The sequence below is a fragment of the Amblyomma mixtum genome, chromosome 9, assembly GCF_055824585.1.
Source record: "Amblyomma mixtum isolate Tamu chromosome 9, ASM5582458v1, whole genome shotgun sequence".
Lineage (NCBI taxonomy): Eukaryota > Metazoa > Arthropoda > Arachnida > Ixodida > Ixodidae > Amblyomma > Amblyomma mixtum.
The window spans coordinates 46,714,467-46,786,555 of NC_143020.1; the positions used below are offsets into that span (position 1 = coordinate 46,714,467).

A 72,089-nucleotide genomic window follows, 5' to 3' on the forward strand; every position below is an offset into this window, starting at 1 on the left:
AAGAATTGTTTCCTACAATCTACCTCTTCCCAAAGAGACAATGCAAATTTGTTTTTGCGATTGCCTCGATGATGCCTTCGCTGATCCTGATATTTTACTGAAACAGTTACTGGAATCTCCAAGTGCTATTGTGATAGTTAAACAGATGGTGAACTTTGTTTCTGTGGACAGCTTAGAGACCACGAAGGTGCTTGCGGATGTCGCATCGTTGCCGCTGTTGCGACCGACCAATACGACACTCAAGCAACCATACAACACTCAGTTAGCTTATATGCTGATAAACTGGTTGCTTTATACAGAAATACACATTACAACATACCCGTAAGCTTTTTTATTGCGTGTTCTATATATGTGAGCTAAATTGTATGACGTCTGGCCGGAGCTTCCAGAGCCCGAATAGCAGATATTATTTGTCCAACAGCCAAACAGAGATAATGTGCGGAAGCCTCAGCACCGCGAATAGGCTAGAAAGCAACCTAACCTGCTACAACCTTCGCAGATATTATGACACCTGGTACACAATCACTGATACACCATGAAACACTTGCTCACCGAGGTGCGAAGTCAACTCTCACAGTACCATTGTCAATACAACAGCTTCATTAGCTGTATCGTGGTCACCAGTTTCCTTCACAGATTATATACCATTGTCTGCATTGCCAGATAAACGTATATCTGTGCAGGGGCCTTTGGTAAATCAGTTATCTAATTTTACGCCGGTTATTTTGCAACGCTTGGAGGCGTAACCAAGCATATGCGTTTCCGGGCGTGTCTCATGGTCTGCATTGAAATTAGGTGTACCTCTGAACCGACCAAGCTTCTCCACGACTGTTGGAAGCCACAAAAACCAGTGTTGGTGGGAAGAAGCTTCAGGTGTGGGTCACCTTGCTTCAGGAGGCCTATTTCTTGCTAGATATGCCAGGCTTCATATCGGCGTACTATTGTCGAGACCTAGTGACACGGAAGTTTAAGCACAAAAGATTCCGGCTTTCTTCAAAATTGTGTTCCTCTTTAGTGCAACCAGAATACAGTATTTCAGTCGCTAATTTTTCAACATGAAAAAAGTTTTTAGAGGACTGTACCTGAAGCGATATAAAGATAAGCTTAACGCTACAGCCGGGTATTACTCAAGCATCAAGCCGTAAATTCTCATCAGAAGCGGCTCTATATTAATTGGCGTCGATCTACTGCCACGACGTGACGGCTTAGCAGGTGCAGTGCTGTTGCTGTAAAGGCGACATCAATGGCCGGACGGCTTTTCTGAGTGGCGTTAGCCTCTTCGTTCTCGAGTGGCGTTCGGCTGCATGTGACAGGGATAAATGTTCCTGACAAACAAAAGCTGTGACGAGATGTGCGTTTACTGCGTGATTTTTTTGCTCAACGAAAAATGCGGACAAGCGATATTTCTAGAACTGCATAAAAATAACACTTTTTTTGTTACCTACCCAGGTGTGTTAGTGTATCCGAAGATCCTGGAAACTAGCAGGGAAGGCAATACTCTGCATATGCACATTCACGACGGCCTGACCCTTAATCTGGAAAAGAGTTCCATCCTGGCGGAGGATTTCTACATAACTTCATCAACTGGTACAAACTTTGACTCAGTACTCGTGAGTGCGCTTTAATACTACTATTTCAATTATGTACAAGTCTGCAATGAAACGGGCGGATTAAAGAGAACTTTTGGCCGAACAGTAGGAAGAGCTCATAAAAATATTTTAGAAATAACGAAGATCTGGACAAGAAATTTCACTCCCGAATTCTTTTCCTTATTTTGTTACCCACATTGCAGTGCGAATCACTTTCTATAAAACTTTTTTCAGACCATGTTTTCAGGTTTCATGCGGGTGTATATTTCAGCCAAATCGTTAAAAACGTATTCAGTTAACGTGACCACGAAGAAATTCCTCATGAGGCGAGGTTTTTAAAGTATGTAAAAATCTCTACGTCAGTAAGTTTGGTTTGGTTTATTGGGGTTTAACGTCCCAAAGCGACTCAGGCTATGAGAGACGCCGTAGTGAAGGGCTCTAAAATTTCGACCTCCTGGGGTTCTTTAATGTGCACTGACATAGTACATGGGCCTCTAGAATTTCTCCTCCAAAGAAATTCGGCCGCCGCGGGCGGGATCGAACCCGCGTCTTTAGGGTCCGCAGTCGAGCACCATAACCACTGAGCCACCGCGGCGGCTCTACGTCAGTAAGTATAAGTCATAAACTTGCGCATGTTCGAACGTGGAAAAAATAAGCAGCCTGTATGAAGCGTCTTACCGCATTTGTTGCAGGAAAAATGAACGCAGTACGATTGCTTAGGCATATTTGTTAGAAACGTTTTTCAAATGTCAAAGCTGCTTTGATAACAAGTGAAAAAATTGCTTTCTCCCTATTTGTCCTGACCTCACAGCAAAAACTGTCAGTGGTGATGAAGATTATCATCATAATCAGCCTGACTACACCAACTGTAGAGCAAAAGCCTCTCCCATGTCGCCCCAAGTAAAACTGTCATTTTCAAGCTACGGCTACCGACCCCCTGAAACATCTTAATCTTCCCCGCTCACCTAAATTTCTGCTACGCTTCCTTTCTCTTCGAATCCCCTTCATTACTCATAGGGACGAGCGGTTATCTCGTCTTCGCATTACATGCCCTGCCCCAAGCCCTTTTCGTCCTCTTGATTTCGATTAGAATGTCATTAACATTAACCAGCGTTTGTTCCCTCAGCCACTATGCCCACAAGAAGTCTCTTAACGTTACACCTATCATTTTTCGTTCCATAGCTCGCTGCGTAGTCCGTAAATTAAGTTCATCCCTCTTTGTTAGCTTCCACGTTTCCACCTCATAGATTAGTAATGGCAAGGTACGGAAGTTGTATACTTTTTCTTGAGGGATACTGGTAAACTGCCATTCATGCTTTGGGAGAACCTGCCATAGCGGCTACCCTCTCATTAATACTATAAAACTCCACTTTATTGCCAGCTGTACACTGATTGAAGGGTGCTCACATACATAGGACTCTTCTGTCCACTAACCTAGTATAGCCTGCCAATGATACACTTAAGAATGATTAGGGACACAATGTCTCAGAAAATACGAACCATTGCTTGATTGCCGCCGCTCCGAATATTCAATCAAGGATTTATTCTTGCAATGCCAGCTCTCTATTCGGTTCATGTGTCTGGACTAAGTCATGCGCATCGATTTGTCGGATATTGTATGGACTGTGGAACAGCTGCCAGTCATATCTTTCAGAAAAATATCGCACAATCCATGCCAGAGCTTCAGGGCTTTTCGCGTCCATGGGTTAAGGTTTGGTTTGGTTTATGGGGTTTAACGTCTCAAAGCGACTCAGGCTATGAGAGACGCCGTAGTGGAAGGCTCCGGAAATTTCGACCACGTGGGTTCTTTAACGTGCACTGACATCGCACAGTACACGGGCCCCTAGAATTTCTCCTCCCAAGAAATTCCGCCGCCGCGGCCTGGATCGAACCCGCGTTTTTTGGGTCACCAGCCGAGCACCATAACCACTGAGCCACCGCTGCGGCTTCGTACATTGGATAAGGCTGTAAATATAATGTGGGTTGGGTTGGCACATCATTCTGCATATTGGGTTGGGTTGGCACATCATTCTGCATATCATTCTGCAGTAATGTTGTTATTTGTCGTTGTTTTTGCGCTCTTCTCTCTTGTGCATTTTCGAAAGGAAGCTTCTGGATGGCCAACTCATGGATAATTCATTCCACAAATATTTGTGCCTTGATATTGCAATGTCTAATAATAATAAAAAAATACTGTAGGTTAGATTTGCAAGCCTAAACAACGCAGTGCGCCGCGTCTACAGGTCACGCGTGGCTACCGGCCGCCGCTGCGCGACGACTGAAAGCGTCTTGGAGCGCAGTGTGCCGCGTATACAGGTCACGCGTGGCTACAGGCCGCCGCTGCGCGACGACTCAAAGCGTCTTCGGTATTTTTTTTTATATTTTGTTTTTGATGTTGTTATAGCTGAGAGAAAGAAAACAATCTACAGCTTGTGTGACGTCACAGCGGCAGTAGCGCCACAGGTGCGCAGCGCTGCAAACACACACCGTAACTGCAGTCGGGCTATCTGAAGGAGCAAGTTGGTCGCCCATATTCATTCCGCTAAAGGTCAAACGTAACTGCGACCGGGTCACGCGAAGACTTGAAAGGGCGAGTAGCATTGCTTTAGCAATAAAAAAAAACGTTTTCACGTGCCGAGTAATGCGGCCGGGTCTTCCTGTGCGCGCTGCATTATTGGGGCGATGCCATCCCCGGACATTTGTCAGGGATGCACCGAGAACGCGTGTTGCTGCGCTGAATGGAACCAAAGTCGAGCCAGCGGCAGGGTGTGGGAGCTTCCTCGTGCACATGATGCGCGAGGCGACAAGAGTGTGCGGCCGCAAGCACTTTCGCCCCTGGCCGGCTCCGAAAAGTCTCACAACGGCTCCGTGGAGCTTCGAGTAGTCCGGAAGGTTATGCTCCCGTCACTGCGACCGTCATCCTTCTCCTTTCCCCAATGATAGGCTTACTTTCTCGCTAAGGTGGTCCGGTGCTATTCCCGACACATGACTGTGATGATGGCCGTCCACGGCAAGACAGATGGAGAAACAGATTTTCAACAACATCAAGCAATTTTCTTATTCTTGGTTGCCGCCTCTTCTAATTTGTCTCACCTGCATAACGTCTCGCCTGTCTCCAGCACTTTTCGTTTACGACGAAATCCACACGTACAGCAACGTTCACTTTTAATTTAGCTGACACAGCTGCTACTTTCTTCAGTCAGCACTTTTGTTTGTGTGCTCTTTTACCGTGAATAAACGCACGCAAAAGCGCATTTGCTCAGTGCGAGAAGGATTACAGCTGCGTGAATGTTTGCGTCCCGAGAAACACATTGTCGCCGGGTGGAATATTTGGATTATGCAATATTCATGGAGGTAATTTATCCGTAATTCAATGAAACAAATAGAAGTTCAGCCACTTTTGAATAGAATTTAATAAAACACAGTTTCTGGGTAGTGTCACGTAAGGTTTAACTAAGGGTTGCCGGGTCAACCTCTTATATTTAATTCAAGTTTTTATAAAATGTTGCCAAGTTACTGGAATAGAGCTAACCGCTATTAGTTTTGCCCGAAAACATTTTTTTCGAAGCACGCGAAATTATTAATGACGGAGAAGTGTAGTTCCGCGCTTGAGTGCTCTGCTGTTTTGTTGAATTTTGGTTGTGAAATACATAAAATATTTTGAAGTTAAGAACCTGAAAAATGATTGAGTAAATATGTGGATGTTATTGTTTGGGCTCCTTTATTTTTGGATGTCTGCAAGCTCTCGATGCTTTTATAAAATTTTTCAAACTCCTCCGAAAGAACGTTTCTTATCTAGTTTGCGGGTTGTTATATCAAGAACGGCTTGCAGCAGACTTGCAGTAATTATGCGTTATAATCTATGCAAACAAGCTTATCAAACAGCTGAAGTTGATACTTATATGCCTTTTCGACGCAGTGATATAATCGCGTTAACTTCAATAAAGCACATAACAATGAAAACTTCTTACAACAACTAAAAAAACCAATTCTATATTTTTAAACTCGGTTCACGTGTTCTTTTCTATATCAAATTTTAGAATCATTAAAACCATGTTGCATTTTTTGTTTGTGTAGTAGTTACGACCCTTCTAATGAGACCCTTGCGCAACGTTAAATACGTCTTGCAGTCTGAACGGCCTATGTCATTTGTGAATCACGTATGGTTTTTCCATTTATGTAGAATATTGTATGTAGTCTTTATGGTTCGATGCGTAACATAAGCTATGAGAGCTACTGTAGTGAAGGACTTGGGATTATTTTTGACCACCTGGGATTCCTCGATGCGCTACGGCATCGCACAGACCCGGGACGTTTTTGGCCTTTCGCTTCCACCAAAACGCAGTCGGGATTCAATGCGCGGCTTAGTATACACGAAAGGAGGTTAAAGTCAAATAAGCAAGTAGCATATTTCAAATAACTTTTAGCGAAATGAACAAATTGAAAAGGTTATGAGGACCTGCTTCATTAGAACAGTTTGCTTCTGGGCTGTAGTCATTTATTCGACTGATTCGACAACGCAGAATGTCTTCCCTCCTGTACACTTAGTTTCTTCCTCGGAGACCCGGCTGTGCGTGCCACGTACACTTCAGAGGATGGCTCTGTTGGTGACGGATAGCTGCCATGCATGCCACGATTCAATGCCATGGAAGGGGGCACTGTCGTCCACTCTTTTTAACTCGCATATGGCAAAAATTTCCATTATTTCTAGATGTATTAGATGTTGACCTTTCAGTTTCTTCGATAAAAAGGTTACAACGTCTGCGGCTACCTGAACTGCGCTTTCAGGGTTTGTTCTCAGGTTGTTCAGCATTGCTTGGTGCTTGACGAGTCCTCCAACACTGTCGCACTCGTTCTTCCGTGTCCAATTGCTGGGAATATTGAATGGCTATTGGGGCACAATCTATCTTGCCAAATTCAAAAAGCTGGTACCTATTCTTAAATGCTGGCGGCTCCATCACGGACGTATGTCATCTTGGAGCAAACTGGCAGCTTGTCGTCCACCTGTTCTCTCACTTTCTTTAGGTAAAAGCGGCCATGAGCAGAGTCGTCACTCCAGTTGTCCCTAACAATGGCAAAGTGGTTCGTAGATTTTTCTGTTATGACCGCACATGTAAATACCGACACTTGTTTCTTTCGCCAGTGGTATGCCTGCACCCCATCAGGAAGCACGACAGTCCATTTTGCAAACTCTAAGTGGAATACAATGCTCTCCCGCTGTGTGCAGTGCTCTTCCTCGCATATCGCTTTACTTCGAGTTTTACTAATGTGGTTTTGCACGATCTATCTTACCGCTAACACCCGATCATAATTAAGAAACGTGTCAGCCTCCAAAGGCTTTTTCAGAAGGCCGCCTGAGTGCAAATTAATGCTGGGTAAATGTCATCAGCATAGACTCTATGGCCAGTGCCATTCTCAAGAGAGGGAAGACTTGCCTTTTAGACACTGATCGCATTTGCGTAAAAGGCACTGCGTTGGTGAGTGAGTGCAAAATGAATGCTAGGTGAATGTCATCAGCATAGACTCTATGGCCATTGCCATTCTCAAGAGCGGCGAGAAAACATTTATAGTTGGCGCAAATGACACACACGCAGACATCATGCTGCGGATAACATTTTACCGATCAAGGTCTCAAGGTGTAAAATTTTAATATGCCAATGCCAAAATCAAGATGATCATCTTTGAATATGTTGAGTGCCATGAATGTCATGAAAAGCTTTGTAACGACTACTTTTCTCTTTCTATCATAAGCGAGAGGACACCTTTTTTGTTAGAACTTTGTCTGGAGCATTCCAACTCCTCACGCGCCGCAGAATGCACTCAGGGTTCGCCATGTGCCTAGTGAAAATGCCTGGTCTGCACCACACGCCGAGATTTTCTTTCAATTTCCTGGACTTGTTGATCAGATATAGCAATCTCTCGGGAATAAGCTGCTTAATCCCATTATTTGCCAGTGGTGCTGATGGCAGGAGAATTAGAAGCTGACACTATTTCACATGTGCGGCTCTTCATGCATTGTTAGTTATTGTGCTGGTGCCAGAATGCACTTGTTTCAGTGACACAGCTGCACCCAGCATCATTCTCGTGAGTGTTTATTGTTGTTTTGCATTGTCACACCTTTTACTGTATTCCCCCTCCTGCTAGGGCATGTTTTTTGGCCAGCAGTATTAATAAATAAATAAATAAATACACAAACAAATATTCCTGGGGTGTCGTAGATGCGAGCATATAGGCATGCCTAAAGCTTCCACTGCGCGCACAAGGAGCGCTTTTCTTCAGCATAACTCCCTGATGCATCACCTTGGCTGTAAGCCCGGCGTATCTTGCAGTGAACGTTTGCGGTTACCGCCTGCTTCACCTCACTTTGTTTCCTTTTGGTTTAAGCAGGCCTCTCTCGACTTCTCACTGCGCCTGGCGGTTTCAACGGGGACACGTCGGTGGTCGCAATGCTCCGGTAGATGACGTCGATTTCTTCTTCAGGTAGCATAAAAATGTCATCACGAAATTGTGCTTTCCGTGAAGATATTTCATTGCAGAAGTAGCGAAAGAGCGGGTAGCACTAGTCCGTCTCAATGACATTCAAAGGTGTAGCAACCAGCCGGCGGCAGCGCCGGGCCAAACCAAACCAGGCAGGCAGTCCGCGCAAATGTCCAGTGTTTATGTTGTTTTTGTTGTTGTGACTGAGAGAAGGATGAAAAGGAAATTGCACGGGCCTGCCAACTGGCTCCAGCCGAGCCACCACCGCTGCCACGTGCAGATAGAGTTTATTCAGCGGCTTGCGTTTTTATATCCAAAGAAAAGGAGGAGGAAAGAAAAAGGTTCTTCGAGCAGCGCGCGTGGTCTTCAGCGCAAACGATAGCTGAGAGATACGAGGCACACGTGACCCTGACGGCGCAGTTCGCAGCATACCTCTACCCCATGGAGTCCATATCTTTCCACGGGTCTCAGCGCACGTTTTGAACGCCGTAGCACTTGTCTCCGGATCTGCTGCTGGGTGGTCCACCTGGAATCTAGGGCTAGGAGGCGCGGCTGATGTCGGAATGACGGAATGTGCTTCTCTGCCTTAGCTTGTCCTTGTGACGGTGAGCAAGCCCATTTTCGGTCTCTACTTTCACAACTCGTGCGCCTACTGTTGCCTTGACCTTCCGAGGCGTCCATTTGTCTCCTCTGCCATAGTTCCGGATGTATACCGGATCTCCCGGGGCAAAGCTCGACCTGGCATCCTCCCGTGACTGGGCCTAGCTGACGGCCTTGAACCTGTTTGGGAAAGGCATACCGTCTCGTGCGCAATCTGTAGCCTAGTAACATCTCACACAGCGAGCGCCTCGTGGACAGAGGAGTGTTTTTGTAGTGGCACGAAATTCTTGCTAGTGCCATCGACAAGTCACCTTCGAAACACCTTTTTACGCCTTTTGATCTTTCGCACAGTCCTTTCAGCTAGGCCGTTACTTTGTGGGTGATAAGACGGCGCACGATTGTGCGTCGCCCCGTTCCATTCGAGACATTGGCGGAACTCCCAGCCGGTGAAAGGCGTTCCCTGTTCAGAGGCTACAGTACTGGGCAGACTGAACCGACTAAAAACCGTGCAAATGGCCTCGATTGTTGTCCGAGATGTTGCATGGGCAAGGGGAATTGCCTTGATCCATTTGCTATACCAGCCCATGACGACAAGCACCATCTTGTTTTGAATCGGTCCTGCAAAATCAACGTGCAACCGCGACCATCTTTGTTGAGTGTATGGCCAGCTAACCGGTGCCTGGCTAGAAGGCAGTTGGAGAACTTTCACGCAGTTTCTACACTCTGCAGCTACGCGTTGAATATCTTTATCGAGACCGGGCCACTAGAAACTAGACCGCACGATGGCCTTCATTGAGGAAGCCCCTTAGTGTGCTGCGTGCAGCAATTTCAGAAATCTAGCCCTGGCTGCTTCCGGAATCACAACACGGTGGTCCCAGTGGAGCAGGTTCTGGCTAACTGAGAACTCATGTCTTCTTTTTGAGTACTCAGTCATCTCCTTCCCTTTCAACATCAGTTGCCGCGGCCAACCCCGCCTGATGTACCTGTACACTTTCGCGAGCACTTTGTCATCTTCTGTGAATTCTTGCAACTTCTTGAGGGGTACGGCTGGCTGGTCCCCACGGTCCAAAGTGACTACGTCCCCCACGTCCTTTGAGCGTTGGGGTAGGCTTAAAGCATGAGGAGCACGTGCTTTGCCGGCTTGTACATAACTTATACTTGTATGCCCCAAGTTGAACGGCCCATCTCTATTCGAGCCGCTGCCACGACAGACGTCTGCTTGTCATGCTTTAGAAGGCCCAGTAAAGGCTGATGGTCTGAAATGAGCATGGACTTCTACCCGAGGAGATAGTCTGGAAAACGCTGCACACCTAAAATAATTCTTTCTGTGGGACTTAAGGAGCGCGAGCGAAACCCGATAGGGCGATGTTCACCGCCTATTCAATGGGAAAGTGCTGCCCCGAAACCGCAGGATGATGCATATCTTTCCAAGGACAGCTGTTCTTTTGGGTCGAAGTGCGTCAGCACCGGAGCTGCAGCCAGCGCCTGCTTCGCCGAGCAGAACGCCTCTGCTTTCCTTGAACTCCACTCAAACTTAGACCCCTTTTCGAGCAGCCTGTACAAGTGGGCTAGCAGCTTGTCCATGTCAGGCAACAACTTGCTGTTGTGTTCGTCTCTCGTCTCTTGTGTCCTCGTCTTTTGCTGCGCTGCAGTGTATTGAAGGTATTTGTGTACAACGTTACCATGCCCAGAAGAGAGCGTAGTTCTCTCCGGTGTGGGGGCGGGGGGCTAACCTGATGACGGCAACATTTTTTTTGTGGGCTGTAGGCCGTTAAAATCAATGCAGAGACCAATATAAGACAGCGCTGGCTCGCAAAATCGACCCTTTTCTGCACACAGCTGGATGCCGTGCTGATGGAAGCGATGAAGAACCGCCCTGAGATTCTGATGTTAATTGTTCCTTTCCACAATCAGGAAGCCATCAAGGTACGCTTGTACCCTAGGCAAGCCTTGCAGAACCGTTTCTATACGCCTTTGAAATATGGCAGGTGCCAACCCGCAATTCCAGACGGCAAGCGATTGAAGTAAAACAACCCTTTCTGAGTGTTGGTAACGACTACCTTGAGAGAATCATCGTCCAGTACGATGTGATTGTACGCATCCCGCAAATCCGAACTGCTGAATCGCTGGCCTCCTCCCAACCGAGCAAAAATGTCATCGATAACTGGCACAGAGTTGTGTTCCATTTCGCGAAGTTTGTTCAGTGTCATCTTGAAATGCCCACAGATGCGGAGTCGTCCATCTTTGTTCACCACGGGCACGAAAGGTGTGGCCCACTCTGCACTAGTGACAGGGGGTATTATGGCAGTTGCCACAAGCCTATCCAGTTCCTCTGGCACTTTATCACGGAGTGAGTAAGGTACTTTTCTTGCCTTGAAAAACTTTGGCCGTGCTCCGGGCTTGACGTGTAGGTGCACTAGTGGACCTTGCGTGCTTCCGAGTGCCTCCGTGGATTGGTCTGCGTAGTCGTTAAGGATAGCAGGAGTATCCACAGGAGTCGAGCTTTGTTCCTATGGCCAAAGAAGAACATAAAGCACCGCTGCTCCTTCCGCATCTAGTTTCCGTATCAAGTCCCGGACGCAGAGTAGGGGACCTTCGCAATCCAAAATAATGAGGTTGCAATCAACAGCAGCGGGTTTATAGCCCACACGCATTGGCAATACTACGAGCACCGGTAGTCTTCTCATACAGGAAGACAATTTAATCTCCGGCCCCTGCAGTTCTGGCCATTGCTTACTGTGCACATCGTAGGTTGGTCTTGGGACGGCGCACACCGGCGAACCGGTATCAAAGTCCGTAAACAGCTTGACGCCGATGCAGGTAAAAGTATGTAATCGGTGGCAATAGTGATTCCTTTGCCGTTACTGACCATAGCTGCGATGCACTATCTTCGCTGTCACTATCTGCGTGCGCTGTGAAGTTCACTGACCGGTTCTTGCTTTTGAGCACAATCGAGCCAGGCGTCCTTGTGCGGTCATCGTCAACAGAAAAGAACGTCGCGCGTACCATTGAACATAAAAGGCCTCATTTCCGGTGGTTTTTCGGCGTGCCCAGCAACGTAGTGGCGGGTGAGCGTGCATTTTCCTCTTCTGCCGCGACCATGTGTGGTGACAAAGGACCAGTTTCTGCCGGTGTCCTCTACCCACGTGCTTGCCTGAGGACGCGAAAACGAACTCTGAAAGCGTCGCCAGGTAAAACGAGCATCTAGGGTGCGTGGGCGTGTTCATAGTAGCCCCGCTCTCATGGCCGCTGCGGAGCCCAAATTGTCGCGATATGGACAGAGTTTGAGAAAATAACAAATGTTTTTTTTTAATTGTCGTAAGAAGTTTTCACTGTTTTGTGCTTTCTCTAAGTTAGCGCGCTGATATCTGTTTGTCAAAACACAAATATCAACTTCAGCAGTTTGACAGGCCTGTTTTCATAGATGATAACGAGCAATTACTGCCACTCTGCTGCAAGCCGTTTTGATATAACGACCCGCAAACTAGATAAAAAAAACGCTGTTTAGGCGGAGTTTGAATAATTTTATAGAAACATATGTAGCTCGCAGTCAGACTAAAACAACGGAGCACAAATAAAAACATCCATTCATTTACTCAAACGTTTTCAGGTGCCTACCTTTAATATGTTTTATGAAATTCATAACCAAAGTTGGCCAAAACAGCAGAGCACTGAAGCGCGGAACTCCACAGCTACGTCATTAATAATTTCGCGCTATTTGAAAAAAATTAGGCAGTGGGGGCAAAACCAATTGCGGATCGCTCTTTTTCAATTATTAGGCTACAATGTGTAAAATTTCAAATAATTTGAAGACGTTGACCAGCCAGCCTTTGTTCAATCTCGCTTGGAACCACCCTTCTGCATCTTTTCAATATCATCGCGCCGAAGACCGCGAGCAAGTGCTCGTCCTCTTAAGACTTTCACGCTGCGACCACTGTAAGGCGTTCCCGATTCGCATTCAGACAACCGACGTCTGCATACCAAGTACGTGAGCCATGCAGCTCTCGCTTAGTAAAGAAACTGAACAAAACAACCACATTTGGCTTGCTTCAAAGGCCATAATATCGAAATAAAACGATAGAAGTACTTTTCCGACGCCTGCCTTGGTTCCTACACCTACATCTGAAATAATAAAATATTAATAAGATGCGAAATACTGCTTAGATATGTCTTATTCCAAGCATGCTATTGAAGCTATGGAATTGGAGGTCCCACTGCGGCTGAACAAATGCTTTATATTAGGCTATGTTCGCGCGAGTATCCTGTGCAGTTTTATTTTTGTTGAAACAGCACAATGTTGGCAGCCGTCCAAAACTTATTGTTCACGCTCTCGATGCACACCATGTTAGTGCAGCGGCATTATGATTTGCACAAGGTGCACAATGTGGTATTGCTGATGGTCAAGTCGGTAGTTTCGTTGATATGACGTACTTCAGAGAACAACTCTGAAGAAACTATTTCACGTAGGACTATTTCCTTTGGTCTAGGCACAGATTAGATATTTATCCAGTACAGTCTCTGAATGTGCATTAATTTAATTGTACTAAATTGGCAGCCTTTTAAATGTAGCTGAATTTAAATATAGCAGAACCTGGTGCGCATCATCAATATTTTTACCACTTCCGGCGCAAAATGTACAAGTGCAGGAGTACAATCAACTTATTCTCATTAGTTCGTTCCTAAATGCCTTTTTGCAGATTGAATATTGTGATGCAGTATTACGAAAATTTCAAATTCAAGAGGCAATAAACTGGAAGTAATTGCGATAAATTGATTAAACTCTGCGCAATGTAACAAAATATTGTCTGCCCTAAGTGATAAATATATTGATGCTGTGAACTCCGTTACACCGCAGATAATCATGCCTAAAATAGCGAAATTTTGGTTCATATCAAAGTGTGCCGATTCAATACAATAGCGGCGATGTTTTTGGAACATTCGTCAAAAAAAACTTCAGTGTTCGTTTTCTCAACATCGCGCCGATTATTCCACAGGTGTTCGAAAACTTGAGAGTATTTCGCTTCGTTTCGAATAATTTAGAACCTCGGATATTCAAATCGTTCAACGGCTCCAAGAGGTTACTTGATTCTCTATTCAAGAAATTCCAAAATTTGAACATCCTAACTTTTTATTAAACGGCTTCGAATTAATGGTCAAGCTGGTAAGCAAAAATGTTTGTCCCGGAAATGTATGATTATTTATCACAACAAGAAGAAAACAACCAAAAACGATGTCTGAAAATACGCTGTGTTAAAAAAGTTGGATGCTCGCTTAACTGCACTCGCCACTTCAGGGCCGTTTCACATGCATGCGATTCTCGCCTGCGACGCTGTGAATTCTGTCGGTCTGCGACTGGGGAGGGCCGTCGGCCTAGCCGCAGACGGCCTGCGACCAAGTTCCATCCGGTTGGAATCCAGACGCAGCGTCGGTGTGTTCGCTCTGCGACTGACCAATGGGCAGCGCCGAGACGGCACGTGACGTGACGTCACGCGGGAGCAGCTGCCGCGGCCACGACCGGTCTCCAGGCGCGCGAGCGAGAGCGCACGTACATCGAGACCGGCCGCGGCAACAACTCGCACGTGACGTGACGTCACGCGCCGTCTCGGCGTGGGGTCACGTGGGAGCTGTTCCCGCGGCGTAAACAAAACTGTTTATTCTAATCAAAACATACGAAATATTTCCTTCCATCTAAAAACACGCTGGTCATAACATCGTCAACACATTCCGTGCAGCGTTTCTGTCGCGTTTAATCGTGGGTTGCCCATGCGAACATCGAGCAACCTTGCGTGTCCCTCCGACCGAATTCGCTGGGTACGCGTTGCATGTGAAAGCACTGTGCGAAAATCGCACTGCGGCGTCACAGACTAGGCCGACTATTTTCGTTCTTGTCGCAGCATGTGAAACGGCCCTCAGGTGGAAAACGCAGTACGGCTTTCGCACCAAACCTTTCTCTCGTTTTGTGTGTTCCCTAACTGATGTGTGCCTGAGTGTTTATTTCAATACTGCTTGTGCTGGAATCGTTTGTTCGTACGCGACAGCACTGAGAGCATAAATTGTTTTCACAAATTTAGCTAACACAAAAGCATGCTTAAAAGTTTGCAAAAAGATTGATGTTGTTATCACGTGACACGAACAACTGTACTTTCTTAGCTGCGCACGATTCAGACGCAAAGAAAAAATTGCCAGTGGTTTAGCTGTGGTTAAACCTGGAGGATTGCGCAAGTAACGAGGAGAGAGAGAGAGAGGCGATGGAGAGCGCGCGGCAGCGGCCCCGGCACGCTAGCTATGCCCCGCTACTGCACATGCGCAACTGGCGAGCGCGGCGGCGAAACCTGTGAGTTACCCGCGCAGCGACAGCGGCGGCGCGCCAGCTGTATACCGTGTGACGTCGCTGCTCCTCGCGCATGCGCAGTAGGGCCTTTCGTCAGCTCCCCGAAACGGCTCGGCGACTCGCGTGGTGTTGCTTTCGCAACAAAAAGAAATTGTAGTTGTGTGGGCCAACTGGAACGCCTGTGTTGAATTCTCGCCGTATCATTGTCTTCGTATGGGAAAAAAGAATTTCGTTGGCAGAGAACGTTCATGCACGATTACCCAAAATTTCGTCGACGGGACAGGGGCATCTGCAAGGCAACGGTGTTCTTTCTTTGTATTTTGGTATAGACTGTCTCTCAAGGCCATTTAATCTCACGGCATGCAGTTAAGGAAAATTCGCTACCGTTGGAACAATTTATTGCATACGCGGAACATTTTAAGGGTTTGGTTTGTTTTAAGGGGAATTCACGTCCCACAGCGACTAAGGCCATGAGGGACGCTGTAGTGAAGAACTCCTGAAATTTCGACCAACTGGAGTTCTTTAACTTGCACTGACATCGCACAGTACACGGGCCTCTAGAATTTCGCCTCCCTCGAAATTCAACCGCGCGGCCAGGGTCGAACACCTGTCTTTCAGGTCACTAGCCGAGCACGGTAACTTCAAGGGGCTCTGAAACAAGTTCTGAGCGAAACTCGCTCAAGAACTAGAGTCTCTCATCGTGAACACCTGAGCCAAGTATTGAACTTGTACTCACAGCAGAGAACCCATAATTTTGTGCGAAAGTTGGCGTGCACTTTCCGGCGACTCTGTAATGCTCTCGCCCTACTCGGCTGCACGCTGCTGCGTAATTATATTGAGACTGCTGTTTGTTAGATTCTTTCAGGCGTTACGTGGCTACCATGGAGGCGGCCAGTCTGCAGCGTTGCTCCGGCCGGTCAGAAAGCCCCCCCGTCCCTTCCCCTTCCCCTCCCCCCTCGTAATTGTAGAATGCAAACATTGATGAGCAGAGAGAGAAATGCGGTAAGACGCTGAAATTCAAATATCGAGCAAATATGGAGCAAGATTGAAGAATGATTGACTTTATCGAATTTATGATCATAACTCCTTGGTCGTAACATCGGTGCTACGTATCACTTCTCAGAAAGCTTTTCTTCTCGATCTCCTCCCTCCCCCTCTTCTGTTCGCTCTTCCTACGTGCCCCTGCTTTTTATTTTGATTTTCTTGTTGGCTTCGCCGTATTTTGTTCTTCCTTGCTACTCAAATCTTTCCCTTAATGCTGAGGGTAAAACCTTTTGTGGGTCCTCTGCGAAAATTTCAAAACAACATAAAAGAAAGAGAGAGGGAGCCCGGACCCGCAACACTTTGCCAGGCCTAACGCCAATTCAAGATAAATGAAAAGGTGCTAAATGCTCCAAACAAAAAAATATTTAAACGAAAAGCAGAGCAGTAAAAACAAAAATAACCACAAGACGAAACCAAAGGCTCAGCCCCGTAAAGATCACTGTCAAAGGCAGTCAGTCATAGCACAGTGTGCAGACCACAACGAAAAAAAATCTAAGGAAACGAAAGTCACAGCACATTCATGGTCTCAGTAACAATTAAAGACAATCAAAGCACAGAGTGCAGGCCATGACAAAAATCAAGGATGGAATAACAAAGCCAAAACAAAGCAAGAAAAAGCCAAAGTCACAACACAGCAAGGTGACAGTAAGTCACAGAGTCAAAGCACAGTATGCAGCCCACGACGAAAGGCACTCATGCCCAATAAAGGAGCACTTTCGTTAGATGTCCATCTTCGGTACCCTTTCAATTAATTCCTCCAGAGCAAGGGCATTTCTTTCCCACCGTTTTATAGGTCGACTGGTTAGCCTACATTTACAGCTGTACGGCGTGGATAAAAAATTTCAACTGGACGGTGCCCAATACACCACCCTACCCAAATCAAACCCTCCTCCACCAGAACTTTTTCTTTCTTTCTTTCTTTATTCAAGACATTCCGTTACAGAAATGCCTTGGGAGACGCGACAAAGGGCAATAGACATGCCTGACGGGGCCGCGCCCCCCTTGGCTGCGGCGGAAACAACATAACATAAGCACATTAATTACAAAGCAAAAGAAACATCAACACTGCATGATATGAAAGGGCATGAAAAACACAAAAATACAGGTACATAAAAACAATAAGTTGGATCAGTAGTGTGGTGTTATGAAAAACAGTGATCTATGTGCGCACGTCTCCAATCATCACAATGAAGGTAAAGATCCGGAGTGAAGGCGAACGAAATTATCAGCACAGCATGGTCTTTAGTTTTCATTTAAGAAAAAGTTTCTAAGTGTTCTTCTCAGTCTTTGCACCTTGGTGGCAGTAAAAAGAATCTTAGCTAATTCAGGATGCGCATTGAGGAAATCCGGAATCAAATAACTTAGTTTTTGATCACCGTATGTTGTACGCGAACGGGGCCTTGGTATTAAGTTTTGTCGTAGATAATAAGGACCAGGTTGGGCATGCTATTTAGTTTGAAATGTTATATCTGTATGGTGAAGACGCGAAATTTCCAGGGCCAGTTTGTGTTTATGGAGTTTGTGAATGGGCATTATTTTATTACTTTTAAAATGAGGTGCAGTGTCCTCCGAAAGATCTAAATTGTCTATTGCTCTCACTGCTCGCTTTTGCAAAGAGAAAAGACAATCCAAATTTGTCTTAGTCGTTGTAGCCCATACTGGGAAACAGTAACAGAAGCGATAATGTAAAAGCGCATAGTAGATTTGCTTTTTTACAGCAGACGGAACATGGTATCTTATCTTGTTTAAAATTCCCACCGCTCGCCCAAGGTCCCTACGCAGTGCGTCAACGTGAGGCGTCCATGAAAGGTTCTCCTGGAATATTACCCCCCAAAATCTAGCTGTAGTCGATTGTTCGATAGTAATGTTATGAAATTTTAAGTGCAAGTTCGTGGGCGGATGGGTTCCCCTCGGTTTAAACAGTACGTATTTAGTTTTACTTGTGTTTAATTGGAGTCTGTTCGAAAGAAGCCATAAGTTCAGTCCAGTTAACCATTCGTTGGCCTGATGAAACACGTCCACAACGTCAGCGCCCGAGAAAAACACATTCGTGTCATCTGCATATAAAATTAACTTAGTGTTATTTATTATGTTTACAATGTCGTTTATATATAGTAAAAATAGTGTCGGACCAAGTAATGACCCTTGAGGTACGCCCTGTTTTAAAAGTCTTCTGTCAAATTTTGCGCCATTTATACATGTGAACTGGGCTCTAGATGTTAAGTAGCTTTTTATTAAAGACCATGCGTTGCCACGAAATCCATACAATGGCAACTTCCTTAAAAGCACGTCGTGTTGGACACAGTCGAAGGCCTTTCTAAAATCCAGAAATATTCCGAGGGTAAATATTTTCCTTTCCATGTTTTCGAGTATATGTTCTTTCACTTCAAGAAGGGCCATTTCGGATGACTTATTTTTCGGATGACAAAGGACCCATTAAATCCTGCCAGTGATGAACGCATTGCACAAACGAAGATGAGTCTCCTATCTGAAATGAAGGCTACGCACCCTGACTCTCCCCTCTCCCTTTTTCCCTTTGTGTGGCTTCCGTACATGTAAGACAAGCCTATGAAGATGATGCGTACTTGTCGATGAACTCCAGTAGGTCCTTATGGAGAACTTCAGGATTGTTGAGTGCTATTGCAAAGTGTACGTGGGTGTAGTAGGGGTCGTCTACGTAGAAGCTCTTCTTAACACGCGGTCCGAGGTCTTTGATGAGTTCACGGACATTCACTGGCGTCACGAATTGGTCGCCGCGGCTCCAGAAGAGGCCCACATCCGTCTTAACGTTGCTTATTTTGTACTCTGGGGCTTCCTCCTGCACAGCTAGCGAACCCTCGTTACCTTAGCACATAGGGCGTGCGATAACTTCACGTTGAACAGCTTACAAAGGGGTTTTCCCCTATAAAGTTGTCACCAGTAATCTCTACTCCAAGATAATTATTTGTAAAAGACAGAGTTCTTTCTCCCGAATTTCCCCAACTGCTCTTGAACTGTGTCTGCGCCATGAGTTTGTCAGCTAAGTAAATCGTCACATAATTAGCGCCACCTCTTGGCAGTATACTGCAGGACAATGACGTTATTTTATTATCGTATTGCTGAGAGCATTTGTAATTAAATGGCAGCAGCAAACATGAATAGAAATATTCGTGCAATACAATTCCAAACTCCGCTATAGTATTCGCGATCAATCGCTTTTGGTTAAACGTTTTTCAAAGCATTTTAGTAGCTCGCTATTAAATCAACTTCAAAAGTGACGAGCATGCATCAGAACTCCTCAGTGCTTATTGAAAGTTAACTTTTCTTTTTTTTTCTATTTGGCTTTCGATTCAGATTACTTCAGCGTGTACATTTGGAGTGTTGTCAATGCAGAACGAAAAAATAAAGTGTGGTCCACTAAAAGAAAGAAAAATGAACTTGTCTAGTTGTTCACCTGGCCGTAATAAATGAAGTTGTCGTCAGACCCGTAGTCGAACTTGGTTGCCTTCTTGGTGTTTATTAGCTGTTTAAAAAGTAAGAAGTACAATATACAGTTAGCACACTGTCACTGCAACGAGTGCCATTACAGCGCTCTTCGATATCTATAAAAAAGCTGCTGCTTATTTATAGTGCACTCTTGCTGGTCAGTGAGCAAATGTGAACAATTGCTTCGTGAAGCACGCTGTTTTTCATACAGAGCTGGAAACTAGAACCAGAAAACAACTCATTGTAGTCGGGGAAGGGAGGCTAGAATATATAAATTAGAAATTTATTGTAAATGAACATATTCGAGCTGAAATGCGTCGAATAAAATAAATAAAACCTTGTATACACCACGTAAGTATCCCGAACTTTACTGTTTCAGCATTGGCTGCCTGCATAATCTTGAGCCACTCATCCTTGCCAGAATCAGAATGATTTTATGCTCGCGTATTGCACAGATTATCATTTCACTAGATTAGGGCTTTCGGCTCCCCAGTTACTGATTCCCTGGTTTAGAGAAACGCGTTCTTTTATGCCTCTTGACGTAAAACCTAGATAACTGCGCTGAAAGGCGCACTGTGGGAAGTCGATCATGTTGCCTAAAACATCCAAGATTTTATTTGATCGAATGTATAAATAAGGTTCCTAAATTATTTTCAGAAGCATTTTACCTATGTAGCCGCAACATAAGACATTAGTAAAGAAAAACAAAGGTGAGCAACATTGTCTCACTGCTGTATGCCTGATAAGAACAAAAGCTTTTGCAAGGATCAATGGTGCGGAATGTTCGAAAGGTATCGTTCTTCGCAACGTACTTGCAATAAATGGACCAGGTTCTTCACCGACGATCCCGCAGGCGCATGACAGAGGTACACGGGAAGTCGAGTCTGCAACAGGAGCACGAAAAAAAAGAAAAAAATTACAGCGTATTCCGCATTTTAAAGAACGTACTTCCGACCCCTGTTAAAAAAACGCCAAAAAATAGTGCCAGACCTGATCAGAAAAGTTCAGCCAACATTGATAGCTACTTACACTCGCACAGGTGAACTGCCTGCCCATCGATATAATTATCTAACTACTGAACTCGGCAAGTTGGTTTACCATAGATTCTGTTAAACGCATCATAACAGACACTGCACTGCAAGGGACAACAGAAGCCTTTGCTAATTTGCAAGTTTTTCCCTCGGAATAGTAAGAGATAGAATTAAAAAAATGGTTAACGTCACCACTAAGAATATACAGCCAGAAAGCCCAGATTGAGTTACAAAGCCGTTTTATCCTTCTATCAGCACTGACGCACGGAGTTGCTGAAGTTTTTGTGGGTGCAAAATCAGCCCAGTAAATAGGTCGTTTCAGTGAGGCCTGTCATGAACGTACTTCCGGCCACGTGGGCCTGAGCAAGCAGCAACCGAAGACGGTCGACAAGGCCGACAACCTCGCGACGGCGGCGGTGCAGTGTAGTGCTTGTGATGCCCCCCTCCTAGCCTAAGTGGATTAGGCAGCGGACTTCCTTAAGCGGAGGTGACCACGGTAGCAGCGGCGAAGGCCGAAGATGCGAAGGGGGCTGACGAGGGCATTGACAGCGGCAAACAGCAGCGGAAGCAGCGGCGACGTGGCGGTGCCAGTCAGGCCGAGTTTACCCTCGGTTCACCGGACGACGGAGTGGTGCTACGCACAGTCAAGCTGTTGCTGTTAATTGAAGACGGCTGTGTCCTCGACAGAGGTCTCGTGTTCTGGACATCCGGCGGGGAAGCACGTTCGTTCACCTGCCGGTAGACTGCGGGAGATTCATTTCCAGCCGTGTTTGATTGCTCAGCCTTTACCCCTTTCTATCGACCGAGCCGCTAGGGAGCGGAACAGCCAGCACCGCCCCTTCCGTGGGTGGTAACACCAACGTCCACTTCTGTCCATCCGATTGGACAGTGCTCTTCGACCTTTATTCCCCAGCCAAGGATCTGAGGAATCTGAACCCTATTTAACTCGGCTTTGAGTGCGGCCGAGAGAAGCCTGTTAACTCCCGTCGACTCAGGTTGACGAAGAAGTTCCCTTCCACTGAGAGTCACTCTCAGTCACTATTTTGTAAATAATGTAAATAATTGTATAAAGTTTTCTTTGCTTTCCTCCTAACCCAGTCTCCAATCCTCCTCGTCCTTGTGGTAGAGCATCCGCCTCGCATTCGGAAGGTGCTGAGTTCGATCCCCAGTGCCGCCGGGTACCCACCGGTTTTCTTTAATGGGTACAAGATTTCCCCTGGCCTGGTTCTCGGCTCTTTTAGGGTGAAATGCTTGGGAAAAGGGTCTTAGACCAAACAGTTGCCTTGACGGATGAGTGATAAGTTCCCCCGCAAAGCAACCATAAGTCCGCCTCGTGCGGCATAAGCCCAATTTGTGGCCCTTTTTTGGTGGTTGGTTCGAAACTGACCGCCGGACACCCACCGGTAAAAATGGGTACAAGCCACCCCCGGCTCGGCGCCCGGCTTCTTCAGGGGTTTGCGCTTGGAGGAGGCTCCGCAAACCCCGCTGCGCCCCTTCGGGGGCAACCTACTTTCGAGCACTCAGCCTGCAAAGGTGGTTCGTGTTTCACTGCAAAGTGACGAGTTCCGACTCAAAACTCGTACGCTCTAACCAGCGTTTCTCAAGACAAACACTGAAAGCGATCCTTCGTTGCGAAGAGAAAACTTCAGAGTATCACAGCTGACTAGACATGCCGGTTTTTGCGGTTGTCTGACTTGCGAGAAAAAATTACCGGTTCGGCCATGCTACCCGGGTCGCAACAGGCCCCCCTGCCCATCTATTGCCTCCGGCGCTGTATGACGTCTCAAAAGGTATATTAATCCCCTGGAAAGAGCGCATCAAAAGTAGTGACAAAGTTTCAAATGTTCCTCCGATATCATGAAATCATAAATTCATATGGCCACGTACTCGTAACCTTGAAAATGCTCTTCGACACAGTTGTCACTGCAAAACAGACTGAGCACATGTCGCCTGCATGTTTTGGTGCATTGGGAATGACGTTTTTTTCTGAGCTACCAAGCCTCTCGAGCATCAAGATTGCACCATTTAGGAAGCAGCAGCCACACAGCAAATCTCAACGCCTTTTCCGAACAAAGGTGGAGTGGCAGATTGTCTTTTTAGACCCACTGCACTAACCTTGTTGATGTTGTGACTTCCCAGGTTGGCGAACAAGTCGCCGAGAAATGAGCAGAGGGTTCGCGTCGGGAGGGTGCAAAAAGTTCTGGCCAGTGGCATCAAAGGCGATCCCTGCGGCAGAAGCTCGTACTGTCCAGCCGCGTACAAAATGTTCTGCGCAAAGAGCAACATTTTTGCTGTTTTTGCTCCCATTACCAATCGAGGAAACATATAATGTTCTTTAAAAGCATTATCAATGTTATGAACAGGTATACTTGAGTATACTGTGTTTTAGCAGGGTAACTGCTAAATAAAATGCAAATGCAGCTCACTTTTTATTTGCCCCTTTTTTGAAAAACTAGAGAGAACTTTTACTAGATTCGAATCAGTGCGAAACCATAGATTTGTGCTACGTAGAATACGACGAGGAGCGTGTAGTACCACGGAATAGAGCGCTCGTGCTAGGCCAGCTGCAAATGGTCAAGGCTGCAAACAACGGAAGATTTTGTTCGCGGTCGGTGTGCATTAGATTACTTTTCCTACGCACTAAAACAGATGGTGATACGATATCATGCGTTTAATGTCTTGCCGCTGCATGTAAGCTATCAGCAAGCCGACGTAGTATTGACTACGGGTTAATTTCGACTACCGGAGGCTCGAGCGCGGACAGAAGCCGTCGTTCTGAGAGTCTACAGCAACCGCGCGCTGGCGCCGACTCGTGCTAAAGTACACCGCATGCTTCGCCTTTTACAGTGTGGACTGCACAGTCCTTCCACCTTCACCGGAAGCAACATACCGGTCTGACGAACGTCTTCCTTCTGGATGGCCCACTTGTCGCTTATTCTGCAATGAGTTTGGTTTTGCCGGTAGAAAATCCAGGCCATGACCATGTGCGCTATCGAACAGCATACACAGTTGCAATTACTTTTCGCCTGCATCGAAATGCGACCATCTCGGCCGAGATTCGGTCCCGTTACGTTGGTCTGAGTATCTGAAATCTGAAGTGTGTTAGCACCAGAGGAGGACTTTCGGAACGTGTTATTTACCAGATGAAGAAAATATTACGAAAAGCCCAGTGAAATAATGTGATCTCTCTGAGTGACTGAAAATCCGATGCTTGAGCCGCTAACGAAGACGATGGCCTAGTCTGGAGCCGTGGTCTTGCATCATGCACAGATCCAGTGCTTGTCTCAAGCATGCCGTCGAGTGCGAACAATTATGACAAGACCGCAATAACGGCAGTCTGGTCGGAAGCGCTTTTAATACAGGAGCTGAATAGGCTCAAACCAGAAGGCGTCGACGTCTTGTCAAACCATTGTACGAGCCCCTTCATCGGATTATCAAGAGTTACAGCTCCTGATGTATGCAGGTCTGTTCTGTGCCCTCGAGTTGGCTTCCTTTAGCACCTTTTTTTGCTATGGCCTTCTTCACGCGCTGTTACTTTATCGGGCCTGACGTCCTGACCCATTTCAGTGTCTTACGTTTTTACAATGTGGTGTCTTTATCCCCACCTTGAGAAGAAGAAGAAGAAAAGTGCATTGTGTTATGGCGCTCTTTGGGCCCAGATGTCCTTGCGCCATAAAAATTCATCCCAATCATCACTTCATTGCAAAGAAGTAAAGAGGCAACCAAGAATTTAATATCAACTTCTTGCAATTACGCTTTGAGGTTGATAAGAGCATCTAGGCTGAAGAAAGGGTTACGGTAATGGGTACCCTTCCAAAACTCTGGGAGCAAGCTTCTCAGCACAAAGAAATCCCTTTACCAAGGCGGCTCGACCATTTTTTGGGCAGACATCGCAGCTGCGGTGTATTAATCGGTTGTGATTATATTGCCTAGTAGAACAGGAAGGGTTATTCCAAAAGTGAATAATTAAAGCTTGCTTGTGGTTAATGGCGTGCCGCAGTTTGAGAAACAAGATCGCGTTTAATTGATAGTAAGGTTGAGCTTGAGGAAGTAATATGGTGTCTTCCATGATGTCTGTAGGGTAGCGTTTATGTGTCTGTTCCTTTCTAACTTCTCTGTCTTTCCGCGGCGTTAGACCAAGAGATCAAAGTAGAGAGATTCTTAATGTTGGAAATGATCTCAAGAACCAGGACATCGATATAATTGGGACGGGGTAAATATATACGGATGAAAAAGAATGAATGCATTACGTCCCGCGCTGCTTCTTTCAGTGTTGTGGATATCGGAGTAAAGCATTGGTCTTCGAACACTCATACTCGTTTCCATTTCTGCAGTATTCTCCTTCTGGTCAGGGTTCGGTCGAATTTCTGTCGCAAATCCACCTCCTGGACTTCCGGAAAAAGCCGACCACGTGCACGTGAGCAAAATGAATTTATTCTAAGGTCCAGGACAGGCGCTATGATGAAATTTCTCCGACCGCTACAAATAGCAATGGCCACGCCCTATTAGTACCGCAAACTCCATAGTGGTCTGTGTCGATTTTTAGGATTACATATGTGCAGCTCCATGAGACACAGAAAAAGATAGCGCGGAGCATGCTATGCAAAAATGTAAGCTTTGGCAAAACACCATATTAGCATGAATAATAAGTTGGCAACACTGCGTTGAAGTAGAGAGACAAAATGTACTACGGTGTAAGGCATGAGAGGTTAGATACAACATAGGAAGCATCAATGTTATAAGAAAAGTGATACACCGCAGTAAAGAAGCCATGGCGCACAACTGAGACATGAAATATTATCGCGAAATACAATTGTTCTATACTGAGAAATTTAAAACATGATCGTAAGTGCGACGGTTTCGCGTGTTCGCCAGTGTAAGTGACCATGGCGGGCCAAAGCGCAAGACTCGAGTCCCGCTGAACAACGCTTACCGCGTAATCCACTGCGAAAGGCAGAAGAACGTTCAATATGTCGACGTCCATGTGGGACAGCTTGTTGAACGGGGCCAGACCGATGAACACTCTCACCTGTGTAAAATCAACACGCGAAGCAATCCAGTAAAATATACTCATCTTACAAACGCTGCATTAAGGAAAGGAATTCATAGCAGTTCAGGAATGGAATGTGTGTTCTCGATTGAAAAATGTGCGTCTGGTAGTAGTGATGTAAGCTCAGGAATAAAAAATTATGTCGTCTGGGGAACAGCTCAAATGAAGCAAACATGCAATTTGTTTGATTGATTATATATTTCGTTGACTGACTGATTTGCGCGCACCGGAAGAGCGCTGCATGCAATGAACAGCCACCTGCGGTTCTATAACATGCACTGAAATCATAGTATATGGGTATGTTTGCAATCAAACCCGAGAGCCCTTGCTGTGCAAACGAACCACGTGACTGAGAAAGAGCTACAATTGGGCGTAAAAGAGTGACGACGAATACAAATAGAGAAACGTAAGGCGAACACTGGTTGGCAATGTGTCGAGGCCAACTCTTACCGCATAGTTTTGCTCAATACCTTTACAGTCACAATTGCCTCAGCAAGCACCACATTTTTTTTAGTTTTTTATACGTAATATTACAAAATCAATATGGCTGTATGCAAAGGATTTTTTCCCCGAAAATGTGGGCCCTGGTCATGAAACAAACATACCAATATCGCAACAGCTGGTCAGAAATGATTCGTTTAAGAGGTAGTTATCCACAAATATTGCAGCAGCAAGGGATGTTACTATGCTGGGGTGGTTCGTGATTCTTGTTTAAGTCTTATGTCTAATGGCATGGTATATACAACTGCACAGGGTTATAGTAGAGTTTTTATGACAGCCTTTGCTATAGCACGGAACTCGATATCTGCAGTGCTACCCCCAATGGACTGATTAAACAGTTCATATGCAAGACGAGCGCCTCTTAGGTTGGCAAGCATAGCGTTAAAGACAACAGGAACGGTTAAATCTAACCTACCAACTACGAGTATACACTATTCGGGTAGAAAAAAGAAAACAAGTCAGCCTAAGCACCGTACGTCTTCCATATGATCATGTTCCGACTTGCCAGATCCCAAGCACTTGATCACAGAGGTTTGCACACAGTGATACTAGTTCAAGTTTCCTGATATTTTTTACACAAATGGTCATTTCCTCGGCAGAATGGCGCTGCGTTGAGAACTAAATTGATTCGTTCAGTATTAAAAGCAGCAGTAAAGACCACTTCGCTCGAAGTTCTGCACCGAAAAACCTGTACGTCTTATACCAAACTTTTACAAGAGCAACGACTCGCGCTTCAGCACATTAAGGTTTGGTACCTTTTCTTCGCCAAGAAGCCTGATGTAGATTCTACCTCCCAAAATACCTTCAACCTTTGCAGAGTAACCCATCATGTGCTCTGAGTACATGATTATCGAACAATACGTTAAGTTTTCCTTTTCCCTGCAGGATGTTGTTCAAGACGAATGCTTTACATCAGTAGAACTTCTGTGAAAATTGGATTGTGTAAAAATTGCATATAGCACTATTCGGAAGACCTCTCGTCGTGTCGTCCTCTCTCTCTGTGGTCTTGCTTATTACGGTGCATCGAATTGTCAAAGAATGCTTTAGAGCGGTTGGCATTTGCAAACCTGCTAATGAGAACATTTGTAACTGGTTAACTAAGCGGTCGACAAGAGGAAAGTGATGCGTTTTTTGTTTCTAGCTTAACTTCAGTTTTGCGTTTTTTTATTCCGTACAAAATGCGAAAGTGTGATGCTAGAAAAGGGTCCAATTTTATTTTTTTTTAAATGCATTGTAAGTTAGGACCAGTATTTTTCAGTGTGCTTTTTTGTCCTCATTTCACAGTGAGCACCCTCATTAATGTGTGTCTGCGGGTACTAGCGGCCCCCTGCTGAAACAATCTGTAAGGGGATTGCGAGTGTCATAAAATAAATAAAATATACGAGCTGCTCGCTTACCTTGTCGTTATATTCCGGTTTCTCCGACATCATGGTGAAGAATAAAAGCGTTCCTTGGGACAAACCTGTGTATATTAGATTTTTCCTGCCCGTCATATTAAGGACATGGTCGATCTGGGCCGGCAAGTCGTATTTGCTGTGTTCATGAAACCTGTGGCCGCCAAAACAAGCAGAAGAGAAGTAGAATCGACATTTGAGCTATTTCGTAAGTATCTTGTAAAAAATAGCGCACTCAGGACAACGAAAAAGGAACACCAAGCCACTCTAGCGCTTACTCGCCACTGGGTGTTTATTCACACAACACTGGAAAAAATACAGAAAGAAAAAGAATGAATTGAGTAAGAGTGACTCAGTTTCGTGAGGAGGTGTTGTATCTAACGTCTAGCAAGGTGCTTAAAAAAGTTTGAGGTCAGTAGGTTTCTCTCTACTGGTTCAGAGTAGCAGAAGAAAAAGAAAAGTGTTGCAGTTCTTCCTTATGATCATCGGCTTTCGCATCAACTAAAAAATGTGGGTATAAGATATGGCGTTCTTGCTCTCTTTTCGGCGCACAAAAAGTCAGCAGTATTTTTGCGAAGGTTGTCACGCGCGTGCACCAGCAGCGGCATGCGTGGTAAAAGGAAGCGATGCACCGTGAACCACGGGAACAGCTAAGTTAGATGTGCAATAAAAGTGGTGTATTGCATTGCCTTCTCTTTGACGGACCTGCTGTCGCCCACACTTCGCGCACTATTAAGCGTGAAGCTTCCAGACACCCTTAGAGCGTGTGGAGGTAGCGGTCTCGTACTCAAAGGACAATACAATACAAAGGCAATATTGCTCCTAAAGTGCACTAACACAAGAGAGAGAGGTAAACAAACAAAACACAATTTGTTCACCGGGCACTGCGGCAGTCCGACGACCAGAGGTCCACGATGATGCCGTCCCGCAGACTGGCTAACGTTGCCTCGTTGGTCCGATGCTGGCCGAGTGGTGTTTTCCCGGGAGCCGAACGGGCGCGCTTCGATGAAACTTAAACGGCGGTCCGGACTAATCTGCCAGCGGTCAACGTCCTGCTTTTATAGGCTCGCTCTCACGTCTGTTTGTTCTACGCGCCACAGCAGGCGCGCACATACACGCAGCATCGGTAGTGCTGTCTCCTCCTCCTCTTCTCACCGGCCGCGCGTCCCAATTGGTCAGAGGTCGGGGGTCGCATCTCGAAGGTTCAGGCTAGTTCTGGCGTGGCACCGTCGCCGACGTCCGAGTGCAGAGGAGGGGGACATGTCTTAGCGCACGCAAGGCTGCGCCCTTTTCCCCGGTTAACAGTTAACAGTAGAAGCGACTCGGACGTTCGAGAGAAATCTTCGGCATGGATGACTCTTTCCCTCCGCGCACGCCATGCCGGTGAGCGATGGTGGAGGGGAGAGGGAGCCACGCGCAGAGGTTAGTCGCTCAGCGGGGGTTTCTTTCTCCCCCGTTCGGCTCGCGCCGGCGAGACGCGTCCGCGCGGCGCTGTTTCTGTTTCTTTGTTTCCAAAATTGCGCCAAATTTTGTGACACCTGCATTGGTGAAACTGGCCGTTGCCTTAGTGTAGGTCTGCAAGATCACTTTTCGTCCTTGAAAAGGCAGCCTTCTTCCAATCTTTCTAAGAATTCAAGTTGCAAGCCTTTACTTAGTAAAACAACTGTCTTGTTTTAGCACCTAAATCATATAACTAGAGATGTTTCCGAGGTTTATAATAGCAGTATGAATGAGCGCACGTGTATTGCTGACCCAATGGTGGTCCTGCATAGTGCTTCTTTTTATCTTGACACACGTGCGTGACTCTCATCCTGATGTGCCTGCGTGATGGCCTTTGTTTCTGTTTGTGTTTTTTATCTTCCTCTGTTTTTCTGCGTTTTTTCAACAGACGCCCAGTTGCGAGTATGCGCTTATGTTGTTCGGTCTTTCTTCTCCGTTGTCCTGAGTACGCTATTTTTTCCACGATGACAGGCGGAACAACCGTAGCATCAACCACTTTCCTTGCACACACTCCAGATGACGTTCATGACAAAATGCTTGCTTCCAATAAACTCTTTAACAAAAGGCATCCAGTTACCTTACCAAGGACAGTGCTCGATTGCAAATAGTAGTTAAAAATAAGAAAATAGTTATTTTCGAGGCTAGCTAGCAGGCAATGTAATGGTGCATACGGCTAAAAGCAGCGGTGAGAAACTTGATAGTTTTCCTAAACAACATGTTCCAAAGAAGCAAGCCACCAAATTTTCAAGCTAGGCTCTTAGAGGCAAAAAGATTGCTTTTTCTGCAAAGCAATACCACCGTTGGAGTATGTCACCAGTGAAAATGGTAGTGAGAGGGCGGCAATATGGGGCTCTTCGCAACGCAAAACAATATGAACATGGGAGGGGGCAGCCTGAGTGTGCTTAGCGAGCGTTTCGAGAAGAGGACGCGCCTTCTTCTGGGAATAGCGTTCATTTTAGTTTTTTTTAAATACTTCTGTATTACAGTAAGATCTTATTCCGAACAATGCATGCATTGTTTTCGCGTATAGTTTTCAAACACAGTATACGAATGGAAATTTGCACCAAGAAGCGCTTCATCAGAGTAAGACACGCCCTCTTGCCGACATATTGTCGAAGAGCGCTTATGATCCACTTTCCCACTTTTGTTTCTTTACTTTTCTCTGCGTTGGTGCCAATGCACGCCACTTCATGACCCTCATGTCCAGTGTCCTCGTCCCCGCATGGGCAGGAGCAGTAAGCAGCATCGAGCAGCTCAACGCAGGTAGAGAGGACGGGAGAAAGAAGTTGATATGCGACACGGAATGGTGGATTTCATGGAAATGGCCTTGGCATACAAACGGCGCGCGATTTCCGAATCACCTAATAAATGGCCAAAATTTGTTAAGCCGCAGTACATAAGGGTCACCTACAAATTAATGGCGGCAAACAGGTGCCTGTCTGAAATGGTTAAAAGGGTAAATATTATAATTAAGTTAACCAGCTCGCTTGACAACAGTAGTCACAACTTTCTAACACTCTCCAATATTCGAATCACATGCACTAAAACCCAGTGAAAAGCTTTTGCACCGTTTTTTCGGCCCGTGCAATGTTCTTCGTCGGCTAGGTGAACTGGACCACGAAGTCGCCCCTGACGAAATGACTGCATTCCAGCGAGGCCGAGTACAACCAGAAATTGTCCATGTCGTCCGTCTAAAGCGGTATTATGCCCGCTAAAGGACTCTGTGTTTCGACACAGGGGGGTTATGTTTGCACAATTCGTTGAATTCTTCGTAGTCGCTTTATTTTTAAAACATCGGGTCGATGCTTCATAGAGATCGGAGTGATGCCGCGATTCTTTGTAGTGTTTGTACATTCTTCAAAGCTGTGGGCACGCCAGTTTATCGCTTTGTTTGTGATGCAAGACGCGACCAGTTTTATCTCGATTGATCGCATTTAGGCAGAGCCGATTCTACGTTGTTCCGAAATGTTCTACTAACATTGCGCGCTTTATCTTCAGCTTTAAATTGAGCACGGCCGACCGTTCACCGACCGGCGAGGTCGCCTGTTGCTACGCCGCCGCCGAGTCATTAGGTTCTTTGCGGGCGCAAGTCAACGCAAATAAAGAGTGTTTAGCAGCCATTCTTGCTGTCGTCTTGCTCTCCGGACTGCAGCCACCGCTACGTGGCAATATGATCTCAATTCTTATAACGTAAAATTCTGAACTCAACCATCAATTTCTTTTCTGTAGTTTTTCACTGATACCGACTACCCTCACCTTGCCTATTGAGAAAAACAAATTTAGGATTTGTGAATACGCCAGCCCTTAAGAACTAGGTCAATTGGTCACTCAGCTTAAAAGTCATCTCCCGGAGAGATGTCATCATTGTGAGTCCACGTGCAATTCATTTGGTGGGTAGCTTACTGATAGGATATCGTCATTGTACTGCCTTCCTTGTATTCACTACATCCTTAAATTTTCAGACTACTTTAAACATTTCCAAATTAAAACAATTTATATTGCTCTAGAAGAACGGTTATTTAGTCGAGAAAAACGTAGCGTGTAGAACCACGCTGGAGAGTCGAAAAGGAAAAGCCAGTTTCGTAATATCTTGTGAATCGCTGATGTACACAAAAAACACAGGAACTTACGAGAAGTTCCAGAATCTCCGGGAGCGTGTGTTGTATCTCTTGTGGCGTTTCCCATAAGTGTTTCCGCGCACATTTCCCAGCCAGACGTCGTAGCCTCTGTCAGCTAGGAGGTAACCTGTGTAGTAGAACATCAGAGACGTACAACTTGTTTTAAAACGTTTAATTTTAAGCTAAGATCTGTGTAACGCCGGAAGGGAAGCAACATGAAATAAGCCTAATTTTAGAAAAAATCCTAAGTAGAGTACCTTTCCTGAATTTAACAATCATTTCAAGCCTACACGTGGGCCTACGTTATTCTCTGTCGGACTGGTAGGTGCTACTAATAAAAAGCGTTCGCATCACCAATCACTTTCTAGGAATGAAGTTTCCAGTTTTAAATACCTAGGTGTAACATTAACTAACAATCTTTCCTAAAATTCACATGCGGAAAATATATTGTTACGTGGCCCGAAGTCTATATGTCGGCACAAGGACGACCGGAGCACAGGGTACAGATCACAGCTAGCCCCGAGCGGCAAGCGCGCACACACCGGGCACTTCCTCTGCGTCGTCTTCACGGAGATTATCCGTTGCATGGCCCCCCGGTCGGAAAGGCACCGTCTCGGTGTTCATCAGGGCAGTGAGGGGGACTGCAAGACGTAGGGCTTGAGGCGAGAGACGTGCACAACATCGGTCTGATGCTGAGAGGACGTGGCACCGGGGAAGGCCGGAGCGATCTCGTAGGTGACTGCGGTGACTTGGCGCAGGACACGGTACGGGCCGATGTAGCGGGACAGAAGTTTTTCAGAGAGCCCCACGCGGCGAGATGGCGACCAAAGCAAGACGAGGGAGCCAGGGGTGAAAGAGACCATACGGTGACGGCGGTTGTAGAATTCCTGCTGAGAGGTCTGGGAAGCGAGGAGCCGGGAGCGTGCGAGTTGGCGAGCGTGGTCAGCTCGAGTAATGGCGTCGTGGGCGTATGCAGACGGCGGAGCACTAGAAGTGGGAAGCAGCGTGTCCAGAGGCAGCAGGGGCTCGCGGCCATACAAAAGATAAAAAGGGGAGTAGCCGGCAGTGTCATGGCAGGAGGAGTTGTAGGCGAAGGTCACATAGGGGAGAGCGGTATCCCAGTCGCGATGGTCCGGAGAAACGTATATAGCCAGCATATCGGTGAGAGTGCGGTTGAAGCGTTCTGTGAGGCCGATCGTCTGCGGGTGGTAGGCGGTGGTGAGCTTATGTTTCGTAGAGCACGATCGAAGAATGTCAGCGACCACCCCGAACAGAAAGCATCGGCCTCGGTAGGTCAGAAGTTGACGGGGAGCTCCATGATGTAGGATAAGGTCGGTCAAAAGAAAGTCGGCAACATCAGTAGCCGTAGTGGTGGGCAGTGCCCGTGTGATCGCGTAACGGGTAGCGTAGTCTGTGGCAACAATATCTTCGTCCGCCTTTCGCAAACTATGTTTTTTTAAGAAATAAACTTTCCAAAGCCCCCACTCAGGTTAAGCTTCTCGAGTTTAACTCACTAATCAGGCCTAAGCTTGAATATGCATGCATGGTGTGGGATCCTTATACTATTACCAATATTAAGAAAATTGAAAATATCCGAAGAAAAGCCGTAAGATTTATTTATTCTAAAATTTCACCTTTTGATTCTCCGTATTAGCTAATGAAATCTAACCTTATCGAACCTCTTGATGCAAGAAGAAAATATATTCGACGAGAATTTCTTTCCTTGCTCATAAATAACGAATTGGCGCTTGATCCAGCGCCCTAATTATCGTTTTGAACTACACGCATTGCGCATCACCATTATCCCGGTTCACTTACCCCGTACTTCGCTAGAAGTGACAATTTTAAATTTTCCTTTTTCCTGCATACCATCAGCGAGTGGAATTTTCTGACACGATAAATGTCAGCGCATAGTCATCCTGCATGCCCTTTTTATTTTTAGTTTTTCTTTTTATTTTACTTGTTGCCCATGTATCTGTAATCTCTAATACGTATTTGTTCTGCTTGGATCTGTATCATGGTCTACTGTATGCCATAAATAAAATAAATTAAAAATATGCAACATGCTGGTGTGGCTTCAATGCAACCTTGTGGCAGCTCAAAATAAGGTCAAATTAAGTCGACAGAAGAGAGGAACACCTTTGAATTCCCATGCAGTCAGAAGATGGAGAACCAGCATAAAAAAGGCTTAAACGAATGCATCTGAGCAAGTTGGTACACGTGACGAGTGAAAAATGAAACACAACCCAAGCGAACGCATGACAGAACTAAGCACAAAACACAGTTTGTGGCTCGACCATGACTGGATTACTGAACACAACGTAATACAGGGCCTGTTCTGAAAGTAGTAGGACTGGTTTTTTCCTGGGCGAACGGGCGGACGACAGGCGGTCTGCGCGTGCAGGATCGTTGAAGGGGGATATTGGGATTGCTGGGGAAAACCGCCAGTCGGCTCTCGGCCGTTCAAGAGAGCAGGTCGCTTGTGCTGTGAACCCCTGTCGAAACGTCTCGTCGCGCAGAATCATGGAGCGTTTACCGGATCAGCGATACGCGATCAAGTTTTATGCAAATCTTGGGAAAACGTGCAAAGAGACGCACGAAATGATTACGGCGGTCTACGGTGACGCTGCCATGGGTAGACCAGGTGTTTTTTGAGTGGCGCAAGCTGCTCCGAGAAGGTAAGGAAAGAGTGGAAGACGACGACCCCTCCGGTCGTCTTTCGATCAGCAAGACCAACGAAAATGTGCAGCCAGTGAAACATTTACTGAACAGTGATTGCAGGATGAGTATCAGAATAATTGCTGGTGACTTGAGCGTTGCTCAAAGCCAAGTTTTTGAGATCATGACAGAAAACTTACCCATGAGGGAAGTCCGCGCGAAGTTTTATTCATTCCATTCCATTTATTTAATTGGTCTCTTTAGCTTTACAAATGTACACAAACACTTCCCGGACCCATAGCCAACGGCTGGTAACGGGTCCAATAGAAAAAAAAAGTATACAAGCACGCAGGCAACAATATACCAAAATAAAGACAGTAAGTTAGTATAAAGAAGAGTATACATCACTCTCAACACTTGTAAGAGCATCAACAAAAGAAACACATATATTACAGATTATATAAACTAAAAACTTAGAGATCAAACAAAACGCGTAGAACTTACACAAAAATTAAGGCATCACAAAAAGCTAGGCAAAGATAGCTGTTAAGTGTTTACAAAGCATCACAAGGGTACAACACACGAGAAGAGGATGAAATGATTTCAGTGCACACTTTTTAATCACAAAACATTTGTAGAATAGACGCAAATGTATAAATCTATAAATAAATCAAGGTATCAGGATTCGTCTACATGCAAATAATATCAGGCAAATATCTAAGACGACTAGTAAAAAATGAAAGTATGAATTCGAAGTGTGTCATTCTTTTTAAGGTAATAATTTTTTATTCCAATGGGGAAGTTGTAGGCAGTCTTTAGGTCATGTGGTAGATTGTTCCAAATTTTTACGCACGTAAACTCTAGGAGACGCTCTCCATATACATTTCTTTTCACTGGCAAGTTAAAATTGCCGTACGTGCTGCTCCGTGTTGGAAGTGGCGGAATGTTGAATATTGATATATCAAACGGGAGGTTGTTTGTTATTATTTTATGGGCACATTCAGCAGTTCTTTTCTCACGAAGTAAATTGAGTGGTAATACGCGTAGTTTAGTAAATAGTGCCTTACTGCGTACAGTGTAACTATAAAATGAAATTATTCAAAGTGCTCGCTTTTGTAACTTTTTAATAGGCTCTAGGTATGTACTATACGTCCAGCCCCACGACTCGATGCAATATGAAAGGTGAGTATGTATTAATGTGAAGTATAGGACGCGCAGGATATTGATATCAAAGTATTCGCGCGTCTGGAGAAGAGCGTAACAACCGGATGCCATCTTAGTGCAAGTCGCCTCAATATGATGTTGCCAGTGTAAATGTTTGTCCAGTGTGACTCCTAGGTATGTAAAAGTATTTGTTGACTCAAGCTGGGTCTGGTTAATAGTTAATGTAAGATCAGTTGAAAGAATTAATTTTTTCTTTGAGTGGAACAGTATGTATTTGGTTTTCTTAGCATTGATTGTTAATTTGTTTGTGAGAAACCAGTCGGAGATTTTTTCCAGTTCTGTATTTGCTATGCTTTCAAGTTCGGCCGTATGATGAGCAGTAACTACAATGGCAGTGTCATCAGCATACATGACGGCTTTGGATGAAGTTAATATCTTGGGCAGATCAGTTACGTACAGTAAAAAGAGCAGCGGACCAAGAGTAGACCCCTGTGGAACCCCTGTGTGTAGGCGCTGAATGGATGACGATAAAGATTTCATTGAAACAATTTGTTGGCGGTTTGTGAGGTAACTAGAAAAAAAGTCAAGCACCTTATCGCGAAATCCATATATTTTTAGTTTATTTAGCATAATGTCATGGTTAACTGTGTCGAAGGCTTTTTTAATGTCCAGAAAGATAACTGCTGCGAGTCTGTTATTTTGTAAAGCATCATTAATTGCCTGGGTAAGAGTGATGACTGCTGAGCTGGTGGAGTAATGCGGGCGAAATCCGTGCGGCTCTGGGCATATAATGTTATATTTCTCAAGAAAGTGATGAATACGTTTGTAAAGAATTTTTTCGAATATGGTATTAATAACACTAATTACAGAGATAGGTCTGTAACTGGAAGGGTGAGAGGAGTCGCCGTCCTTGAATACAGGAGTAACACGTGCTATCTTTAGGGATAATGGGTATGTGCTGTTGAGTATTGAATGGTTGAATAAATGGCATAATATGGGTCCTAGAACATCAATATTTTCTTTAATTAGCTTCACAGGAATGCCATCGTAGCCTACCGCCTTGTTTGTTACTAAATCCATAACAACACACATCACTTCAGTTAATTCAACTTTGTGCAGAACGAAAGAATTTAAAACTGGCCGCGGAAGATCACTGCTAGTACTTATATCAGGAAGTTTCGATGCTAGATCAGGGCCAACTTTGGTGAAAAAATGTATTAAAGTCTTCAACTGTCTGCTCAGTCACATTGGAGGGAAGTATGGAACGTTTTTTAATGTTATGTGTCACCTCAATTACAATTTGCCACATTTCCTTTGAATTCCCAGTGGCGGCATTAATTCGGCGAGAGGTGCCGGGAGTGCTGTCAGAGGAGCAAAAGGCCAACCGGAAAGCGATCTGCCAGGATCTTCTTCATCATGTGAATGAGGACCCTGATTTTTAGCCCAGTACAAGGCGGCAACGCTGCCTCAACCCCCCTACAGCCTCGACTTGGCCCTGCCAGATTTTTCCTATTCCCGAAAATAAAATCGACGCTCAAGGGGAAACATCATGGATCGGTAGAGGCGGTTCAACAGGCCGTGACGAGGGAGCTAAAAAGCACTCCGGTCGAGGCGTTCCTGGAGGCGTACGAAAACTGGAAAACTCATGAGCAGCAGCGTGTAGATGCGGAAGGGTGCTACTTTGAAAAATTGTAATTGTTTTTACTACTCTAATGAATAAATTTTATTAAAAAATTGAGTACTACTACTTTCAGAACAGACCCTGTAGCATCAAATAAAGCTCCGTTCGCAAAAATCACAAGAACAACACTAAATTTCTAGTGCACCGTGCTAGACTTTGCGCTTATTCGTTAATCTAAGGAAGTCACCGCGTCATGGGCAGAACACGTGGCGTGCACTCAACGCGTTATTTTTCGATACGAAAAGGATAATAGTCATGACGAGGTGAAATCAGGTGTAGGTAAAAACGACTACAAAGTCTGAAACTCACCGAGAGACTGTTTGGGAAAGTCTAGCACAAAGTTTGAAGAGTCGCCCACCATTCCGCTCATGAGGAGAATGGGCTGCTTGTGGCACGGGTGCTTGCACTTATCTCTTCCGTGTGGTATCCTATGCATCTCTATTATGTACCCGTCGCTGGTCATTACGCTGTGTCTCTCGAACGGGTACCCTTTGCTTCGAATCAGCACCTCCTGTATGAAACAAAAAAACATCGCGGGACTGTTACGAGTGCGTAACGCGAGTGTTTGAGCGTTGTTCGCTCTGGTTTGACACAAAAAAATTCAGGGGGCACTTTGGCTCTGTAAAGTGCTGCAAGGCGAAAGCGTTTCCTGGCCGCTGTATGTCTTTATTTACTTTTTTATTTTTCATATTTTGTTTTTTATTTATTTTTTGGTCCTTTTCTTAATTTTATTGTTTTTATTTTATTTTCACACCTTATATTTATTTTGTTTTTATTTTTGTTTATGTTCTCATTTTTATTTTTTATTTTCCTTTTCTTGACTTTACTCCTTTTATTTTATTTATGAAGCCCATGCATTCACAAGATGCGCCTTTATTCATGCTGGAACCTTGAGCCTTTTAAGCAGTGACGCCGAAAGGTAGACGAATCTGCCGACGCGTCTGTCGACACTCCTGCCGACGCGTCTGTCGACACGGCTGCCGACGAGTCTGTCGACACTCCTGCCCATGCATCTGTCGACACGGCTGCCGACGCGTCTGTCGACACTCCTGCCGACGCGTCTGTCGACATGGCTGCCGACGCGTCTGCTAACGACAGTATGAGGCATTAAAGGGTTTCGCCTTAAAAAAGGAGCGGGGCGCCGGACAAGGCGACGCGGATGTCCTCGCTTGTCCGGTTGTTTGTTTTAAACCGACCACATGCGACCTACCAAGCCCCTGCGCCTCTTGCGTCGCCCACTCTCCCACTCCCCTTTTCCAATTACCCGCTCTCTCCTGTAAGTCAGGAGTGGCGCTGCGCATGCCGACGAAGATGGAGCGAAGCGAGCAACGCGGCTAAATATACTATCGCTCTAAAATTATTGCTCTTAATGTGATTTATGGCGCTGGCAATATTTTGTTCCCTTAAATATCTATTCGAACGCGTGTTGTAACGAACTATGCTTTTGTCCAAAATACAAGAATAATCTTAGAGGCGACAATCTGTAGCGACATGGGGTTCTTTAAAGGGCAGCTCAATTTTTTTTTCTTGGGGGGGGGGGGGGGGCCGGGGAGGGAGGGATTTGAGGTTATTCAAGATTAGAATATGTGAAGGTTCTAGGTTAACCATGCAGTGTTTTTGTTGCAAAAGCTACGCTAGTCGCTACTACGCTAGTCGCCGAGCCATTTCGTGGAGCCGAGTTAAAGCCATCCTGCGCCTGCGCGAGCAGCAGTGACGTCACACGGCGCACCGCTGGCGCACCCCCGCCGTCGCTGCGCGGGTGATCCAAAGGTGCCGCCGCCGCGCTCACTAGTTGCGCATGCGCAGTAGGGGCGCATAGCTGACGTGCCGGGGCCGCCGCCGCTGCCACGCGCTCTCCACCGCCTCTCTCTCTCTCTCCTCAATCCTTTCGCAATCCTTCAGGTTTAACCACAGCTACACGACTGCCAATTTTTGCACTAGCATTGGAAAAGGTGACGTAATCGTCGAATAAAACCTCGAAATTCTTCAGGCGTCTCCTCACTGCGCTGTGGCAGTGCAAAAATGTCGTAGCGACGTGATTGTCGCCAAAATTTTACATATCCGCCGCTTTCGCTGCATAGTGCTGTGTGTCGTCCGATGTCGTCAAACAATGCTGCGTGAGCTTCACCTTCATGCTGTTGGTTTTGTTCCATGACACAACCGTTTCTTCGCTGGAAATGTAGCGCCGTGGTGACATGACATCTTTATCGGTACCTCTGCCAGTCGCTGTGCACCGCAGAGAAGCCTGAACGCCTGCGCCGCTTTCTTCGGCGATTACACCACCATTTCAAATGCTACCCCGAAACTATTCCGCGGGCTTTACCTGAATGATTCAGAAATCGGTCCCTTTAAAACTGATCGAATTCAAAAGCTTCTTAAGTTTCGCTTTAAGCAAAAACATCCATACGTATGGACCTTCACTCGGAAGGCTACATGCTACTTGTCCATAAAAGAGCCCTGCGGCGTATGCTTCATCACTGCGGTAACTTAATGCGTCAAATGAACAAGACAAAGATTCACTCTGTATTGATATGTGTAGTTGCTGTGCGCTGGATAGTACACTTGACGACCCGGAGTGAGTCCACTGTACTTGAGATTGTACTGTACTCTACTGCGGGAGCAAATAGGAAAGTGCGTAAGGGCTTATACGCCAGGCCTAAAGGACGTATAAAAAAACGAAGTATATGTGAGGTACAACCCCTGTAAAAAGTAAGCGGTTTGCTTCTAAGCTGTTTAGCGCGGCTGAATAGTATATCTAACAGTCCAAAGCTTCGGAGGATTGAGCACGCGAAGCCAGTCCTCTTTCAAGATATTATGGTCGCTGATGATGTATAACGAGGCATCATGAAAACCTCGCAAGCAAGCCCCTTGGGCTGTATACTATTGGCTGATGCTGTACATATTACATTGTAGGTAGAGATGACAAAACAATGCCACATATGAGAGACCAACACAGTAGACGATATTTTTAAAGTTATTTTGTCCCTTGAAAACGGGAGGTACATGAAAGTACAGAAACAGTTGCTATCCGGATATTCCACTTTCTTCTTTGAATCAAATTTACATCGGTGAGCATTAGTTCTTGCGCCCCACGGCATAAGTAGTTAGGGGTAATACGTTTGTGAAACACTTCTCTATTAATGGAATGAAAAACTTCAGTGCGAATGAAGCGCGGTGTAATTCAGAGTTGGGAATATGAAGGAATCTTATTGCTGCAAGTTGAGTGTTTCTGCAGGAACCTACAAAGACTAAGAATTCACATGGAGAATCTGCCGCATCCGCCACCTAACATTCTATTACCACAGTACTCAAATGAGAAGTCCGTTGTTATACCGTTGGGAAAGCACTCAGAACGTAACGACTGGACGCGTCTTGGTATCGCAGCTGTTTGAGGGACAAGGATCATGAGTTCAGTGGAGGCATTCCTTATATTTTGTTTCCATCGCGAAGAATGTTCCGTGTGTAGGGTAGGCAATATTAAAGTCAAAACTCCTCCTTCCGTCTTAGTCTCTACAAAAAAGCAATATCAATGCAATAACAATACGCTAAAATATGTCCTCCGGCCTGAGGTAAACACTGCATTCGCACAATAACAGCAAAAGAAACTAGACGGCCGCGTTATTCCTCAACTTTCCCAAGCACCATGAATATATGAAAGGCACAACCCATTTTCACTTCATGGTCATCCATGTTTTCTTTTGGCGTTCAATCACCAATTTTCCATTGCCGTTCCGGTCCGTGCGCCTCGGAGCGAGACCTGTACATTCCTGAAATGTACACATCTGGGGCCGTATTCTATAACGATACATTATAGAGTTTGCATTTCATTTCTCCTGTCGTCAGCGTGACGGCCGCGTCAGACGAAACCAACAAATGTTAAAATTCAAGCTTAAAATAAAAGAACTAATATTGAAATAAACCAAACTGAACTAGAATAAACATCATATAAAACACAATTATTTCCTGTCATTGGCTTGGATATGTAGAAAAGGATTAGTTCCTGATTCCATAGCCCGTGGGAGTGTCTCCTCCCACACGATCTTGCGCCTTGAAAGCCTCGGCGGCGTGACCAAATAGCAGTGGACAATGTGGGAGAGGATCAAATGAATTCTAAATAGAAAATGGATGAGAGATTGTTACAGAAACTGCCCATGGCCACTGTGCTCGCGCCAGCTTGCGTTTTGTCCCGCTCAGATGAAGAGAACGGCTCTGGCTTATGCGCTTGCGAGGAGGAGGTGGACGGCGCGACCTTCTAAGAAGTGTCGCGGCCGCCGGAGCTTCTGTTGCTCCTGATCGTGAAGTCAGACCACTGCACCCATGGCGACGACACACCAGTTAGGGTTCTCGCATCGGCAAGCTCCAGCGGCTTCGGCAAAGCCGTTGACCTCTGATTATGGTTTGGTTTGGTTTGGTTTATGTGGTTCGACGTCCCAAAGCGACTAAGGCTATGAGAGATGCCGTAGTGGAGGGCTCCGGAAATTTCGACCACCTGGGGTTCTTTAACGTGCACTGACATCGCACAGTACACGGGCCTCTAGAATTTCTCCTCCAAAGAAATTCAACCGCCGCGGTCGGGATCGAACCCGCGCCTTTCGGGTCAGCAGCCGAGCACCTTAACCGCTGAGCCACCGCGGCGGCTTCTATGATTATGATACCCCTATAAACCGTATGGCATGCATTTCAAGCAGTAAAGTAGAAGCAAGCGGATTACTCACAATTCCCGTGCAACGGTCCGGATCATCTCCTGTGTAAAAATTGGCGAACTCGGCTTGCAAGTCCAACGCCGTCCTCAACGATCCCAACAGGAGGCTCGGGATAAGCCGAGACAGAGCTTCGGAAGGTGACACCATCTCCACGTGGCGACGGCGACAAAAACAGGTAAGTTTCTTCTGAACTAATACATCCGATGCGAAAACATCCCGATTCTTACCTGCTACAAACTTTCACTCTCTACGACCGAGAGTTAAAGTGTTATGCGTCCGGGAGGAAGCATAGAGTCTAGAAGTGATACAAAATGCCACTGCTTCCTTATAGGCAGACTATCCTCGGTGCCGGCACGAGTGAGATTATAATTACCTTCTTTGTGACGCGAGTTGTCGGGATGTGGTTTCAATAAAGAGAAAAAGAAACAAAAGCGAAGGACAATTAGACGAGCAGAGAAGGTTGCTACGGCACGAAAGGGCAAAAGGCACTCGACTGTGGCGTGGTCTTCGAAATTCATCGAGGAGTGGAATAGATGATGAGGTTCGATGTCTGGTCTCATTGAAAGCTTGAAAGAACATTTCTCGCGATACGTACAGCCGGATGTTCAGATATTCCTGTCCCACCAGACAGTTGGGGACGTGCTGTTGGGCAGTTCGAAAGTCTACCGCTCTATACTGCTCGTGAGGCTGTGTCGAGAGACGATAGTAAGCCGACAAGCTCGTCGACAACGTTGGAGCAGGTGTCTACACCTGCACCTGCACTAATCAAGACAGTGCTCTCGACACCTTCATAGTCAACGGGGAAAACGGGACGGGGAAGCTACTAGAGAGATCAAGAACACGCTCTATTTTTGAAGTTCAGGAATTGCGTTCACACTCCCTAGCGTTTGCAAAAGTTTCGAAATTGCCTTTTTCTTTCATTCGATCTGGAGAGGTGGTAACAGATTCAGAAGTGAACAGAGCGTCAAGGTATCAAATCCAGTTGTCACGTTTTCCAAGTGAAGTTTTGAGCAAAGGTAGTGTTTATCGACCCCCTTATTCTCTTCAGAAAGGCACTCCATTCGGTCGCGACGAATCAATAAGACATTGTCGCTGCTCCTATACGCTCCGTGAATGTTTTAAGTTCTATCTGGCATAGCCGTGTGACACACATTCAATTACTTTCGTCTGCTGCTAATTAAGGTGACATTTAGTACTTCTTTTTTTTTTGCAATGAGCCAACATGTCCTACGCTGCTCTTTCCTGCGCGTGGCAGGTTCAACACACGCTGAAAGATCTTATTGCCGCGAAACTTCGTACTTTTTGTTTGCTCACTTAAGAGATGCCGGCACCCAACTTTATAATTTTGCTTGTGATGCAAATGCACCCAGACTTATCAAAAAGAAGTTTAGCCGCACGCAATTGCTTCCACACAATTCCATATCGCTGTAGTTGCTTTTGCGCCTTATCTCGATGCTTCCTTGCGAGCTTTACATGAGCACGGCTGAGAGCGGCGGGCACTCTGTTCGACGACCGCTGAGCACACTTGTTACTACCACCGTCAATAAGAAATTCTGTTGTTTGTAGGCGGGAGTTAACCCAATAAAGAGTTTCTTTCGGTAGCCTTTTGGAGCATTGCGTCGAGTGTTGTCGTGGGCTTCCTGCCGTATACCAGCTGGAATGGAGTTGTGAGGTGCAAGCCACTCGCCGCCTGGAACAGCCAAACTCATAAGTGGCCTGGCAATCCTGACTAGCTCCGTGCGTTCCCTCTCGGAGTGCCGAGGCGGGGAGAGAGCCTTCAGCCGAGAGCGGAGAGGCCGCCGTCTGTATTTCAAGCCCTTTGTTTGTTGTTCGACGGTAGAATAAATGCATCCGTGCTCACATATGGCGCAGTCAACGTCCCGAACCTCGGTGTAGCCCGCCCATTCGAAGCCGCAAGCCACTTCACCGAAAGCCAGAGTCAACGTGTGTCGAGCACCAGCAGCCGAAGCCCAACGCCCGTCTCACCGCCGCCGCCGCCGCCATGCCGCTCATAAACTGGGAGGGAGCCACCGCCTCGGACCTCGCTGGTTTTAGAGTGGACTTCTTGCGAGATGAACTATCGCAACGCAATTTAGACAATACTGGTTCCAAGGACGAACTTATTTCTCGCATCCTTGCTGACACTGCCGCAAAACGAGTCCTGCTACCGGAAACAACTGGATCAGTCACCGAGACGCAGCCCGCTCCAACTCAAGGTGACCAGTTTTTCCAACCTATGCCAGTGTTCAGTGCCGACCCCGTACAGAATATGCAGATTTTGACCGCCTACCTTCAAAATCAACTAGCTTTGTCTCTGTCACAAGCCTCTACGAGAGCAGTGCACGTAACAACTTTGCCGGACTTGTCATCAACGCTTCCGACGTTCAGTGGCGACGGAGGGTTATCCGTAACCCGATGGATAGACGATCTCGAGCGCACCCAACAGCTTGCCTCTTGGGAACCCGCTACCCTGCTAGCCATCGCCCTCTCAAAACTTCGTGGCCCAGCCGCTGACTGGAAGGAAATCACTGGCCACCAGCTAAAAACTTGGTCAGAGTGGAAGGAAGCGCTTATAGCGCAGCTCGGCGAGCGACTGTCGCTTATACAGTGGCAGGAACTTGTCGGTGCGCGTGAGCAAAGCCCCGGTGAGAGCCTGGTTACCTATACTCTCGCCAAGCTCAAGATAATTGGAAGGTGTCCGCTTTCATTGACTGACAAAGAGCGCATCGAATATTTAATTCAGGGCATCCGTGATGAGCAAGTGGCTACAGCGATCGTCGTTCAACGCCCGAAGACTGTCCAGGATTTCGTCAGCATCGCTTCAGAAGTTGATCGTGCCATGGACCACTCCCGCATGACTAGACTGACAAAGCCATCCGCGCCAATTTCAAGTCGACAGCCGCATCCTATCACCTCCAGTGCTACAGCTACGACCGAGAGCACTGCAGACATCCGCCAGCCTTCCCGACCTATAAATAGCATCTACCCTACCAGCAACCAAACCGTGGAAGGCTGCCGCCCTCAAGAATATCCAACCTGCCACCTACTAACCAAGAACATCGGTACGAGGCAATCTCTTCCAAGTATGGTGCACCTGCCTACAGACGAGGGCAAGACCTAAGCGAAGCAGTATGTTATAGCTGCAAGGAAAAGGGCCATCTGGCTAGCAACTGCACTGAGAAAGGACAGCCCTCCCGAGACAAGACGCAAACAATCCCTAAAACGCCAACAGCTTGTGTTGGCCGCACTGAGGACCCTTTGCTTGGATCCATGCTCAGGTGTGCGGTTATCACCGCTCACGTCAAGGGCCTTGGAGAGATCAATGCCTTCCCAGACAGTGGTTCGAATGTCACTATCCTCGCTGCCAGCCTAGCTGAAAACCTCAGCATAGAGCCGTGGACAAAGCCACCCCTTCTCGTCGTAGGAGGAGCCTCCGTCGTGCCTCAGGGATCTGTCTTCTTGCGAATCAGCGTAGGCCCCCTCTCTGCAATTGTAGAAGCCGCAGTCCTTCAGAGAAATGCCCTTCCCCTTATCCTGGGAGAGGACTGGTTTTATGCTGCTCAAGCGGAACTTCATTTCAGACCACCACACCTTCCTGTTATCTGCCAGCCCTCTACAAACACTGTCGTGCTGTGCAAAGAGGAACTGTTACCCCGTATGTCCAATGCAGTGATACTTAAAACATCAACTTTGTCTCGCTTTGACCCACCGCATACCACCAGCGAACCCCTACAAGTGGATTTTGAACCAGACGAACACGAGCCCGTGTGGAGCAAGCTCAACAAGGCAGCCCAGTCTCAAACTCAGCCAGCAGACTACAAGAGCCCAGCCCAGCAAGCCTCATGCAGGTATGCCATGTTCATCCACGCCCAACAGTTTCCCTGATATCGTCATCGGGACCCAACTCAAGGCCGAAGAACAGCAAGCAGTGAAGCAAATAGTGCACCGCCACTCACGTCTCTTCGCTACCAGCCCTGATGACATTGGCCTGTATGAAGGCATCGAGCACGAGATCAACTTACTGCCGGATGCAAAGCCTTATGGACGGCAACCGTACCGCTACACAGCCAGTGATTGGAAGTTCCTCGAAGCCCAAACAGCATCTCTTCTTCAAAATGACATCATCCGTTCTTCATCTAGACCTTGGGGATTTCCTGCCTGCCATTGTCGTGACGCAGAAAGACAAAAAGAGCCGCTTCATTCCGAACTTCTCGAAAGTTGCCGCACCTCTGCAAGCTGTCATCCGAAAGGCTGACTTCGAGTGGACAGTTGAGTGTCAACAAGCCTTTGAAGCCCTTCGTGCCGCACTTACAACAGTACCTATACTGGGACACTTCCACAATGAAACTGCTGTGCCTACAACCTCTACAAAAGATGCCTTGAAACATCTCCACTCAGTGTTTTACAGGTTCGGTGCTCCTGACCATTGTTTGTGTGACCATGCCAAGTCATTTGAATCACACCTGTTCAAGAACTTCATGCATATGCATGGTGTGAACATACACTTCGCAGTAGCTTACAGGGCAGCTAGCAACGGACTGGTGGAACGTGCCAATGCCACACTTATGACCGTCCTCCGAAAACTGTGCAACAATGATCAGGCACTGTGGGTCTCCAAACTCGACCCAGTGCTAGTGGAGCCCGCATGCGAAGCCGTGCAACCTATTCCGAGTCCTGATAAAGACAATGCCGAGCAAATGCCACCTATGACCAATTAGCCGGATCAGCCAACTGGTTCAGCGAGTCAGCGACCTCAGCGTCACCGTGCACCACCCAGGCGACTGCTTGACTACGACTTTGCCAAAGTAGACTAATGTTCCTGTCCAAGAGGACTTGGACTTGCAGGCGGGGTGGGATGTGAGGTGCAAGCCACTCGCCGCCTGGAACAGCCAAACTCATAAGTGGCCTGGCAACCCTGACTGTCTCCGTGCGTTCCCTCTCGGAGTGCCGAGGCGGGGAGAGAGCCTTCAGCCGCGAGCGGAGACGCCGCCGTCTGTATCTCAAGCCCTTTGTTTGTAACTGTTGTTCGACGGTAGAATAAATGCATCCGTGCTCACACACGGTTCGCCGTTTCCATATGTTCCATCCCTGGGCACCTCCACTTTTCACGCTCCACAGACTGAATCGTGCCATAAGGCTCTAATGCTTCCATAATCCTCCGGTGCTCCATATAGCGGGGAAGCCAAAGGAGCTTAACCTTGACGTTCTTAGTATCCGGGTTGAACACCATGCACCTCAGTCCTTTTACAGGATACTCCGCTTTGTTAACAAGCTTCTGTTTGGAAGAACTACTCTCGCAGGTAACCATCCACACGTGGCTCATTTGGTATTGAGCAATGCACAAAATTTCCAGGAGATCCAATATCTGTGCGAGTGCGTCACGGAAGTCAGGTGCTCGGTACGGGCGACCCTTAAGGTCAGCATGCAGGAAAACGGTATTAAGGACAACATTACCGGTAGGCAATGGGGTAAGGACAACTTTGTACGAGTCCGTAGTGTCCTGAGACGTCGGAAGACCTCGGCCAACGGCCGATGCGCTGTTTCCAGCAAGGAGCATGTTGATGCACAGCCGCACAGAACGGCTTCTTCCTCTTCACCATCACTACACCACGGCTGACACGGAGAACGATTGCGTTATAGTTTGTTGACAAAACTTACGCTATGCTTCCCACTACTTAAGAATTCGACGGTTAGGTGCGAGGATTGTCAGGTTTAAGGAGCTGACCTACAGCCGATTGCACTTCCACTGATATTGTGAATCTTGATGTTCTCTGTGATAAGCCCTGAAAGATCTGATATTTGTATGTATTTTAATTTTCACAGCGCCTGCACCATTCATGGTAGTACTCTCATTGCGCACCTATTGTTTGCTACAGTCGGAGCTCTTGCATGAAAATACCTGGCGTTATTCGCTCAACAGCTCAACTAAGCCCAGAAGGGAAAATTTGCCTTCTAGCTGAGCGTTTGTCCAAGCCAAGGTGTAATGGTCCAAGCACATTGGAAACGCCTAACATCATACTGCTTGGATAGGCGCTATTTACAACAAGAGGGCACAAGCAGAGAATCAAGGAGAAAAATATTTAAAACAGGCCAAGAGTTTTTTTTTATGCGTTGGTTGGGCACTTGTTAATCGCTTGTTCATCCCTCTTTTTCCGCGTGCTTCAAACAGCAAGGCCCACTCTATAAGAGGCACTCATCAGCGGCTATCTGTTTCGCACGAGATTGATGTAAGCTTATACGATGCATATCGGAGCTCTTGTGTACGCACGAGTGTCGCGTGTCCGCTGAGGTGTGAAACATATGTAATAAGTCCATACAAGTCACATTTCCGTAGCGCGTGAACTACTATATACATGTATGCAGCACATGTGTTCATCCGTGACATTTGTGACGCATATGACCTATACGCGTTCATACGAGACACATTTGTGACACATATGAACTCGTATGAAGCATATGTGCTCATACGAGGCGCATTTGTCGACACATATGGCTCATATGATGCCCATATGAGTCCATACGAGGCACATATGTGGCACATATGAACTCGTATGAAGCCTATATGTCTTCATATGAGGCACATATACTGACACATATAACACATATGGGCTGCATACGAGCTCATACGAGACACATATCTGACACATATAGCTCGTATGTAACACATATGGAATGTTACGAGACACATATGAATGCATATGAGATTTTTCGATAGGGTGGAGGTCCTTAGTTTGGGACCCCAGTGGCGGTCCCAGCGGCAACAAGCCCGACCAAGGCTTGTTGGGCATATAAGTGGCAGCCGCTGAGCAAGGTCGCCTTCCAGTCCTCCCGGGTTGGGTTAGGGATGTGGGAATAGCCGGGTTGGAGGGGCAGGCCCACACCATGTGATAGGTGTCAGAAGACATCGCTCTACAGTGCGGGCAGCTGCCGTTAAATAAGGGGTCAAAATTCTACTTCTACTTTGAATCCAAACTTTATTTCACAAATGTGCACATTCTTTAGAATGAGCCACAGGCCAAAAGCTAAAGAAAATAGCTTGAAAATGCCTGTGGCTCATCATGTTTTAGCGCTGCCAGGCACAACAGCGTATTGGTGAGAAGGCGGAGAAGGAGCCGCTCATCCTCCTTCTCGAGGCCTTTACATGGGTGAGGGTAAAGGCGATGAATATATTGATAGTAGGTTTAACATCTTTGAAGGTATAGACGGGATTAAAATCGGGTTCCTGATCGAGTGGGGAGGAGAAAGCCGCCCTGTGAGAGAGCGCGCGGGCGGCTGCGTCTGCTGCCTCGTTTCCTGCCAACCCCTGATGAGCAGGGGCCCATATAAGGTAGCGGTGTGCGGGGTCCGTATCACGTATGCAATTTTAGTAGATTTGATAGGCTAGGAAAACAGTATAGCCTTGTTTGACGTTCCGACAGGCCCCTCGTGTGTCGGTATATGTATTTTGAATCAGAATGTGAGGCCGGGAGAGCAGTCGTGACCTCTTCAGCCTGTGTTGCACTGCGGGCTCTGAAGGGGAGGCCGTTAACTGTTAACTTTTTTTTTGGCAATTTTGGGGTGAAACGGTAGGCACTGTTTATAAAGCAGGCTTTTATACAGTGTTCAATATACACAGACAAAAGAGACGGTAGGCTACGGTTGCAACAGGCGTATTCACGCCTGAAACAAATCGGGAAGTGGTATCCGAGTGAAAAAGTATTACATTTTCAGGGCCTTCGTATTCAAACTGGGGCACTTTAATGTACTAGAGATGCAGAAATAGGCACTAACAGTAAAACTACTCGCTTCAGGTGCTATAAAAACAGCATTAAGCATGTTGTCATGATCCATACGGGCTCATGCATGAAAATGTCGTTGATACGATAGGATACGTAGAAAAATAGGAATTTGCGTATATTCTGGTCTCTAGTATTGAGACAAGCATATTTTTGTTTTTTGTTGAGAGGAAATAGTGGAGTAATTGTCTCGCTTCGCCGTGGACACCCCAACTCTCCATGAGGAAAAGAAGGAAGGTGAGAGCGAAAAAAGAAAGTAAGAAAAGTAAGAAAGAAAAGGGCTCCGGCAGAATTTCGACCACCTAGGGATCATTAAGGCGCACTGGTTGGGCGCAGTGTAACGAATTCACGCTGGGAGCTGCTAACGTGAGAGAGGACGCCGCTACTGTGCCAGGGCTGCGCCGCGCTGCCCTGCACCTGTGAGGAGCGTTCGTTCAGTGCGACAGTTTAGAAGCCTCGCACGATAAGGCAGCAATACTGCGCATTGTACTGTTAAGGGCACCCTAAGCGTTATGCAAGTTTATTTCCTCAGTATATCGCAAAATCAATCACGATAAATATTCCATTAAGGAGCGTCGTGATCGTGATCATCAGCAAAGTTTCTTAAATGTTCCACTAACCTAAATAAGGCAAACATTAAACTAACGTCAACCACGTAAATTAAGTCAGCAGTTTATTTGGCATGCATGATCCTCCAGTACCTTGGAATGACAATGAACTTAAATTTTCAGCAAGATCTACTATTTCCTTACCTCTCACTGGAGACGAAAGGGGCATAGCTGCAAGCTTTTATGCCTTTTTCTCAAGAAGAGAAAACAACGAATTTTTTTATCTATGTGACCTAAGGGCCAAAGAAATGACAGAGAAAAGTTGGTTACATACAAAAAAAGCAACGAGTCAAATACAGTGAATATTATTGGACCTAATGTTAAAAATTCGTCTGAATTTGCTAAGTTAGTGCACCGAGGAAACTTAGATTGCCATCAATGGCTGAGGTATCGACGGGATGGTGGTTGTATTCGATAGATGTTCGGGGAAAGTAGACTGAAAAAAAGCTTTGGTATGGCATTTAGCCGTGCCACCCTTGTGACTGTGTTCAGCTCGACGGAAAATGTATAAAAGTGACGAAATCTAACAGACGTGCGGGGTGAAGTGGTGATATAAAATTAGGAATAAAGTTAAACGACAGGTTTTTCGGCGAGATTGAAAGGCTGGTAGAGAACAGTTATCCTTCATGGCTGTAATGCTTGTGATTAGGTTATAATAAAAAGGCTGAACCGAATGCAATTGTTTTAGATAAGATAGAGAAAGTTACACAGTTGCCATGTGCTCTGTCACACATAAATGCTGCGTATCGATGTTTAAGACATGAAGTGTTCTTGGTTTATAGGGGTTTAGCCTCCCTAAGCGGCTGAAGCTACAAGGGACACCGTAGTGAAGGGGTCCAGAAATTTCGACAACTGTGGTTCTTTAAGGCGCACTCACATCGCACAGTACATGATCGTGTAGATATGGCCTCCATTATAACTCGACCGCTGCGGCTGAGATCGAACTCGCCTCTTTCGAGTCTGCAGCAGAGCCCCATAAACACCGAATCGCCGCGGCGGCTTCCTAGCGTTCCATAAAGTAGAGATTTTAAGAATGACGGGAAGGAGGATAGTTGTGATGTCAACACTGTAACGTGCAATTAGCGCTATTAGTTAAGTATTCTACATGAGCAAATCATGTTAAAATTCCTTTGATATTGGGACGAAGACAACGAAGCTGGCAGTGGCGCGGGACGGAGCACTCGCGCTAGGCCAGCGGCCATTTAATCATCTCTTATCCATCGTTCACCACGCCTCATTCTTCGGCTGGTCGCCACGTTACATTAGATGTGAGTTGCTGGGGACCCTTCATCGCCATCCTGGTCCCGGAGCTTCGGTGTCCTGCGCCTGCCGTGGACGTCGGCCGTGAGTGCCTGGTCCGCGCCGCCCGGCCATGCCCCAGCCCGCCAGACCTGAACCGACCTCGCCGCTCACCCCAGCCCCGTCCCCCGCCCGGACCACAAGACACGACGACCCAAGACCCGACCGACCCGAGACCCGACCGACCCGATACCTACACGTGAAGACACCGCCCCCTGCCCCTGCCGTCCGGTGCGTCCACGGACATCGGCCGTCAGCTTCTGGCACCCTCCGGCCCGGATGCTTCGTGGACCGGGACTCATCCTTCGATCATCTCATCCACTGTGGCGGCCAGCACCTCACCACTTTCTCCTTTCCGTCCCACCATCCTCTCAAGCTCATCACCATTTTGCGCGTCTTTGTCACCGATCGGGACGATCGCTCGGTGGCCCCGGGAAGTGTGACAAAGACGACGAAGCTGGCAGTGGCGCGGGACGGAGCGCTCGCGCTAGGCCAGCGGCCATTAAATCATCTCTTATCCATCGTTCACCACGCCTCATTCTTCGGCTGGCCGCCACGTTACAATATGCACGCTTAGATACTCTAATCTTGTGACAGAATCAAGCTTACCGCAATTCAGACAATATACTTAAACAATGTTAGATGTGCGGTAGATGGGCATGAACTTACACTTTAAGGTTTAATTCTATTTTTCATGTTTTGCACCATTTATAGGCCAGATTAAGATCAGTCTGGAGAATGTCTGTGTTGTTCTGACTGATTTCGCGCAGAATTAGATTCATTTTGAAAAATATGAACGGCGGCAGATACGGCAGAAAGAACATCATTAATATAAATTAAAAACTGTACTGGTCTAGAGGTGAATCCTTGTGGTACACCAGAAATCTCGCTAGTAAGCATTGAGGTAGTGCCATTAGTGAATACAAACTGCTAGCGGTTAAGAATGAAACACTCAATCCAAGTGAAACGTTAAAATTGGAGATTCAACTCACCTAATTTATGAACTATTAGGTGGCACACTTTATTAAAATGCAGTCTGAGCAAGATTTGTCAAGTATGCGATGAACATGATCAGTGAATGAAAATATCCTTGTTTCACATGAATATCTTTGACGCAAGCCTTGCTGCGCAGGCACAAAAGTAGAAATGTCATCTCGGGAGGCAACTATATTCTTACAGATTACATGCTGTTGTAATTTGTAGCATGTGCTAGTTAGGGAAATTCAAGGAAAATTTTGAGGCGAATGCTTACCACGGAACTTGCGAAGTGCAAAACCTTTCCGATTTTCAATCGTCATGGAGGCTTTATGAATATAGCTACTGCAGAAAAGGTTTGTTAGTATAATTGAACGATTATCTGCTGCACTCATCAAGAACTTACGGCTGTGTGATGAGATCCAGGAGAAGGATAATGTAATAAACATTGATTTATTTAGGAATGGCAGATGCAAGGACAGTAATAGCTGAAAATGGAGAATGCGTGAAGTGGTATATCGGAAAGACAAACAGCTGAGCTAGAGGAAAAGATTTGAATGAAGGTGTACCTTAATGAATCACCACAAATATCATTTGGTATAAGGTTACCAAAGGTATCATGAAATATTATTAAAGGGTGATGTGCAGATTGTAAAACGTGCTAAAACTTTTTAAGGTTTGCTCGTGTGCGTATGCGTCTAGACATCCCTGCGGCCGCGTTTGTCTACCGTAGTTGGCAATCCCCGCCAGAAGAGAAGGTGACCACGGCATACCTTCCTGAAGATGACGTATTGTTGCTGCATAACCACCGCCTAAGCGGTGAGCAGCAATGAAGGAGGTGAAGAAGCAGGCCTAGAGGACTTCGGACTTTTAATGTCCTCGTATTCTCAACTGGCAATCTAATTAAATGACCCGTAAGCTTTTCGATTTTATACTTTTTCAATTTTTTAAGGTGTATGTTTTCTGTTTTATTATACACAAGGTATCAATCAGAATTTTTATTTGTTTTCGAACTCTGTTAATCCCGAAGCGTCCTGAATTCCGACTTCTGAATTTTGGTGTAACAGACATTTTTCTTTTATTTGTTGAAAATGCCTTGGAAATTGTGAGAAATTTTTATTTAAATGAAACAGCTAATGAGCAATTGCGGAAATGAAGCGTTGAGGTGACGTTATTAGCGAAGGATGTTTTGGTGCCAAAGACTGTTTGTCCTTGCAAGCTCCTCCTTGGAGCATCTTCTAAATATCGACAGGCACTGTGCGATGTCAGTGCACGTTAAATAACCCCAGGTGGTCGAAATTTCCGGAGCTCTTCACTACGGCGTCCCTCATAGCCTGAGTCGCTTTGGGAAGTTAACCCCCCCCCCCCCCCCCCCCCCCCCCCTAAAAAAGCCAAACAACTTTTGTGACTCCCCTGGCCGGAGAGGATGCAATGAGAGACCGCACGAAAAAGTGTCACGTGCCATAAGAGTGCCGAATCGTCCTTAGAGTAGGACTAGCGGGATATAGCAGTACCCACTAGGTCATTGTAGTCTAGGCATAGGCTGCGTGCTTCACAAGTAACTGTAGCACCTAGGGTTTGTCCAGAACTATTAGTCGAAAAGTAGGCTCCTATCGAAATGCTTCCCTCTCTCACATCATTTCACTAAAGCGAGTTTCTGTAATTTGTTAGCCTAGTGGTAGCATTTTATAATTTCTTATAAATTTTGTAAACATATTTTGTCAGTTTGATTACAGTATTTTCGCCTCCTTCCTCATCAACGATTAATATCACTACGTTCGGAGAGCTCTCAGCGCCTCTGAAGACAACAACAAATATATTAGTAGCATGCCAGACAACACCAGACATCCTGAGGACGTCCTCAAATGGTCCAATTTTCCTCAAAGCTTTTAAAAAAAATCCTCAATATGTCCTCATAATGTCCTAGGTGGGACTGTCCTGGAATCAACCTCAGAACGAAGTCCTCCGGTCATACGATTTGGCTCATGGTCGTCAAAATGTCATTTCGGGGACATATCTGCGAACACACATGCATTAAAATTGCGGGTAAAATGATGCATGTAATTTGCATTCTATCATATAGTTCTATGCCGATCTAGTTTTTGAGATGCATTACTGCGAGGCGCTAGCCTTGAGTCTGAGCAGTTCCTCTCCCTTTGACAACCCCATGTAGAAAAGGTTTTTTTAGTTAACAACAGCAAGCCTAGTCCGTAAATTGCTGCGCGCGGAAACAAGAATAACCCATCAAGCTGAATGCAGCGCATTCATGCAGGCTCATTAGCGCAAAAACGTTCAACAGGAACAAAGAGCACGCTTGCTGCGTACGAAGTGCAAACGACACAGAGAAAAAAAATTGTCTGTGGCTTAGCTTGGTTAAGCCTGGTAATTTCGAAGCAATACGTGGATCTGCTATTGTGCCGCTTGTGGTGATGCTCTCGTTATGCTTATGCTAGTATGGCTATGGTGATACTCTTGGCTGTGCTATGTTTCTGCTATGTTTGGCATGGGTAAACACGCACAGACAAGAATGACGACACACACATGTTACTCGTTTTCATCCTTTATTCAAACCTATAAATACGCTTCGGTGATCTGTGAAGAAATGACTCTTGTTCTGCACATCAGCTCGTCGCTTGGAAAGCCGTTCTTCTCGTTCTTCTTCTGTCTCCGTAGCTCGCAGATGCTTTCTCTTTGCAACCTGCCGAAGCGTATAGGCTGGAGGCGGCATCTCATGGGCTTGACGAGAAGAGCGCAGTCAGGCCGCGGCCATGGCTATGCGCAGCGCAAGGCAACGGCGTGAGATGGAGCCCCGTTTTTAAACAGATGGTACGACGTCACATAGCACGCGGCGCCCCTGGTGAGATGAGCGGGAGTCAGGCCACGGCCGTGGCTATGCGCCGCGCAAGGCGACGGTGTGAGATGGGGCCCCGTTTTTACACAGATGGTATGACGGCACATAGCGCGCAGCGCCCCTGGTGAGAGGAGCGGGAGTCAGGCCGTGGCTATGCGCCGCGCAAGGCGACGGCGTGAGATGGGGCCCCATTTTTACACAGATGGTATGACGTCACACTGCGAGGTCACGCGAAAGGTCAAGCGTTGCTATGCGGCCGCGGCACGGCACGGGCTGAGGTGGTAGCGAAGTAGTATTGCTTCGCAATAAAAGTTTGGGGCCGGTCTGGTTCGGTCACGGGGTATGCAACGTCGTACTGAACCTTATGCTACTACCCGTGTCGCTGCTGGTTCATGCCCTGAGAAAATCGATGAGCTCTGGTGTCTCGCAGTGGTGAATGCCGTTCTTTTATGCGATGATGCCATCGTGCTAATCATTTCTGCTTGTTGTCTCCTGCCCTCCATTATGTAAACAATGTCGCTAGCCATGCCGCTAGATTTTCCTTTGGCGAAAGAGCCCGAGCCACAGGCATGAATTCTGGGGGGTATGGGGAAGTCTGTGTGCTGCTAGGTAAACAAATTTTGATAAATAATTTGCATTTTGGCAATAAATAATTTATTTCTCGTGTAGTGAATCGTTCCGTAATACTCATTGCCTCACAAAATCGCATACCGTCTGCATCCTCATCATAATTATGTGCGGCCAGTTTGCATTCAAGCCAAGCCAAAGTCTGGATCCGTATCGCGACTTTTGGAGACTCACGCAATAGTCAAGACGAGTGACTCGCACGTACGCGTTCGTGTGCGCAAATCATGGACACATGCAAACAAAAATGTGATTGATGCCTTTGTATATTTTTACGATGTCTGCTGCACAAGGAAACGACGCGGTGACGCTAGCCTGTGCTCGGTTGATGCAAATTAGCAGCAGCAAAGCAAAGCAAACAGCAGCAAAGTAACGGAGTTGAACCATCCATTTGCAATGTTGGGCCGATTACCTTTGTTGCTTGGAGCAGCGCACACAATACGTAGTTTTTCCTTAAAACAATTCCACTGCTCTCGCTCTCAGTTATTTATACACATATTTTTTATGTGTACTTTGACAACATTTTTTTTTTAACCGGAGGGCTACATGCTACATGACACTCCTCGTGTAGATTATGAAAGAGCTAAAACTCACTAATCCGCTGCGGTGGCTCAGTGGTTATGGTGCCCGGGTGCTGACCTGAAAGAGTCGTATTCGATTCCGGTCCCGCCGGTTGAATTTCGAAGGAGGCGAGATGCTACAGGTCTATGTACTGTGCGATATAAGTGCCAGTAAAGAAGCCCAGACGGTCGAAGTTAACAGGAACCCTCTACTATTCCGTATCTTTGAGCCTGAGTCGCTTTGGGAAGTTAACCGTCATAAAAATCGTTCTCTTATTCGCAAAGCCGTTTCTGGTAAGCTTCTTTAACAGATATTCTCTGTCTGACAATCCAATTTTTTTTATAAAAGACGTGTATATTTAAACACTTTTCTAGTAGTGCAAGCGAAAGCTTTGACGCTTCCTTGGAATACAGGGAAAGCAGCAGTTTATAGCGGCATTTGGTCTTTCCAACGTAATAATTATTGTGTCGAGTTTTCATTTGTCAGGATGTAACGTCCGTAAACATTTGCATTTACGATAATATGTTCATTTATTTAAATTTCCTGCAGCGCCGCGGCAGCATAACTGCAGGGGGGGGGGGGGGATACATACGTACATACATGTCAAACAAACAACATGGGCTACCCAGTCAGTGATACACGGCAATAAAGAATAACATAGAAAGAAAGTAGCGGCATCAACTGTTTGTACACATGTCAGGTTTAGTGGTGGCACCAATGGAAGACACAGAAAGGCGATAAAGTGCAAGTGAGCATTCACGCACACCGCAGGCTCGACAACAGTGGTCGAAATGCATTCCCAGACTAACCTTCAAGAAAAGCATGAGTCAGCTTATTCCGTTTATTGGTGGTATGCGCAAAGAAAGAGAGCTTGAAAGCACCACTGCGACGTTGCGTCTCGCGTTTTTTCCATTGATGATCGTAAATAGGGTGGGAGCAAATATGTTTTAGGGTTTGTGGCAGTGTTATTAAAATAAATGTGGTAGAGAAATTGTAGTTTAATCTAATTTTAGGGAGTTCCACTCCAAATCCTGCTTAATGTTGCTACTACGAACATCAAAACTATAGCTGTTTGTAACAAACCACGCTGCACGATTTTGAACTCGCTCCGGAATAGCACAATGAGTTCTGGCTTGAGGGTCACATACAGAACAGGCATACTCCATGATTGATCTGAAGTTACTAACACATAAAAGCTCTTTAACCTTTTGAGGAGCATCCCTAACATTTTTTTTTAAATTTAAAACTCTCCACGCCTTTGTTGCTATGTATCCAACCCGTTTTCTCCAGGTAAGGTCAGCCGAAAAGTAAATACCAAGATATTTATAATCCGACGCTTTAGATAAAAGCTGCTCATTTAAAACATACTCCGAGTCAATAGGGGTGCGCCTGCGCGTAAGGGAAACACGGTAGCATTTAGCTTCATACAAAGCCATGGTCTATTTATCGCGCCATTGTTGAATGCGGTCTAGGTTTTGTTGAAGATGATCCATGTCACATGACGCTTTAATTCAATGATACAAAACACAATCATCGGCGTACAACCGCACCCGGCAATTAGCCTTTTCTACTATATCATGGACATAAATTACAAACAGCAATGGCCCTAACACAGACCCCTGCGGAACTCCAGAAGTGACTGTCGTCATACACGTTGACAACCGTTTACCAAGACTACTGGCTTGCGCCCTTCAAGACAATTTTTAATCCATTTACATACATCGTTTGTTACGCAAAGAAAGGAGAGTTTATGGAGCAACATTAAGTGAGGAACTGTATCAAATGCCTTTTTGAAATCCAGGAAAATGCAGTCTATCTGCTCGTGGTAGGAGAAGGCACAAAAAAGATATGGCTAAATTCAATTAACTATGTTGTGGATGAACGGTCAGCCCTGAAACCATGTTGGGAGTCTGTAAAGAATTTATTATATTCTAAGTGCTTAATGAGTGAGCTGTAGATCATGTGCGAAATTATTTTACAACTACACGTGAGCAAGATAGGCATGTAATTCGCGAAACTATTTCTTGAGCCACCTTTGTGAATCGGGAGTACGTTCGCTAGTTGCCACCCATCAGGAACAACGCTTGTCCTTAGTGATTTATTAAACAAAACAACCAAATAATGGCAATCATATCAGAGCACGCCCGCAGGACATAGGAAGAAATTCCATTATGCCCAAAGGCAGAGCCAGGTTTAATATCTTGGAGTTTTGCGACGCCATTGTGCGTAATAACCAGACCATGCATACGTGTGGTTAGCTACTTATGAACTATTGAACATCTTGGATTGCAACTCTGCAACGTCCTGGCATCAGATTTTCAACTTCCAATCCGCCACGGGCATGTTCTCTTGTTTTGAGCAGTACATCTGTGTAAAACCGATATACGGCTCCACAATTCTCTGAAGCTATTTACATACACGTATGTGGAGAAAATGAGACAACAAGAAACTCACAAGGGTTGTTTTCTGTAGCCTACTTTTATTTTTTTGATGCGGGCAACGTTGCAATCACAGAATTGCCTTCAAAATTTGTTTACTTTTTCTGTTGAAATGAAAGTTCCACATAACAATAATGGTCTGTAGTTTATATATTCACGATGGGCGATAACTATTGCACTTTAGAGGTCCTTTCGGCAGAGGTAAAAATGCTCATCGGTTAGTTACAGCGCTCTTTGCGAAATATTGACAGAACACGTTGGCTAGGTACGAAGCGCCTCTTTCTTTTGTTTCTCATCAACAACACCTCGCAAAAACCCACCGTTCCGCGTGAAACCCAATCGCCACCCTCGCGCAGTTTTGATCTTGATGTTGTAATGATGCACAAGCAACTTGCTTGAGAAATGGAAAGCCACAGTTAGAGCTTCACTATCGCACAATGAAAGAAGAGATCCAGATGGCTGTGAAAGAAAAGTTCATCCGTTTAAGTGCTTCAGGTTAATTACGGCCACCAGAAATTCATTACTTGAGCGGATAACGCATTGCAGACGGTCGTGGTTTGCATGACCCCAAGAAACGCGGCCGCCGGTGACATGATTTTGGCCCCGCATGCATTAGCCCAGTCGCCAATCACTGTAACCATTGCGTCATTATGACAGGCGATGCAGGCGCAGTTTGCACTCCGACCGAGGGTCGGCAGCGGCAAGAGAGAAACGCTTAGCAGATGGGGCAATGTGCTATCACACCGTGCCTTGCAACTCCCCCGCACTCCTTTTGCCTAGTACATGTATCACAAGGCGATCCCCGCGATCACCGAGTAAAATCTTAAAAGGTACCAAATTTTCCACCGCGAAACATTTTATGTATGTTGTAGCATGCTTCAATAGCACATCCCAGTGTTGCCTCTGGCATCATGCGCTACAGACTATCATTGAAAAACAAATCTGAGCGGTGTCGTTAACAGCACGTCTCTGCGGCACAAAACGACACATGGCTGCCCCTGTGAGTCGCAGCCCTCTTCTGACTATTGTTCTGTGTAACTTCTCTCTGCCGGTGTTCTTTCGTTCTGCGACTAGGATACACTTTGCTGGAAGTTCTTGTGCGAGTAGTGCAAGCAGAAACAAAGTGCTCTTCGGGCGTATTTCTCTAAGACTGCCCCCATTTTGATGCTCAGAACTCGCAGGATAGGTGACTCTGCATTGCAACCTTTCACTACAAAAAACAAGCAAATGCTTGAAGCATGCCGGAATGAAGGCCTAATTCATCATTACAAACATTGCTTCGTGACTCGTTAGGACCGAAAAATCCCACAGCTGTTTGTCGAAGGTACCAGTGTGAATGCTCCTCATGGAGAGAGCTCAAAAAGAATGCCATGTAACAGACAGCAAGACAACTTTAGTAACAATAAAAAAAAAATGAATACCGAAAGTTTTAGCAAACAATAAGCACTAGTCGTCTAGCAGCACACGTATCACGTGCTACACACGTGGAAACCGTGCTGCACATGCGGTTCGTTGTTTGTAGAAAATGCTTCACTCATTCATCATGCAGAAAGGGATGCGCACAATCGTCACGCGGTGCGGTCATGTCCTGTGTTACTCTCTCTTCGAAGCTCTGAGCACCTGTGTAATTTCCTGTCATCAGTGGTGGAAAAATATACTTTGTCGAGTGGCTAAGCACGCCCTTGTGCTTGCCTGTTTGCCAACAGGACATCCGCAAGCGGGGAGAGGGGGCGAGCGGCTTTTATTTAAATAAATGACAGTTCTGAAGTCATGGTAATTGTCAGGGAGGCGAAACCCTGTGTAAAATTCAGGTTTATCGACTGATCACCAAGGGGTTATGGCTAGCGCCAAGTGCAGCTAATGTATTCTGTGTCACTGAACTAAGCTTAGATAACTTACTAAAATGCTGTGCGCCACTCGGAGAAGTTGTTTCTTAATCTTTCCTCTATTATTTTGATATTTTGTCCATTTGCTTCATTCGATGTGGAGAACACGAAAAACTCTACAGGCAGGTAGGAACAGTTAGGAACGCCCATTGTTCGGGTCATAAGATAGATAGATTGATACAGAGAGAGGGAAAGGCAGGGATGCTAACCAGAAAGGATTCGGGTTGGCTACCCTGCACAGGGGAAGGGAATAAGGGGAATTAAAGAGGAAGGAGAGCAGGAACGGGAAATAATCACAGTCTGTCAATCAAGGCAGTCTCTCTCAAAAAACAAAAGATTGTCTTGTAAGCCTTGATGGCAGTTGACTGTTGTGGCCACGGACCGAGGATCTTGGTCTCTGTGAAAGGGCGAGGATCCAGGCGGTCCAGAGCACAGCGCAGCTTATGTCTTTCGGCCACAAAGGCAGGGCACTCACACAAGAGATGAGTGATTGTCTCTTCACAGGCGCAGTTCGCACAAGAAGGGCTGTCGGCCATCGCGATCCGGAAAGCAGACTTATTCGTGAAGGCAACACCAAGCCATAGACGACACAGTAATGTTGCTTCACGACGCGCTACATCACACGGAAGACGGAGGCGCAGTCCAGGGTCCAATGTCTTGAAGCGACGGTTGCACAACTCTCCAGTGTTCCACGCTGAAATTGTGAGCTCCAGCCTCAAGGAACGAAGCCCACACGCTGCGTCAGCTCTCGTCACGGGGATATTAACGGGGATTCCGTCATTGTGGGCAGAACGGGCAGCTTCGTCCGCCTGGTGATTGCCATGAATGCCGCAGTGGCCCGGCAGCCACTGGAAAACTATGTCATGTCCTTTCAATGTGGCGTCATGGTACAGCTGACGGATTTCGGCAACGAGTTGTTCGTGTGACCGATGGTGTAGTGCAGTTTGCACTACGCCGGAGTCAAATTAGTGTCCGTCAGTAGAAATTCTACAAAGTATAGGGCCCACCGATGGTTTAGAAATGAAAGCAGCAAAAGCTCTACCGTTGAACAGTTTCCTTCCGAGGACTGTTTCCCTGATGCATAAACCACAACATTAGGAGGCTGGGTCATGAATCATAAACATTTGAGATGCTCGCGTCTGTGTGAAGCCCCCTGATAGAAACGAAGCCAGGTGACGGTTGGTTTAGGCGCAGCGAGAGCATTCCACCTACCACCTACTACAAATTCGGCTAGAGCAAACCGCTCGTTGTAATGAAGACCGGCTGTTAAGAGACTCTGGCTACAATAAAGCACATTATTAATGAAACACCATCGATAGAAACTTGAAACGGGCATTTAATGACACTTGATAGAGATTGGGTTCTACTGATGATAGGCTCAGTTAAGTTACCAGTGGTTACAGTGGCCGTTGTGGTACAATTCATGGTCTAGGTCGCTAATCTATAGCACATAGGTACATAAGATAGAGGAGAATTAGCTCAACTGATTGCCTCTCATGTATTTTGTTTCGACGATGCGCCAGCAGTTGGGCGTCCAATATCAATAGCTCCCGTGTGCATCAAAACCGAGAGTCGGTTGGTAATGGCGACAGCATGCTGATGCAGGTACGTTCGCCAGGTCTGAAGGGCTCTTGATGATAAGCTCCACCTGTCTCTTCCAGAGTTAGCCGTTAGCTCACTTCAATTTCCTGCAACAAAAGGGCATAGTTAGCAGTGGCTACTCGAGATAACCAGCATACCCTTCGTGGGCAAAGTTTCATATTGCGACACTATCTGCAGGCTAAAAAGCGCGCTGTTTTCTTTGCTTCATTGTGGTTGCAAATTCCCTGTTTAGCAGCCCCTCAAACTCTTCCGGGTGCAACAGGTAGACTTAACATTTAGCTGTCATCCGAACATAAGCTCTGATGGACCTTCCTGTATGAGTGCTTGGAAGAATATATCGCGGCAAAAGGAAGCGTGAGAGGCTCACTTCTACGTCATCTTCACCTAACCGTTGTAGCGTCTTTGTCGTTTATTGAACACTCCAAATACATGACCTCACATTGGGTTCAAAGGTGCAATTCAAGCTTGAAAAATCTTGTTGCGATAAAGAAAGAGCTACAATTTATCAAACACGAAGTCGGGTTTGTTGTCAGAGAGCATCATGCGGTATTCTCCGAGCGGCAAAAATTCTTCTGAGCTCCTTCAAGAAAACAACTGTGGAGGTGAATGATACGATGCGCACTACGATCCATTTAGAGCCGCCCTGAATGAGGAGAAAGATTGTCTTTCAACTCAACCAGCCACGTAGTTCTGTAGACTGAACAAGGGATCTCGTGTTAGTTCGGAGGGGTGTACTGCCGGGCGTGATGGTGCATTCCGTTATTTTCAACCAGAAGTACTGGATTATCCATGCCTACCAAACATAGCCTGTTGCGAATGCTTTCATCGAGCCTATTCCAGAATGCGTGAAGTGCATGGAGTGTACCTCCACTAGTCTTAAGAGAAAGGGGGGGGGGGTAGCCGAATCTGTTGCACGACTGACCGCAGTAATAGCTGGAGCTTCACAAACTGTTGGCCGATTATACTTAACCTTTTCACCACTCATACATTGGTTTTTGTTAGATGCAGGAAGGGTAACGGAGTTGTCGATTCTGGTGAAACTCGCGAACTCCTGACAAGGACTGCGAAGACCCTACCTCCGAATGCAGGCCACGTACGGAGAAGAGACACTTGCAGCTAGAGGGATTACCGTGAGTTGGTGGGAAATATCTAGGTTTCCCTTTTCCGCGCGCTCGCTCGCACTACTGCAACACATGAACAAGCGCCCTTGAATTGAGGAAGGTGCGGCGTCGGCAACCTGTAGATATAACACACAGATGACACATAAACAACTCTTCGTAAGCACCGGCGCCGGCTGGGCTCTAGCAAGGGAACGCGGACGCTTGAGCGTGCGCATGTACAACTCTCTCGTGCTTTAACTGAATCATTCGTCGCGTTGAGAAGTAAAGCTCAACCAACCCGGCAACACGTTTTGCTAAATATGCTGGACAGTACCCTCGCGCGTAGATTACAATCCTTCCCACATTCATGATTCAAATTTTTTTTCCTTGGAAATGCACAGAAAGGTATTTTTGCTGCTTTTTCCGAACTGAGTAAGGCTAGGTTGAATGTTGAGTGATAGAGTGTAAGCGGCTCTATCGTTTCTTCGATTGCGGGGCCGCTTAGTGAAGCACTAGACTGCAGGCGATTACACGGACAGTTGGCACAATGAAATTCAAGCGGTAAATTCCACGCGGTCTCCTCTGATTCACTTTAAAGAATTGCCTGAAGGTCCTAAAGGTCTTTAATATAATCGAGCAGATTTCTGTACATGTCTAACATTGATGGTCAAAATTTTCGAAAAATTGAAAAACTTTAAAATAATAGCACAAGAATAGTTGAGGTAAAAGTTGTTTCTTTCGGTATCTAACAAAATATTTCTTTCATTATGTGTCAATCGCACACATCGAGCAGTTAAGACTGTCATAGAAAAGAAATGGGGAACGCTTTGACGAGAACAAGAACGTTAACAGCAAAAAAAAAAAATCAAGCCTGCACACGGCAGATCAGCGGATTTATTTATTCTTATGGTCAAAGGTTACAATATACGAAGAAATTGCGCTAATCTATTTTTCCCGCTCAAGAATGCTTTTATCCAGAATCGTTGGGTATGGTAAAATATTTCGATGAGTCATCTAGCAGCACAGGTCCATCAATTAATGTCAGGGATGAATATAATAAAAAAATTCAAGAGTGTAAACAGCACTTATAGCAGGCCTTGTGTAAATGATAAGTGAAGGAGAGCATTACATTACAAGGAATTCTAGTGAGGTCTTGGTAAACAATTGGCATAGTTGTAATGCCAGATATTTGAGTGTTTTTCCGTCGTCCAACCTTAAATCGTCAGTGCTGATGATTTCTTTAGCTCATAGGTTAGAAGCTTCAAAGTTAGAAGATCGCGCCAATTTATTGTAAAATTATTATGTTGGGTAACAAGAAATATACCTCATCATCTTAAGAGTAAAGACTACGTAAGCGTCCATCTCATCTGAAGATTTTCTCACACAGACTCCTTGGGGGTGAACCTTTTTCCTCTTTCATTCTACAAGACAGTTGAGCAATAAAACTGCCATATCTTCTGAACAGCAACTGCTGTGTTATGTAAAATGAGTTCAGTTAGAAGCGCGACGCTCTTAACAGTCATGCAATATCACCGCATACACTAATCCATCGCTGAAAACGGCGACTGTAATATGTTGTCGAGATGTGCATTATGATGATAGTCTGAGTGTGGAAATGTTTCTTGCTAATTTGAGAGCCTCGCATGTGAGACCTAAGGAATGGGGTGCACCGCATATGGCAGGTTCTCTGAGATCAAGTATGGAAGTTTACCTATACACCTCAAGAGTAAAGTATACAAAAGCTGTATCTTAAAAGTACTCAGCTATGGGGTAGAAATCTATAGGCTAACGAAGAGGGTTCAGTTTAAGACAAGGAAACGCGACGAGCAATGGAAAGCCCGCGTTTGTTCCCGCGTGTGAGGGAACAAACGCGGGTTAATGACATCCTACTCGTAATCAAGAACAAAACATGGGCTTGGGCAGGGCGTGTAATGCGAAGGAAAGATAACCGCCAGTCATTAACGGTAATGGAGTGGATTCCAAGAAAAGGCAAGCCAAGCGGGGGGAAGGGGGGTGGCAGAATGTTTGCTGAGCGAAGGAGGTTAAGAGGTTTGCGGGGTTAAGGGGGCTACAACTGGCAACGGACAGGTTTATTTGGAGAGACATGGGAGTAGCCTTTGCCCTGCAGTGGGCGTAGTCTGATGATGATGATGATAATGAGGAGTTGGTACACAGCCGATTTCGGAACCTGTGCCTTGAAGCCGAAAAACACCAGACGCAGCATGTTTCCCCGACTAAGTTGTGCGAGCCTTCCTGCATATGATTAAATCATGAATGCTTTTCCACCAATGCTGGTGACAGCAAGCAATACAATTCTCTCTCCTCCCAGTATATTTAACGTACGCGAATTTTTAATCCAGAGAAGAGCTTGCCACGAGCCGGTATATTTGTTTACTTTTTGGCGGATATTCCATCATCAGTTGTCATTCTCAGCGCTCTGGCCTTTCTTCTGTGCTGGTCTCGTGTGACTTTAACAGATTGTCGGTTCCAGTTCTCGCGAAGAGAACAATAGACAATGCTTAAGTATTAAGTCTAGAACGACTCCTGCCTCTGATCAGATCTTGTATCCCTTTGGTATTTTCAGCCAAGGGAAATGTCACGTACAACGTCACACATAAGTTCATGAACGGAACAGATGTTATTTACTTGCGCAAACAACTCGGCGCACGAACAGCTCCGCTAGTCCATGCGCTGGGTTTAATGCTACATGCACAGTGTGTATCCTTCACTAAACAGGGCTTAAAGCAAAGCCTGAATTGGACATCCCCTTGAAGTATCGGACGTAAAATATGTTTTTTTTTTATTTTAAGATATTTTGTGGGCAAGCTTTGCTTTTAAGTTAATCGTTTTGCTATTCGGCTGCTGACCCGAAAGACGCGGGTTCGAACCCGACCGCGGCAGTTGAATTTCTTTGGAGGAGAAATTCCGTGGCAACGGAAGGAGATGGCAACGGAAGGAGTGCTCATAAAATTCGCACCAGCACTCCTTCCGTTGCCATCTCGTTGAAAGAGCACAACTACCTGATATCAAATGATCGATGTGCACTTGATACAGCTGCATGCGCATAGTGACTGGGTTTGAAACTTTCCGCTCTTCTCTGTCTCTTTTGTTTCTGCTGACGTGCTAAAGTGTATTTATATGCTGTTAGCATCCGCAATAAACATTTGTTTTCAGTTCAACGCTGTGTTTGTCCCTTTCTTCCCTTGGCCCTGTGCAGTTGCGCTGCTTCACTAGATACGACGTGTCTGTGGGGTATGAGATCTACTTGTGGGGCCTCGAAGTACTGCTCTTAACTGCAATGGCGTCATTGCACGGCTGTTGCTTTAAAGCAGAGACTCCATGACGCCATGCCCAGTGCAACCCCGCGTCAGGGGTCGGAAAGGGGCACCCATTTCAATGTGGCTCATGCTAGCTCCCTCCATGCTCGTGCCGTAGCACTTGTTTAGTGAACTTCATGCTGGGAAGGGCAGCTAAGCTATCTGCAATCAGCAAAGACTCGTTCCGCGGAACTCAAAAGAGGCGCGCGTATTCCGATTAGAGAGATTAGCATAGCGCAATAAGCGTCTGCGGTGAGCTGCTGCGCATGCGCAAATCTCCTTGACAACGCCACAAGGCGGCGGTCAGCTGTTCGCACGCCTGCCTCGTTGAGACCAGTCAGCGTTTGTGCACTGGCGGCGCGCAGAATCGGGTCGTGCTATGCTAATTCTGTCTACTCAGGCCTGTTTCACACAAAACGTTGAGCACGGCCTTTATCACATGCACCAATCAGAACGTCTAGTTGCCAAATATGCCTACCTGGTAGGCATGCGCCTGGTATACTCTACCCTGTGGCGCCTCCAAATCCTTCTTTTGAGAAGGTCGAGGTAGATCTGTTTGGTCCTTTTCTCTAGTATCATACTTGCAACCACAGGAGAGTCGTTGGTATTCCTTACCATCATCGTTAGTGTTACGCAGCTGCTCTCCCATTGGCTATTGCATGTCTGGTCCCTATCTTCCTGCTGCCCTATGCTATCCTATGGCGTCGGCCTCCGCGAGTGTTCATTAGTGGCCGAAGACCTGAGATCACCACATCGGATTTGAGATATTCTAGTCGCTATCATGAAGAAATGAATGGTTTGACAGAGCATACCAACCAAACCCTCAAAAAGATGCTTACCCGGTACTTCGCCTCTGGCCACAAGCACTGAGACTCCCATAGGCATACAGCACCGCCAGACAAGGAACAACAAGCGACAGTCCGGTCTTACTATTTGTCCGCTTTATTCTACACGAACTCGATGCCATTCTTCACTTCTTTGCCGAAAATATTCCTTGGAATGCTTAGATTCTCTGCAATGCTGAAAGAGTCGGCTGGATAGCTCGCCTGAGAACTGACGCCTCACAAGAACGCATCAAGGCATTCTACGATGACTTCCACCGCCAAGTCGCGTACCTTCCTGGCGAGTGGGTCGGCGTCCAGTAAGGAAGCGTGGCTGAAGCCAAAATTCTCGCGAATAGTATTGATCTCTACGTTATCTAAGAGAGGATCAGTCGCCTAACGAATCGAATTGCGGGCGTCACGAGAAGTAGTGACGCCCGTAATCCGTGCGATGAAACCCTATCATTCTTGCGGAGATGCGTCACTCGCCCAGAAGGAGACGCCTGCGGGTAAGAGAGGAAGAGTTTCGCAGCCCTAGGCAGGGAAACGGAGATGAAGCAAACAAGAAAAAGATTAGGGTCTTCATCCGATTCGATGCTACTTTGCGGCACGTGTACCTGTCTGCTCGATACGTGTCCCTGGTGTGTCGAATGAACTAGAACGACTCGCTTCCACATTAGAGACGTTACTATATATACGTGAGATTTTCAAAATTTTGCCTTAGTGTACAGTAAAAATGGGCCATCTGTACGAATGAGCAGAAAATTTGCATTACCCGTTAACGTAACTGGCCAGCCAGTTTTTGTTTCCACCACTACAAGGCAGTATGGCCGCTTGCACGAATAATTACCCTGCAAGGATAGAGAAGCACTAATACAGGAGCCCTAATGCCGGGGGCGCACGAGGAAATGTACACCTGTGTTGAGCAACACGGGCGTAATCAAAAAATAAAATCTCTGACAGCAAGGGAGCTTTCCGAGGCGATGGCTATTAGGCTTAGGGGTCAGAGTTGCATCAGCAAACCATCTGTTAGATTGCTTGGAAGGGAAGTTGATTGTTTATTTCCGTAAGGGCGTGGAAGTGGGCGTTCACTGGTGCATGTGTTTCCGGGTCCCATTTTATCATGTCTTGTACCACTTCCTTCCTTGTATATTTCGTGTAAAGCGGAATAAACAGAAATTGATAGTCAGCGCTGGTGGCCTGTTATTTCTTTTCTCTTGTAAGCTGCGCTGTGTAAAGCCCCTTCTAAGTATGTGCCAACTTGCCCACATCTCTGCCTTAACACATGTGTTGACTGCACATAAATCTCAACCCCATTTCAGTTTCACAAGTGGAAATGATCCATAGCATAGCACTGCGTAGGATGCCGTATTTTATGCATGTTCTGCTGGGTGCTATAACAATAAAAATAGAAAGCTACAATATATAAAGCGCTCTGAAGAGACGCGCTTCAATCACTAGTGCGTAAGTTAAAGCCCTGGCGAGAGGCAAAATGAAAATAGCTTTTCTCTTAGTGGCTACGATTGATTGTCTAGCGATGGAGCTCAGTTCCGGTGAGTCGCTTTATTACTGCAATTTTTACTTGTGCTCATTGGATATAAACGTGGGAATTTCACAAAACAGTTTAGGTGTTCATCTTAGGGAACTTAGAACACTTTCAAATGTGTGTTAGGCGTCACTTATATTTCAGTAATTTGACTTTGGCTCAGGTATGTTTAAGAGAACATGCAGGCTTCTAAATCTGGAGCACTATTCTGAGAGGACCTTCGTGAACCCTGGGATCTCTGACTAACATCCACACCTTACGCGCCATCAGCACAATAATTATACACAGGACAGGACTGAGGCCACTGCCATGTTCCGCCATTTAAGCACTTTAGTCCCGCAAAGTCATAAAGCTCCTCCGATCCACTAATTTCAGCCCCCTGCTGCGCCCACCTTCTCTTGGAATTCAACCCTTTACCTTTAACCACCATCGGTTATCTTTCCTTCATATTACTTCGCCTGCCCACATCTTCCTGATATCTCCCAGAATATCAGTCGTTCGCCTTCACTCCTCTTACTCACTCACTTTAATTTCCCAGCCATCCTTTTGCGAAAGAAGGTATTCATTATTTGCAACTGTTTCTTTTTACTAACCCAAAATTATCAGCTTCCTGCCCTTTCGGACCTGGTGGCATCCCCTGACAGCACATCACAAACGTACCGCTCGTGCCTCAGTATCGGATAAAAAATCCGTTATTTTTACTAGTATAGTTTCTGGAGGAATCCTATTAGTACCGGAATCTCTGTTGTCTCATTTAAACACAAATGGGCGATCTAAGAAAAAAGCAGCAGCACTACGGTGAGCATCGCTGAAGAAGCCGAAATATGTCAAAGCACTTGCTAGTTTAAATGAGTAAAACTTCACGAATAAAATAAAATGAGTAAAATGCTTTTCCAAGCTCATGTCCGCATCTTAAATAGTACTAAATGCGTAGGGACTTCCTTGTACCACGATTACACATTAGCGATTTAGGCACTAACAGGGCTGAATGGTTGCAAGCCATTGCTATTAAGTGATGGGTAATCTTTCTAAAACTACACATATTTACGTTTTTCGCGGATGCTCTTAAACTGATTATTTTGCTGTACTGCTGACTTCAATATTTCCTGCGGCAATTAGAGGAATCTTTACCTAGTTTTTTGACGCCCTGAAAAATGTAAATTTTCCCCATCGCAAGAGTTGAATGTTGGGATGGAGCCAGGCAGTCACAATGCAATCTTGCCGAAGAGCAACCGGAGCAAAGGAACAGTGAGAATAAATGGGCTCCTCACCTTGCAGTGCGATTGCTTTTCTTACCGCTCTCATCCGCCCGGGAAAATCGGCAGCGAGCAGCGAAAAGCTACCAAGGTGTGCTCACTGCAACTGGCGCTACGCCATATACGAGCGCCTGTTAAAAACGGGGTCGTGGCAGTTGCCGCCATTTTCGGCTTGCGAATGATGCGGGGGGCGGCATTTGGAAAAGTGCAGGGTTAATTCGAGAGACATGTGAGAGGTCTTTGCCCTGGAGTGGGCGTAGTCAGACTGATGATGATGATTACTATGATGTCGGGGTGTCATATGCACTCGACTTTGTGGTGGTGGGGGGATGGTCGGGTCTCAGAACTGATTTGTTCGACTGGACTTCGACTACTACTGAGCGCCTGAACACCTCTTTGTCCAAGGTTTCCACACATCACGAGCCGACCGGTTAGGTGCAAGTGCTGTGCAGCGAGTTCCTAGTGCTTGTTGACAGAACACAAAACCTGCTCGAAGGGCGATAAACACCGAGGGCCTGAACACCAAAGCAAAGGGTAAAATTTGTACATGGGTTTTTGAGGGAAAAAAATGCTCAGTATCTGTCTCACACATTCCGGTGGACACTGAACCAGAGGGAAACCGCATAACTGCCCTCTTGGAACAGCGGACACCTCAATCGTGCTTTAAGTTACCTGGCGGTAGTGAGAGATGTGCGCTGCATGCTTCAGCATTGACAACGTTGTGCTGGAAACGCTGCCACCCGCCAGGGTGGCAGGGTGGGTGACGACTTTGATGTAGATATAGAGACCAGCAGGAATTTCTTACAGCGTATGCTGGAGAACATCCCGTTCCTCTCGCTCGTAACGGCTCCCGCAGCTGTGACAACCTCGCGAAATACATGTGGAGACCTGATCTTTGAGAACCAGGCATTGGTGCAGCAAGTCGAGCATATATCCGTCTATTTTTCCGTCCACAAAGCGTCCTTCAGATCAATCAGGTACTGTTAGTGGAGTGTTTCTTGAAGAAGGAGTATGTGTAAAAAATAACAAGTAGTCTGTAATTGTACATACATGTCTTGCACGAATGCTTTGCCTCAATCTATCGAAAAGTTGAAACTGCTGATGAGCTGCGATCAAATTTCGCATTAGTCAGTAGCCTAATCCTAGGCAATTTTTTTATAGACAGAACTATATGCTTAGCCCCTTGAAGGGTCAAGATATGTGGAGACCGGGGAATACATTTCCCGTCTCAGCGCGCCTTCTTCCATCGGGCGGAGAAGTAAACGGTACTGCTGCCGATGATACTTTCCCCTTCGAGTTCAATCTTTCCAACATTTGTCCACTGGTGAGTCATTTCTCTCAAAATACAAAAATGTCACCGCGTGGATGTTACTACCAAAAATCAGTGAAGAAACAACAGCGCAGCAGCCACCGCCAGTCTTTTTTTCCTTGTTCTAGGCCCCTTCTAATCTCTTGATGGATTCTATATTTCTCATAGGGTGGAGGTTTACAACTCCCGCATTTTTGTGGGAACTGCCTATCCAGCTCCGTAAGTGATCGCTCAAAATGCTACTGTTATGCGCATGTGTTAGTCAGCTGCAGCATAACTGCTTGTGGCCACTGCTTGAGGAGATTGAAAGAGCAC

General features: G+C 46.2%; 1 protein-coding gene across 1 annotated transcript; it reads right to left on the bottom strand.

Moving 5' to 3' along the window:
- Positions 1-18,492: 18,492 nt before the first annotated feature.
- Positions 18,493-41,972, bottom strand: LOC149328896 (lysosomal acid lipase/cholesteryl ester hydrolase-like). The gene is made up of 9 exons (XM_089561985.1): positions 41,819-41,972; positions 37,413-37,614; positions 31,613-31,727; positions 27,486-27,636; positions 25,471-25,566; positions 22,653-22,805; positions 20,319-20,390; positions 19,475-19,543; positions 18,493-18,859 (listed from the first exon to the last, which is right to left on the bottom strand). Exons 1-9 carry the CDS (start codon positions 41,951-41,953, stop codon positions 18,608-18,610), a joined length of 1,245 nt encoding a protein of 414 aa, XP_089418111.1. The 5' UTR covers positions 41,954-41,972; the 3' UTR covers positions 18,493-18,607.
- Between the last annotated feature and the right edge of the window lie 30,117 nt (positions 41,973-72,089).

What these genes read in the sequence shown, in the direction of transcription:
- LOC149328896 (XM_089561985.1), bottom strand. Translation starts at nt 41,953, where the DNA reads ATGGTGTCACCTTCCGAAGCTCTGTCTCGGCTTATCCCGAGCCTCCTG. An exon ending in CGGACCGTTGCACGGGAATT is followed by an intron (nt 37,615 to 41,818) that starts GTGAGTAATCCG and finishes TGTTTCATACAG; the next exon opens with GAGGTGCTGATTCGAAGCAA. An exon ending in AACCGGAATATAACGACAAG is followed by an intron (nt 25,567 to 27,485) that starts GTAAGCGAGCAG and finishes GATTTTACACAG; the next exon opens with GTGAGAGTGTTCATCGGTCT.